Genomic DNA, 72,089 nt, shown 5'->3' on the forward strand with positions numbered 1-72,089 from the left:
TAAACTCCAGTACAGTATGTCACTCTTGGACAGCGGAAGGTTTTTCTGATACGGTTGACCCTGCATTTTCTCTTTCATCATACGTTGCAGTTCTAATCTTGGCTGGTCGTATACTGGTATACATAAAAGCCAGCCCTACAGTGAGATTGTGCAATGTACTTCTCAGTGGATTTTCAACAATCGACTTTTTTTTAAGGGAAAATTTACCGCAAAGAGAAAGTTTGTGTTGAAAAGACGTGAGTGAAATTGCAGCAACAGTTCAACGACAGTTCAAAAAGTCACATGATTTTGTAAATCTTCAGAAAACTCGATTGTTTTAATGTCGTTAAGCAATATTGATTGGCGATCAAAGGTGACCTCGGATGTGGACATAACTTTGAAGTCGCTTGATTGCTTACCACTTGCTCATCTCTTGTAATAAACAAAATCGCCGAAAATATTGATGTTTGTTCCTTTGTTTATTTATTTGTTTATTTGGCGAATGTTAGGAAATATAGTTTCTTGATAATACATAAGATATGGAACAGAGACACGCAAAATAATCTCACCCCTTTGTATAAGGGGAAAAAAAATCTGAGTAATATATGAACGTGATACTAGATGACTTTGGATAAATCATTTCTTTCGTTTCCCGCGATCCCTTTATTTGCCTATAAACTTCCCACTTGTGTTCGAACGGGTATTACCGTCCAAGACCGGAAGCATTGAAGGTCAAAACTCCACGCGAATATCACTTACAGCCCCAGTTTCTTTTCTAACATTAGTACATCTCATAAAGCAAAAACCATTCAAGATATGAGATGAATGCACAAAGGCGAATCTTCCATCTCTCTGAGAACACGATGCTGAAGCAAATCGTGACATTGCGTTCAGATTGAACTCAAATCTGTGCGTGAAAGGAAGTGCGAAGTCATAGCCTGTGGTCTTTTACTTGTATTATAAGTAAACGCTTCATCACCTGCCCTCATCGTCACGCGCAGAATAGCAATGATGACCAATAGCATGATGAACGTGCATTTTGTCTGCAGGTGTTTTTTTGCTCTTCTTTGGGGTTTTTTGTGTTCTATTTCTTTTATTTCTTTTGTGTGTTTTTTGTTATTTGTTGCTCTGTTTCACGTGAGATGCCAATATCTTTGGAAGCATATCAAATTTACGTGTACTCGTAGAGGGGAAAATCCTCTCACAGCTGAAAATGACTTCTGTTATATAACAGACGGACCTCATTATTTAAGGATCACTTTCATAAGATCAGTCTAAAAGTCAGTGATTCATATAAAAAATCGAGAAAAATCAGACATGATGCACTCTTGGGACTGTAAAGAAACGACACTACTTCTTAAATGGTTCTTATACTTTATTTAATGTCTTTAAATTCTTCTAGAGACAATCGTGGAGTGATGTCATTGATGATAAGGATTTATATGACATTGATCGTATTCATAACGAAAGTGGTCGTAAAAATATTGGCGGCAACAATAGCATCGTTACATTTCATACAAAGGACGTAAAGAACTGCTGTAGTCAATATTCCATAAGCGGTCCTCATAATGAGGTCGGAGTGGGGAGCAGCAAGGTTTTTTATGATCTTGTGCAACATTGGACTCGCCTTGGCCTAATTCTCTCCCTGCCAGAGAGAGGGGTGGGGGTTGGAGAGTGATAGAGAGAGGGAGCGTGGGGGCCCGGGGGGAGGGGAATAGAAAGAAAAGGGGGCACATTGTGTCGGGGATATTTGCGGAAAAGTTTCCTTTTAAGTTTGAGTATATACATTTTGAAATTTACTGTTCTGCTCTGACCAGAGCCATAAAAAGCCCTTCAGATTTGCACCGAATTTTATAGTTGGCTGGAATGTTCTGACCGCATGTCAGGAATCAGCTGTAATTCTAGCAGAGATCTAATCATTTCCCCCCTCTCATTTATGATACGAAATAAATAAGAGTCATTTTTATATTGAATTTTCCCTAGCTTTTCTTCTGTTTTGCAGCATCGCCATACATTGAGTTCTTGATTTTCTTCATATCCTCAGTTTTTTTTTCCTTTTTTTCTTCTACTTTCAAACGTGGGAGATAATCCTTCTTAGCCGAGTCATCAGAATGGACCAAAATGAGCCGTTATCACGGCTGAAACACATTTGAATTGGGAGCATTCGCGGTAATAAACTCTTTGATTTCAAGCGCTCTGTGCGGCGTATATCCAATCCTTGATGATTTGACTGTATTACTGACTGTGGGGGAAGTCAATCCGGCAATCCCCTTACCCGTCCCGTACGGCTCTATAATGGTGAGCCGCCGCCCCCACGCGTACAATCAATTTACATGCGTGACCTTGCCATCTGTCACACATCCAACAACTATAAATCTCTACTTCATACAGGAAAAAAAGAAGAATGAAATGCTCAACAAAATCATATTAAAATGATCATAAAAGTCATGTAGGAATGTGGTTTATGGGTGCCCGCATGCCGCTTGTTAAATTAAGATTTCAATCTTGTCTAGATTAACGACAATTAATGTATGAGGTATTTTCCGATGCTAAATGTATCTGCTCACTGTACAGTTTCGATGCAAACATTGTTTATGGATATTTCCAGTCTAACAAGTACCTCGTAAGCAGATTTTCCTTGCACTTGTTGATGGCAACGTATTCAACAGTTAAAATGCACGTTGAATACATTTAGTTGTTGCTTTGTCGGGGCAATACTCAGGCAAGTCATGTTGTTGTCAAGCCTTGTTGTTGCAAAGGTGTGCCTAAAACTGAAGTGTGCTAGTAAACTAGTCTCTTAGGTACGATCAGTGGTCTTATCAGTTAAAGCTACTGTTTACCATTGGGAGCAGTGATTTAAAAAAAGTTCAAGTTATCACATTTGATGCATATGTGTCGGTCAATAATTGTATCACAAAACATCTACCATCTAAAAATTTCGCAATAAAGCCTAAAATATAAGGAGATATCACTATTTTTTTTTCAATAAAGCATAATTGTAGACAGTTTATTCTTGAAACAATATTTTAATAAAACTATTGTTCATGTTTTGTATGTTAAACAGTTTTTACATTGGTCGTTTCTATCCCAAACTCACATTTTGGAACTATTTTGAAGCACTTAAGCTGGGATTTTGTTTCATCTACAAAAGGTAAATAGTGTCTTCAAGTTTGAAGAGTACGTGAGAGTGAATGAACAAAACTAACTGTGGTATAGGAATAAACGGTGGCAGACAGACAGGCGTACAGATGGCGTTGCATCGTCTCAATGAATGTTGCAATTTTTTAAATAAACAAAGTTTAAAGGAAAACAAGAGTCATGAATTATGAATTCTACCAATTTGTGTCTACCTGATTTGAATATTTCGCGTGAGCGTCTGTCATCAAAATATTGTAATTTGTAAGACACATGGAACATTATTTGTAACTCCAAGAACATTAACGTAATAGATTCGTCTTCTGTTACGCTGGGTGCCAATAAAATCTTAATTACAGAGACCTATAGTTGAACTTTCCAAGGTAAGGAACTGGTGCAGCTTATGATGCAACACGGTTCCATTTGGGTTTTGCAATCCAAGAATGAATTAAGGTGCGACAGCATGGTGTATATTGCATGCCTCCACACTTCTCATTACCCAGTACCCAGTGGCTGAAGAGAACAGTTTGTACTGATGCTGCTGTTGATAACATTAATAGGCATACCGATGCAGTCAAAGATTCCCTGGTTGTATTACGAGACCGATTATTTTAATGCTGCAGGGCGTTTAGGGTAACCGGTCACGCATTATTGGGTAATGCGATCCAAACATTGCAAACAACACATTTTAATGTGGTGGATGATATACGTTGAGATAAAGCGTGACGGCCGATTTGTTGCTAACTGCGAGTAGGCGATGAAACACATTTGAAATAGATACTTATAAATGCTTTGATAATGATATGATGCCGCGTGCATAAAAATCATGGAAGCAGATTTCTCCCTCTCAAGTATAAGGTGTGAGTTGAAGAAAGTGATTAGCCAGTCTGACAGTGCAACTAACACGCTGTCAATGTCCTTGCGAGACACTTAATTAAGGGCCTTTCCTGTTTTGGGATTAGGTGAAACTCTATCCCTTAATCGAGCCATTCAGCATCGCCATAATATCGTCTGTTGAGACCTATAACTTATTACAGCGAATCATTGTGGTGTAAAAGTTGTACACACATGGTCCAGCCCTTCTTTCCAGCATTATGCACAGCATAGCGTTAACATTTAATTATACTATCCTTTTCTCTCTCATTCTCCCCCGGTAGGTATATATATATATATATATATATATATATATATATATATATATATATATATATATATATATATATATAATATAATATATATATATATATTACATAATATATACATTTTACTGAAATAGCGTATATTTAGTAAGTTGTAATTACATTTTGTAATTATTGATCTGATCAGATTTTTCTACAGTCTGTTATTTTTTCACCACAAAACCCTTTGATTGACCACTTTCAGTGCAAATGAATGCATAAAAATAATGTACCATAATATGTTTATGCATTCAGTCAGAGAGAGAGAGAGGGAGAGAGAGAAAGAAAGATAGATAGATTGTCTTTTAAATAATATACTATATCATTGCATAACTTGGTGGTAGATATATATCCAAATGTTCACGATACAGCAGCCGTATCCCGGCCGTTGGTATTATGTTATGATACTATATAATATGAGATATATCTTAGAAATATAGTGAACAGATATAATTTGATTTCTTAATCTAAATATAGGTCCTACACAGTTTGATTCATTGACCAAACGTCCCCTCACGGAGTCACGGCAAATGTGTAGAATTTTGTGAATATTTGAAGCTGTCGTTTCAAATGAATAACATAGAAAAGAATGCAAGCAGTAACGGCAGCAACATACTGACCAAAATGATATACACGTATTCTCGCAGTGTAACGTCACGCAGTAATTACAAATCAGGGAATCAGTAATATTCATAATCATTGACAAAAATCAATATGCTCGTCTTCTTTGGAAATGATGAATGAAACGGAGAATGTTAACGCAGAAAAAAAGCAAGAAATACTTACATATGGCAACACAGTGTCACCGAAGGTTTCCTGTTGGTGTGTTATCCACGTTTATCACTGTTTTTGTCCCTGCACAAAATTTGTAATCACGAACACATAATCATTCCCGCTGCATCGATAGTGTTGCGAAGAGTTTTGTGGATAGCGATACTTCGTATACCATTTTGCGTTCGGTAAAGTTGCTACTCTGACTAAATATCAGACAGTGCACGAGAAGCTGTATGCCGCAGCTCATGGCGGAAATTGGATTATGTTGGCTAAATTCGTTCCTTGCGGACCGCAGAGTCACTCCCCTCTTTCTATTTGGTGCGATTGATAAACGTTCCGCTGATTTTGGGCCCTTTGTTCTTTCATTAGTATCATGCAAGTATAATTAAAGCAAATATACTTGTGGGGATGTATGCTATATTTTTGATTATGTTTTCTTTTGTTGTTGTTGTCGTCGTCGTTGATGTTGTTTTTGTTATTGTTGCTGTTGTTGCAATGATCCCAGATCCAACAGCAATTCTGAAATTGTATTTGTAGATTTGTCGCTAAAGCATGTAAATGGTCGTAGATTTCATTCCTTGATATTCATCACCGGTAGTTTATCCCCGCTTGTGTACTCGTGCGCAGGCTGCTTTCCCCCTTCCTTAATTTTCGTCATCATTTCAAAGTACATGGGTCTGTTTTGAATGCGTATTGGCCAAATATAGTCACGTGGTTTGAATTCATAAATTATTTTCCTCCGAATCGGGTGCAATGTGAGGATACCTGCAGTCTTTAACCTCACAAGGAAAATTGCATCAATTTTGCTCGTAAGAAAAAAGAAAGAAAAAAGACGCAAACTCTATCAAAGGGCGCCATGAATTATTGATTTGTCATTGTGATGATATGAGCTAGACTTGACACCCTTGACAATTTCGTAGAAGATGAAGACAAGCTTGAACACTTTTGGGGCATTGTTTTCTTCAAATTATTACAAAAGTTTTATATGCAATGCAACTGAATTGGAGTAGGGGCCCTATTTCTTTCTTCTTCTTTTTCTTCTTTTTTTCGCAACATGACTACTCATAATATTTTAACACACATAATGTAACCAAGTTCTCTGCGAGAGTTTTTTCTTTGTTTCCAGAGTATTGTTTTCAGAAACATGCTACTGGTAAGTTACATATTAAAACACACCATCAAATTTTGATAAACCCATCACTTATCGCATGACAAAGGCCGGGTGTGTTCAGTGTAAGCTACGTCACTGACTGTACGTGGAACTATACACCAATTCGATGATGCAGCGGGTCAACAGAGTATATTCTGACATTGAATTTATTGGCTCCTGGTACATCCTTGCCATTATGGGCCGAGATCATTTGTCTATGAATCGAGTTTGATATTATTATGGACTCATGGTGATTCAGAGGGGCCCCCTAAAAAGCTGGATTGACATATTAAATTTATTTATGGCCTACCTGGCAACGATCCCCGTCTGCCCCTTGGTTACCATGGCAATCCGGTCCGTTAATATACGATGAACCCTAGAAAAGGTAAGAGCTATAATTTCTCTGTGTCGGTTAGCCTTTATAATTGGTCAAACCATTTCCTGGTGTCAGCAAGTAAATTATAACGTCAAACATCAAACTGCATTACGCGTTCAAGTTCGAAATTTGTCACAAATCTTGATATATATAAATGTACAACGTAATTACGAAGATTATATTAGGCGTTATCAGTGTATTTCTGTATTTCATCGAAGGTTTTTAGTGCTTCTTATGAAAAACAAAAACAAAAACAATCCGCACTATTATGTACATAATAGGTGCGTACATCCCCCTCCTTTTCTCTCATCCATTATTCTACCGATCACTAAATTCGTTAATCCATCACATCCCATCCGCTGCAAAGTGTTATTCTTTTTTAAACCCAGCACAACCACTTCCTCTTGCTTAACGTGTCGACTTGGAAATAATACTAGTGTATCATCTCCCCGCAAGGTTCTTAAATCAAAGTTCTCTTGGAAGCTCCACGTTGGGACAACATTCAGTATGAGTTAAAACAGTTACTACATCACTCAATCTGTTTCTACACGGCAGATGTTAAAAAGTATCTGAACTAAAAAGATAGAAATTAATTAGAAACCAGATGGTTTCTTATGCAATTCAATTCAATAGATTATTTATTTCCATAAAAATAAAATACATGATACAAAGCTGTACATGTGTCAATTTGACTTTCATCCAGTTGGGAAGGACAGTTCATTGAACGCAATATAAAGTATATGCACGAATGGTATCATAACAACAACAACAACAAGAAAATGAACAATGCACAGTTTGTCATGGTAACACAAAAGAAGAAGTAATCATAACGTGATGGAAAAGAGTGTTCCACTAGAAAGCTAACCTTGTGGGACGTGGAACACTGAAAAGAAGACAATAGAAAAGAAGACCCTCATGTAGTCTCCATTCATTTCATTTTCATTTTGTGTAACGTGTACAGTACACTGTATCCTTTGTAATGTTCATTCTGGTTTTTGTTTCATGTTTGTGATGTTAATGATATGTATCCTATATTCTTTACCTGGTCGAATAAATAATAATAATAATGATAATAAATAAACCGTAAGATGTATTTGTGTTAAATTCATCTATGTACCATTGTATACTGGTCAATATGATGCTCATATACAAACATGTACCTGTTTTAGAATGCAAATAAAGTTTATTGTGATATTACAATATTATGGCACAGACACTGTTCATCAATTCATACGTCCTGTGCTCGCAAATCATTGACAGTACTCACATAAATTTGTATTTGCCCAGAATTTATTTCAAAAAGAAAAATAAGCGGGGTAGTCCGGTTGAGACCCGTTGGCAAGAGGGAAGATCTTTGCAATAAGATGAACATTTTATACGATGTGGAATGAGGATTACGTTTTTCAAAGTGCAAACACTAATTTGCACTAGACACAATTAACACTGGAAAACAATCCAATTGACGCACAAATAGGGCCTACGCAGGTTATAGGCCCTACAGATTATCAAAATTACAGTGAAGCAAAAATTCGAAATTAAGTGAAAGACATGAAAAAGAAATAATTATGCCAGGAAAACGCAGAATAATGAACAAACAAAGTACTTGATGGCAAAACTAATTAAATTTGTATTTGTTAATATGACATATTTGCAATGAAAGCTGCAGAAAAATGTTAAGAAAATAAAACTTTTATTATAACTTCAAGTAAAAAATATTCCCTGCCATGTAACAAATTAAGTAGGGCCTATATCACTGGAAATGTTTTACTTTGCTCTATATTGATAATGGACTTACTTACTTACGTATTGAGATCAAAATGATGTGCTAAAAAACAAACATGAAGAGCAACTACATACTTTTTTTATGTATTTTAACTTTTACGTGTTTTGTGCAATGTATTATCTTCAGCTAATGATTCTGTTTGACTTCTTCACAGGACGTGAGAGCGTCACATTCCAGTCCGTCTCGAAAATAGTTTGTCGCCATCTCGTGCTGAATTTGTGTTATCAATTTCGCTTGTACCCTGGGCAGTTGTCACTCCATGCAATGACATACGGTGCAGGTCAACACTGCAGAGTAGGCTCGCGAAGTATGGCGTATGCTATGTATGGCGAGCTGAAAGACCAAAACCGTACGACCGCTGTATGTGTGTACTATGTATACCACTGATAAGAGTTCAGTGGTGTAAATGCACTCGTTCGTTCGGTGTTTCGCATCGATGGGGCGGTCTTGTGTATAGTGCAGTGTATAGGTAGAATCGGGACCGAGGGAGGGAACCTTTTGATTCCACAGCCCTAATTCTACACCCTATTCACTCGACTGGTGTCTTCAAACCTACTGAAAAATCGTGGCACTCTCATGATTTTGACAAGGTTGTCTGTATGCCGCTATTGTCGTTGGGGCCGTGATTTGCATTACTACGTGGTAAAAACTTACTTGTGTGAATGAATGAATGATGGATTAGCCTTTGATTGTGTCCACGTTAGAGAGCTAGCATCCAGCCCAGGCACAGGTGTTATCATGTTATTGGAGTAACGTGAGTAAACAGTGGCTCATTGTAGAGAAACATGTAGGTAGATCTAAGATATCAACACCTTTTTACAAAACTAAATTCAATTTTATTCCCTGGAAGAGGAGCATCTGTGTATTTTGCCCAGGTTTGGTTGCTGACAGACTGTTGAAAATGGCTCAGTGCTCGCTCAGTGCGAGAGAGTTCATTCAGAACACATTTGGACCAACCGTTGCTGTGGTTTGTAGCCATGATGCTGAAGTCCTTGCTCAGAAGAACAACTTGTCCTTTGTGGAAATGCTGCGGCCATTTTGCCGACTAACTTCAGAAGGTAAGCAAAAGGTTTAAAGGTGGTGATCGGATGAAGATCCGAAACCCTAGAGAACTTAGAAGAATGATATCCCATGTTAACAGTAAGTTTACACAAATATAAATGTCCCTTCAAAATGCCAGAAATCCTTACACCCAAAGAAATCTTTTAAAGCCCGTTTGCTAATTAACTTCAGAAGGTAAGCAGAAGGTTCGAAGGTGGTGCTGATCGATATTAAGCTCCGAAACTGTAGCTGTAAGGAATGAGACAGTCGATATCCCAATTCCCATGATTTAAACAGTGCACAAATGTCCCTCTGCCAGAAGTCCTTACCTGTTATTGTGTTTATACTTGACATTGTAAAGCCATTAATTGTTAATCATGTCTCTTTGGGTTGTTGGTTTTTTTTTTTTTTTGTACATGGTACGGAATTCTAGCTGGGCTTAACACTAACCAAGTTATAATGTAACAGTGAGGCAAATTTGTTTTTTTCTAGTTCTACATTGTCATTTAATTTATATATTTCTTTTTCTCGGAACTTCTCGGACACAGGTCTACTAGAATGTCTGTAGAGACCGTTTAGATACAATCTGTGACACATTGGTTTAATACACTTTTTAGTTTTATGCACAGCACAGCTGTGGTCAATGTCATGGCACATTCAATTTCCAAGCACAAGCTCATAATTTAGATCTTGCTGATGATGTATTGGGGGGGGGGGATGCTCCATTTATCCTTTACACACTTTTTTTTTCCTAGTAGTAGTAACATGATTTCAAAGCAAACCAAAGTTGCCTCTTGCTCTTTGGATGCACTATGCTCCAGTCCTTGTAATTGTCTTACAATGCGCAAGTCCTAATTTGCATCATCTTGTATTGAATTACTTGCATAATATATGGCATATACAGTACCCCTTGATCGTAGCACTTTGCTCTGAATTACAAAACGGTGACTGAATAGCATATTATGAACGGCTACTCAAAGTCAGAAAAAATGGCCCCTTTCCAAATTTGTGAGAGATGTGTAAAGTTTTAAAGTTGATAGCAGGGCTAAAGAGGGCAGAAAAAAATATGCAAAAATTGTATCAACTTCCTGTTTTCTTCTCGCCGCTTCCCGTTCATGTGCAGCACACATTCGAGATCCAGCGGGACAGTCCCACTCTATCCACAACCTGTGCCTGATCATTCAGGAGATGAACACCCAGCCGCCATCTGCAGCCATCCACAAGAAGTTGTGCCATGACGCTGTCCAGAACTCTCAGCTACCCCTTTCCGAGGGACAAAGCAGTGTGCTGTCGGTGGGATCATATGATCTTCAAATTAGCGGTGGGTACCCTGTCAATCTTAAGATGGATGTTTGTACTGCAGGTACCTTTGAAAGTTGCCCCATCTGGCAAGGCTTTAAAGGCAGCTTGCTGAGATTTTACAAGCCATTTGTTTGTTTTATGTCAGTATTTACTTTGCTGGGGCTGGGAATTTCACCTTAGCAGTGAGAAGGTGCTGCTTCTCTTTCCTCTTTTTGAAGAACCACTTGCGTATATCGGGTTGCTTTTCAGGGAGAATTCCCGAGGAAACACTAGACGTAGCATTGCATGAAGTCTTGTATGGAATCAATGAAGTCGGTAGTAGGCTACTTGGAAAGATCATCTTGGCCCCATGAATTTGATGCCTTTAGTTGAATGCTTGGAATCATGATATTGGTTAACAGTTTTATTTTTTGTGCATGAATATCGTCGCTGGGGCAACAAGACCTCTTATCTACAAAATGTCAAATGTTCAGGAGAACAAAAAAAAAACAAAAAAACCAAAAACAAAAACAAAAACATGGCAGCCAAAGCACTGCATCAAATGGGAGAACCTTTCCTTTGACATGCCATGGTGGCTTTGTATTTGGGGTAAGACAGCTAGGATTTGGACAGGACATCACTTAACTGATAATCTGACCATTAATCCAAAAAGTAGTTTTCACCAAAATTTCAGATACAAGGTCTTGTCGCCCCAGCGACGATATGTTATTTCACATTGTCTTCAGGTAGAAGAAATAATCCCTCCATTACTTCATTCTAGTTTTCTTATCAAGGGTCACTAACTGATACTGAGGCAATGGAAGGTAACCCTTTAGAACAAGAAAACCTGTTCTGGTGTTTCATGAGAGAAAGAAATCTTCATTCTGCCACTCTTAATACTTACTGGGACTCTTTTATTTGCCAGTCTCAAGGAATACGTGGTATGTGTGATAGAAAAGTTATCATTAAAGGTACTGTATTTGCTCCGTTATAGCTCACCTGAGCCAAAGGCTCAAGTGAAATCTTGTAATCACTCTTTGTCCATCATGTGTCGTCCGGCGTCTGGCGTGTGTCGTGCCTAAATATTTTTATCTTCTACTTGAAAACCCCATGACTGATGTTCACCAAACTTTGTAGGTAGCATGCCTAGGGGGATACAGTTTGTAGGATCTCAATTTGTTCGAATGGGCATCCTGCCCCACCTGTTGGGGGGGGGGGACACCAAGTGGGCCCAAACCCCCCAAATTCAGGGATCTTTTACTAAAAATCTTGTTTTCTAGAACTAGAAGTGATAGAGCTATAAAGTTAACTATCTACTTTGAGTTAGTACATTGATGACTGTAGTTGCAAGTTTGTTCATAGCGGAATCAGGGGTGCCCCCCCTCCTTGGCACCCACGGGATGGGAAGGGGAGGGGTCCAAACGCAGGCCTAACCTGTGCATTTTCGTCTTCTTCTTGAAAACAATGTGATGGATTTTCACCAAACTTGGCAGGTAGCATTCCTATAGGGATAGGATCTCAATTTGTTCAAGTGGGCACCGTGCTCCCTGTGGGGGCCCCAGGGAGCCAAAACCTCCCAAATTATTCAAAATATTCTTCTCCAGAATCAGAAGTGATAGAGCTTTAAAGGGACTGTACAGTACTGGTTGAGGTAGGGATTCATGTTTTAAACATTCCTAAGTAAGATAATGAAAAGCCTTTCATGAATATGAAAGAGCATGTAATTTTAAGAAGGATTCAACGTTTATTTGATGAAAATTGATTTTCAAACGGCTGAGATATCCAAAAAAGTGCTAATAATAAAAGGCGATCAGAACTGTACACACCCTTTAAGTCTTTTTCTTTTTTAACTGCATAGTCAAACTTTCTAAAAACAATGCATTTGGCAGATATTTTTTTAGCAGTGTGATGGAATATATGCAAATGGACACCATGCCCCCAGCTCTCAAATAAAGCTGCCCCTCCCCTTCCGCCCCCCCCCCCCCCCCCCCCCCGAGTTTGCTATGTCCTCGGGTAAGAGTCTGCATGGATGTGTAGAAAGTGAACTGGCGATACTGACGTGAGCGTGAGACCTTCAGACTATGACCCTGTTTACAGTGGGCAAAAGGCAGGCCTTCATTTTGATGAAAACGCCTGAGGTCTGCCTTTTGTTGATGTAAACGCAAGCGGACCCAAATGAGTGGCCACACCCACTCAGCTGTACTTTAGAAATCGCTTGGGGAAAAAATACATTTACGTTGTATGAAGAGCACCACAGTTCACTATGATGAAAAGAACAACATGCAAAGAAGAATTCACTTGCCTGGTGCCACTCGACAAGCCAGTGTAAACGCACAAAAACGTAGGCCATCCTGCCACTGTAACGGGGGTCAAAAGGGGTCAAAAGAACATGTTGTGTTTTTCCCTTATTTATTGCTAAAACCCCAGTGGAGTTGGAAAAGCAGAACATTATAGAGAGCAGGGTTTCTCACTCTAAGGAAATCCAGTTAATAACCTAAAAATACCAGTCAAGTTTGAACATGGGTGAAGTCTGACAAGGTCAAAGGTCAAAGGGTCAATGAACTTGCCCTGATAAATCATTGTGCTCACCGTATTGTGATGTACTCTCGATAACATTCCACAGATTTGAGATATATGACCACAAAACTCACACTGTACACTAGTAACCTAAAGATGCCAGTCAAATTTAATGGGTGAAGTCTGACAAGTTCAAAGGTCAAATGGTCACTGAACTGTACCTCATAAGCAATGCACACACATTATTGTAGTGTACTCGAATAACTTTCCACAGCTTTGATCTATGACCACCAACTTCACACCACAGGTACATTGTACATCACCTAAAGATGCTGCTTAAGTTTGAATATTAGTGAATTCTGAGTCAGAGTCAGAGATTCTGGTCAGAGGTCAGAAGGTCAATGAATTTTACCACATACATGTACAGCAATACGCACTGCACTCTATAGTATTTTTGTGTTCTCTCAATAATTTCCCACAGCTTTGAGCTACAGTGGTGTATGACTATCAAATTCACACCACAGGTGAATGTACATCACCTGAAGATGCTGGCCAAGTTTGAATATTAGTGAATTCTGACAAGGTCAAAGGTCAAAATGTCAATGAACTTTTCCTTTTAAGCACCATATATTGTGTGCTCTCAATAACTTTCCACAGCTTTGAGCTTTCACCACAAAACTTACACCACAGGTACGTCACCTGCAGATGCCAGTCAAGTATGAATATTGGTTAAGTTGGACAAGGTCAGAAGTCAAAGTCTATTCAATGAACTTACATTGAAAAACACCAATCACAAATTTGGGCTATACAATATGCGGGGAGACATCACTTGGCGTTTGCTGTGTTTTGAGAAAATATTCTCATGTTACATGTAGTATTCCTGGTGTTCATGCACTCACTAATGTGAATTGATTAATGCAATGTATACAATTGTAGTTGTATTACTAGTATTGATACATGTATGTCTGACAGATTTGAAGGAGAGTCCAGAAAGAATGCATCTAAGGCTTACCACCCTAAATAAGAGCACACACACAGTTTCTATTTGGAATAAAAAATAATTAACTGTCGCAATATTTTTTACAGGTATGCAAAGTGTAACAAGAAATATGATCAGTATGATGCCGGAAAAAAAAAAAAAGTACAGAGATGGGTCACATTGCAGGTTCAAGTGCAGACAGTATAGTTTATGTACATTCTTAAATGAATTTTGGCCTTATTTACATCTCATGTATTAACTTTATCAAATGATATGAAAGATCCGCTTGCAAACAAAAATATACTGTATCAATCATAAATCAATTCTTTCCATACTGTCTCATTACCACCCATGAGTTTAAGACTCTACACTATTATGCTTGATAACATACATGCACTGTATAACATGTATTTCAAGTGGTAGCTAAAATACAAGAAAATTCAGCCACCAGCTTCAGAAAATGTTGTAGATGGATATGTACAGTGTCTATAAGGAAGCCGCAAACATTGTAACTTCTTTTTGTGACCAAGGGAACAGTATTTTGGGACACTCAGTTGTGAATTTGTACAACTACTGTACATGTATTCAATCATGACATGCAAACCATTTGTCATGTGACCAAGGTGTTAATTTTGAGGTTCCCATGAGATTCTACACTAAACATGACTGACGTATACTTGCATTAAAGTTGTCGTGACTTCGTTGATTACAAATTGTACACCTCCGTGCAAGTAAAAAAAAAAAGTATAATATGGCTGATCTCTTGAATAGATCTCTTGATCTCTTGAAACTTTGAATAAACTTGAAACTTGAAACTTGAAACTTGAAACTCTTACATTGATATCACACAAATTTCATGCTTTAGCTACACAACTTTCTTTAGGGTAAATCTCCGATAACTTGCTGCATGTGATGTACAGAATGTACTTGGTACAATGTACATTGCAGCTCTGTGTTGATGTGTACATGATTGTATAGAAGTAAACTTCCATTGTATAACCCTTTATGCAGGAAGAAAAATCATAATCTACATTGGGTTGTATGCCCATATATGCAAACTGTATAATATGATATTCTATGTCAGAAATATGAGAAGAATGATGTTAAGACATTAAAACAAACAAACGTCCAAGTGTTTGCAATGTACATACTTCTACGTTCTATTTATAATGTAGTAATAGTTGCAGACACTGTGCCGGGTATACACTTTGTAGTAGGACAAGCATCAGATGAAATCTTTGATCAAATGATAATTAAGGTAAAGGTCAAAGACCGACGTAAATATTCACACTTCATTGTTCACAAAATAACTGATGAAGCATTTGATATGCTTTCAAGTAATGACTTGATTACATGTATGAAGGGGCAAATGTAATGGAGTTGACTGTTAAATGCATGCAGTAAAGATCATATTCTAAATTTGGTGATTTACTAGTATATGTACACTGTAATACTGTATGCAATGACAAAAGATGAGTGCTTTTTGTATACTCTTTCATCTGATGGGAAGTTGATGGTCATTGTTGTATAACAATGCAATGGCTGTGTATGTAAAAGGGTTTTCATTAGCAGCCAGTAAACTATAGTCTCTTGCTTTAACGCAATATGGGATCTAGATTCAGACTTGATACAATATGGCATACTGAGGCATGTCAGTTGACATTACGATGTTAATTATCATGATGCCTCCAGTATGATTATCAGTCTTGTCTCCTTGTATTTCATTTCCATGCATGTTTGAGATTTGCATTCCCAGGACTGTGTGTCAACTGATGCTAATTACAGCAAGTTTGATGAAGACAAATGAGATGAATGTGCATGAATTGTTAATTTGAAAGAGAATATTTGCAACATACCATGTATTTTTTTTATTCCTTTCTTTGTATATGAATATGCTTTCTATAGGGTCTCCTATACCAGTTTGAAAGCTACAAGGGTGAAGAATATTTTTAAACAGAAAACCTGACTATTCAACTCTCAGTCCTGATTGATATGCATATTTACAAAGATTATTATAGAAATCTTTTATTTACTTCAGCTATGTAAATTTATGTTAATAATATGAACTTGCTGTAGTGTAATACAGTCACAGGTTACATACAGTGTACTGTAGGAAGTAACAATTGTGCATATTCTGTGTTTAATCCATTCTTGCAGCATCGACCCCCTGGTATGAGGCGTATCGAGAGAGTGTCCTGCAGAGTATGGCGACGTCGGACCATGAATTCATCAGACACTTTGTGGCATGTATCCTCTTTGCAAATTTGTAGTATGCAAGAAGCCATGAATAGAAACCAGGGAAATGGCTTTTTGAATGCTTATGTCAAGAGAAGTTGAGGTGCATTGTGTGAAATGTGTGCTACCTGTCCAGCTTCACTGACCCATACGTTTACAGCTTGGTTGGTTTGTTGTTTAAATGGTTTTATATTGAGCTAGTCATTGTTGTGGCTGAAGGGCTGAACTTTTATTTTACTTTTTTTTTACACATTTATACAAAGTATACACAGCAAGTGGATTGTTACATAAATTTATCAATTTTTGAAATGGCAAGTTGAAATTTAGAGAGCATCTTTCCCCTTCTTTTTTCTTTTCTTGGGAGGGAAAGGAAAGGAATATCCAACAGCTTTTATGCCACTGAGGATGCTAGACACATGAATCAGTGCATGTCCATGCATGAAATCTGTAGATTTGAAAGGAGTTAACGAATGGCTACTATAAATTTTCTGGAGTGCATTAATATCTAGAGTACATGTACAGTTGTATGTGGTGTCTAAACCCTGTTCAGGCCTCTTGCATGACTGCACATTCTGATAAGATTTACAGTTGTACCGTATGCATGACTATGGGTGACTCTTGTCATTTATTAGTTGGACCAATCATGCTGAATTCATGTCTGGTTTATTCAGGTCTCTTGCGTGACATGCTTTCTTTTCATGCAAATCAAGAGTATGGGTGTCATGATAGTAAAGTTGGACCAATCCAAATAGATTTATATGTCAAAGATTCTTGCAGGCTGGTTTTAAAACAGCGTTACTTTCCTAGTGAAAATTGAATGGAGCTTTTTGAACACATTATGATACATCTATGTGTACATACTGTATATCCATTGACAACCATTGTCTTTATGATACCAAAAAAAAAAAAGCCTTAACAAAACAAATGCATTATCGAACAATCAAAGAAATTTCCTCCATTTCTTGTTCACACATACACGTACAGTGTATGTCATAACATTAAGCATCCCAGCTCGATGAACTTCATACAGTGTAACATTTGACGGTTTGTAGCAAATTTGTATTGGATGTAGTAGCAACCTAATGAAGGGTATGTACGCATATTCTATATACCAACTGAATGAAATACATTTTGGATGTAGTACTGTGTTGCTGTATCCAGTGACCAGATTATGATATTTTTTTTTCAAGGTGTATAAGAGAAATAATACATCATGAATATGAGAGTGAATGTATGATACTCAGTACATTTGTTTTTATTTTTTTGTGTATTTGTTTATTTGTTTGTTTTACCTGCACGGCCTGAAAAATTCCCTCATATACTTTATATGTAGCATAACTGTAGAGAGGGAAATGATCTTTGACCTTTCAGTGCATTGATTAAGAGATAAATGCCACAGAAATTATGCAAATGAACAAACATTCTTATCTCCTTGTTTGTAGATTATTATTATTATTATTATTATTATTATTATTATTATTATTATTATTATTATTATTATTATTATCATTATTATTATTATTATCCCCCCCCCCCACACACACACACACACATAGTGTGAAGGGGGTATATAGGAATCACCGTGATGTTGGTTGGGCGGGTGGTCGGTTGGTTGGTCGGTCTGTTGCAAAATCTTGCGTCGTGAACTCCTCCTACAGTTTTGAAGCAATTTAAATGAAACTTAGGGTAAATGATGATATTGAGATATAGATGTGCAAGACATGTTTTTTTTTTTGTGTTTGTCGGACAATGCGTTGCCATGGTAACCATAATTTTACCAAAACCTTGTGGATTGAATAACTTCCATAGTATTTGAGCAATCAATTTCAAAATTGGTGTCTATGATGATCAATAGGTGTAGTTACGCAAGACACTCTTTGTGTTTGTACTTGACAAAGCGTTGCCATGGTAACCACATGTTTTCTTCGAAATCTTGTGGAGTGAACAACTTCCACAGTTTTGAAGCAATTGAAATCAAATTTGGTAGGCATTATGGCCTTGAGGTATAGATGTAGAACACATAATTTTTGTGTTTGTCACACAGACCGTTGCCATGGTAACCACAATTTTCCCAAAACCTTGCAGATCGAATAACTTTTCCATCATTCAAGCAATTAAAGTCAAATTTAGTATGTATCATGATCTAGAAGTGTAGTTTTGTAAGGCACCAATGTGTTAGTTTAAGGAAAATTTGTTGCCATGGTAACCACTCATTTTTGTATCAAAATAAACCATTCAAGCTATGAAGGTAAAATTTGGTGTGTACAGTACTGTACTGTACTGTATGATGGTCTTTAAGTGTAGTGATGCTGGGGGAAAGCATGTTTCCATTTGCTGTAAGTTTTATACTCAGTCAGTGTCAACTCTGTAATTGTACAATAAACTAAAATTATTCTGTTTCCAATTCAACAAGTGCACAAACTTGGTATTAACGTCATTGCCCTCATGACATCACATATTAATCACCTTCAGTGATGATTCTAGTTATTGTTGTTATTATTATTATTTTACAGAGAGATTTTCTTATCTATTAAAACTATGAGTATTTTCTGAGAAGAGTTAACAAAACTACGGTATATTTGGATGGTCATTCATGACACAAAATATAAGTAAGCATTAAAGTAAGTATCAGTCACAATGTGCCAGTGCAACAATCCAGAGGATTTAAAATGGCTTTTTTGTCTGGGAGGAAAATACAGTGAGGGAATACTGAAGTTAGCTGTATGTATAATCATGATTTTGTTATTAAATTTCAAATTGCGCACAATTGAATCCGCTGGATAACATGCCATCGTGACCTTGAATTCTCAGCAGGTTGTCCTGAATCTCTCACAGTTAAATGAGTCATGATTCATGTAGTTCTCTACTGCCACAGTGCAATCAGTGCAGATTGTGGTCACACACACATACAAAATAAATAAACACAAAAAAGACACGAAACAAGAAAAAGGAGAAAACGCAAACAAAAGATCCTTCCTTAACCAGATTTTCATTTGGCCAGGCATGTTGGTGGTGTCGACAGGGCACGCCGACCCCATGGACCAGTTTGCCAAGCTGTCCCAGCAGCAGCACCACCTGCAGCACTCGTCCAACACCACCCACCCCAAGTGGCTCTGCCCCAACATTTTCAAGTACTATGTTCTCCTGCACGACAACTCAGAGGGGGAGGAGGAGAAGTGAGTGGCAGGACCTGTAAAATGGCAGTCTCATGTAGATATTATTCAAACTATACTATATTTCCCATTAGCAATGCTACATTGTAACTAAGTTGTACTCTGATGAGCAGTTTGTTTGTTGCACACATCCATGGTTGCTGAACTTTGTGTGGCACAGAGTTTTAATGATCAAGAAAATTTATGCATACCGAAGTCTCCCTCATCATGGTCTTAATAGCATAATCACTTTGCCAGATTATAGTCGGTGCACATTTACGTACAGTGTAATATTATATTTTCCTTTCAGATATGACATCTGATTCTAGTTGATCATCACTTTGGTTTCTAGCATGTGATGGCTTCTCTTGGTCCTGTGCACTAAAATATGACCTGTCTGAAATGAGTTATACATGTAGGTGTACTGATTACTCTGTGATGTACATTGTACATTATGATGTAATTTTTTTGTTTTGTTTTGTTTTGTTTGCTTGGTATGATAAAAGTAAGAAGTGTTTGATTTGTGTTTTAAATTCGAGGGCTGATGCAATATACCAGAGTATGAAATCAACATATGGCAGTCACGCGTGCCATCTACTGCGCATCAACTCACGAGCGAAGACCACTGTGGATGCGACGTCGATGGCCTCGGAGCAGATGTGTATGCCCGATCCGTGGAGCCAGTACCTGAACAAAGTTAATCAGCAGGTGCAGTGTACAAGATGTGGCCTTTGTTTTCCACAACTTCGTGACGATCCATCGTGTTTCTAATTTCAGCTGATATGTGTTTGCAATCCACTTCTTTCAGGGATTATTAGCTCATTTCATCCAATCATCTGAAGCATTGTAATATACACTGTGAAATTTCATGTAATTTATTGTTACAGCTTGACTAACCTAACCATCAGTCAGCTTCTTTTTTAATCATTCTTAAGGTGATAGTTTCTATGTAGTGTATTTAATTGGCCATGATGTGTCAACTTAAAGGAAGCTTTTAAAGAAAATTATTTCATATACACTTTTGTCAAAACCCATCTTGATGGTGGTGATGAATATTTGATATCACATTGCTAGATTTGTCATTGATCATTGTAGCATTAGGAAATAGGGGCAGAGTGTTCTCATCTTATGCTTGTGTACAACAAACTTGTTCAGATTCATGTTTCAAGTTTTTGTAAAATTGTTTAACACCCTCAGGACTGGCAATTCAATACTGTCATTGACATTGCACACAAGCAGGTTACCGCCAGTAACCACAGAGGTTAGGATGAAGGAACATCCTCATGGTTTTACTCATGCAGCAGTGCTTTGGTTTGAGCATTGTATACGTAGATGTTATCAACATTGGTGACCTACTCATGCTTAAGTGTCTTCAAGGATTTTTTATAGATAGTCAAAACTTTATTAATGAATTCAGATGTTCAGTGAAAATAATTGTGCTTGGTTTTGTTTTGCTTTGTAATGTGTCAGGACCCCATGGAAAATGATGCAAGTCCTGCAAACGACCCATCCATGTTTCCAGACCAGGTCAGTGAGGGAACATCACCGGCCACAGAGGACTGCAACATTGTACTTACACCCAACAGTTCTGAAGGTCAGTGGTGATGATATTGACTGCTTTGAGATTGGGAAAGAGAGCAGTGGCAATAATGATGATGATGACGATGATGATGATGATGATGAAGATGACATCAGGTGATGACGATTGGTGATGATGATGATGATGATGACGATGACGATAATGATGTTGATAATGAAATAATTATAGTAAATACAGCATTTGTAATCATGTTGTTTATTTTGTCATGACACGCACTGAGCTGCTAACTAGTACCGGTATACATCTATGGAAGTTTGTACGTTTTTAGAACTTCATCAAAAGTATGAAAATGTGTTGATGTCTTTCTGAAATTTGAAATAGCATGCTTGATGTGTGCAATTTTTTTCATTTTTGAAACAATTGTAATTTTTTGCCTGTGAGATATGTTTGTTTCTCTTATTTATCTCCGGTATTTTTATTTTTATTTTTTTTTTGATATGCACAGGTTAGCAGCCCAGTAGATACATATATGTCTAGTGTAAACCAAACAAAGCACCAACAATAGCCTTTGCAGTGTAGGTATCCTGGGAGGTACACTTCAGGTCCACAGTAGGATTGTGTGGCAAAATTTAAATTTCTTGCATTGTCTTGTACTTTTTATTGTGTGTTTGATTGTGTTTGTATAGTGTGTGTGTGTTTATGTATGTACATGTTTACTTGTTTATCAAAATCAGAACAGAATCCAGTTTGTTGCTGTATGCATAATCAGCAACAACAAATCATATATATGGAAGACTGGCATTATCAGAGTGACTCAAACATGAGAAAAATGGTGAAGATGGGAGAGAAAAGGGTGAAGATGGGAGAGAAAAGGGTAGACAAAATACTTCTTGAGATTGGAGAAGGGGAGAAGATGACGAGGTAAAGTAAAGGAAGAATATGATTTGTGTTTCAGATTTTCCCAATGACCCCTCACCAGAAGACATAGTGATGGTTCAGGTAGATGGCTCACCAAACAGCGAGATGGTGCCCCACCCTCTCGCTGATGTGGACAGCCAGTCCAACCACACAGTGGCCTCTCCGACAGACCCCTTGTCGAATCCCCCGACAGACCCCCTGTCGAACCCCCCGACGGACCCTCTGACGGACTCCCTGATCACCAACAACGCCAACGGCAGCAACTCGGTCCCGCAGACGGGCAAGGGGGCAAACCAGGGGACGGCGCCGGCTCCCGTGAAGACCCCTGGCGGAAGCAACGTGCATGGTGCACACCTGACCCTCAGTGATCACGACAGACTAAGAATCTTTGTCCACGAGTTTGTCGTCCGTGGCCTACTCCCCTACATAGAGCGTATGATACGAAGCCTCAGTGAACAGGTAAGAGTGCATTAGTGTTGTCTGTCCTCTGCATACGTTGTGTAAAACATTTGTACCCGTTACTCAAAACTACTAAATTTGAAAGAGAAGGCATAATTGTTATATTGGCAGTGCCTGTAAGAGCTATTCAGTCAGTCCGCAGCGCGAGCGAAAACGCACGTATTTATTCAAGTCGTATGCACGGCTGAGCGGTGCTTGCATACGTAATGAGCAGATACATGGTCATGAATAAATCCGTGTAGAACGAGTATTTCTTGTCAGTTTTCGACATTTTTAATATCGACTGAAAGAGAAAACATTAGCAAATATGCTCATGATCAAAATAAAACGGAAAAGAAGAATATAGAATATCAAAATATCTCTCGAATTCGGTATAGTATTCAAAAATATTCCTTCACGTTTGACGCCAAAAAACTAACCTGAAATCTTTCATGCCCCTCTAAAATCTGGTGAAGACTATGTCCGCTAAAGTATATAGTATCACAATAAGGGCAAGTTTTCTCATCTTCATTTCAATACGGGTCAGGAACTAGCAAAATTCAGAGACATGTCTAGCGTCGAGTTTAAAAAGATTATCCTCGCGTTCGCACCGGAATTCCGGGTCTGTGATTGGTCGAAATCTGTCGCAAGACGCGGCGTGTCGCATTGCGTATAGTATCCATTGGCTGCTGACTCAATGCTGTGAGTTCAAAAACTATGTATCAGATAAAAGTGTCATTGATATGAGTAATAGCTGAATAGTGCACAATTGAGTTGGAGGTAATTTGAAAATGAAAGCCTATATTAGTTTCATGAATCCATGATTTTTTTTTTAAATGTTAGGTTCCAGATTGTGATCGAATTTTCACTCTCTATACAAAACTTGAACTTTACACAGAAACCAATGATGTGTATGTGAGTGTGCACTTACAATGACCCTGAACAATGGACCTGGCTACCACCTGTCCCGAGCTCTGCTGCAAGGCACATGAATGCTTTATCAATTATTCATGTGGATTGCCCTGAGCACTGCTAGTCTGAATTCTTGACACAGGGTGAAATGCATGCACATGAAAGAAGTAAGCACATATTTCCATGTGCTTGCACACACCACATTTCGGAATTAACAAAGACTAGCTGCGATAGTGGAATTCCTCAAGAAGCATTCCAATCCTGGTCATTGTCCACGACCATTGTCTGGGTATCAACAACACACTCCACGCGTGTTCATTCACTACCCCACTTTCAGTAAGAAAACATAATTTGCCTTGTTTTCAACAGGAAAATTCACAACCTTAAAAATGGTGCCCCTCTTCGTTTTTTAATTGATCATACTCGCTCAAGTTTCACGATTGTGAAATCGAAGAAATTACGGAGATCCATTTTCAATACCAGTCAGGAACTAGCAAAACATCAAACTATGATCTAAAAGCTTCTTGAACACTGGCAAAATAAGCGTTTACTTTGATGCTAAAATGGACTACTATATTGAGATCAAAAATAGGGAAATTAGGTATCAAATTAATGAGCATAATCAGCTCTATAACCTACCCAACCATCCTGGGTCAAACAATGCACTGCGAAAGCTATGAAAGCTGTTATTGCGACCTCTGCAAAAACTTTCGCAAAGTATCGCAAAATCTCGTCAGTCTCAAGGGCACAAACTGCGCAAACGTGATTCTGAATAAAATTGTCGTTCGTGCCTCATTATCGCACGCGCTGCGGACTGACTGTATTTAACTGCCTGGACAATGTTAGTATTCCTTGTGTTGCACAGTATAGGTGAAGTACTTTCTCTGTAAATAATTGCTTAACAAAGTGTTGTGTAAGAGATGAAACAGATGCAAAAAAGATGTCACTCAGCATTTTGAACTCACTTGTATATTGTCCCACTTATTTCTGTTTATGTATGAGTATTAGAGGAGAGGAAATTTTCTAGACATCAGACTCATAGCAAGGAAAGTTAGAAATTGGGTAAATGACTTTTAGGTGTAGGCGTCCTATGCAGCCACACCTCAATCAGGTGTACTATGTACTTTGTACACTGGCAATACCTCCAAACATTTGAAGCATTTATCAAAGAAAATCATTCTGGAGAATGCATGTGCTGGAAAACAATGAAGTACAGCGAACGCATGTAGCAATGTAGAAAAGACATGCATTTGGCGGAGGTGACACAATGTATTCTTCAATGTTGCCTTGTGAATTTTCCAGTTGGCTTCAAGGAAAGGCATCCAGAGATCTCTGTTTAATGCCACAAAGAAACTCTTCATGGGCAACAAGCAGAACGAGAAGCTGCTGTCGGCCCCGCAGAGCGACTCTTCACCCAAGTAAGTCCACCCTCCTATCGTGCTGCAACCTCTCAGTGATATGTATGTAGCACATCATCATCTTCAAACCCAGCATCTCCCCTTTATGACTACTGAGCCTTGGCTAATTTGCCTGAGTTCTGCCATGGGAGGAGGGATAATACCATGAGAAAATCATGCAGAGTTACAGGGATCAGTCAAGTACTGGTCAGCGAGTGGATGTTTGAAACGTGATCACGTAATAAGGGATCATATTTCATGTTTTCCTATGGACAGAATTTCCTTGGGGTCATTCTCTGATCAGTGAATATTTTCTCGTACCAGTAAACAAATGTCAGAATTATTGTTGAAGCAACATGTGATGAATAAGGGCACATAATTGTGGCACACAATACATGCAAGAAATTTAAATACACTGAATCTAGTAGTACATTGCTGATTAGCTAAAGGCTTGTACAGTAGGTGATGCTGCAGAAATGTTTACCCTGAAAAAGATTCAAGTTGTAGGTATACATTACTGTCCTAATTCAACTAACCCATGTAGTAATGTAACAGATGATGACATTCATTATTTTTGCATATACAAAGAATGTTGTAACCTTAGGGTATGAATGCTAATTGTAAGTAACAGGAACTTATCAATCTCTTGACTTTGTTTTTTCCATACTTAACAACCCCCTCAATTGGAGTGTAAACATTTTTGGTTAGTGAGGTCATTCTACATGTTCCACCCCCCACACCATGCCAATTTATACAACATTGAGACACCATAAAAATTGTGTCATTATGTTATGATGCCTGGTCTTTTCTGTCAGATACCTGCGAGAGTCGCCGGAGATCCAGATGCGACGTCGCGCTGACCTGGCCTTCATGGTCCAGATGTACGAGTTGGCCTACACCTCCTACCACACGGCCAAGGGGGATTTTGGCAATGACCAAGCCTGGATGCATTATGCCGGCTCTCTGGTGAGTTACAGTCAGAGGGACTGAACATTCGCTGCACACTGGCACTGGTCCGACGGTCCCTGACCAGTAGAAATCACAGTCGGACCAGTAACTTTTTCAGGAATGGACCAGTAAAAAATGGAAAAACTGGCTACCTTCTGGTCCGACAGAAAGGTTGGACCAGTAGAAAAAAATGGGTCAGTGTGCAGCCCTACTGTACATTAAGTGAGAACATTGGCATGGTCATGGACTAGACTTTGGTAATGAATGCTGCATGACCTTATTTTTTGTGGAAGTTTGCAGTTTTTGGTTTTGTGCACACGGTGTATTCAGAGTGCAATGTGCACATAGAATTTAAAATAAGAATGCCTTGACATTTTGCTTGGATGAAGAATAATTTCACCCAACATCATGTATGAAACACCTCAGAGTTTTCAAAAAAAAAAAAAAAAAAGAGAGAGAGAGAGAAAGAAATGAAAAACTAACCCCATGTCAGTCAAGAATATGCTCTCCTTTTGTGCCAAGAATAATGGTTGGATTTTTTATTTTTTTATTTTTTTTTTTTTGGGGGGGGGGCACTGAATTAATTCACTGGATACACCGCCCCCTCCCCCCATCATAAAGAAGTTTCCAGTTTCATTATTAGCTCACCTGAGCCAAAAGCTCAAGTGAGCTATTGCGATCTTTCTTCGTGCGTCGTGCATAAACTTTTTGCATTTTCATCTTCTTCTTGAGAACCCCATGACCGATTTTCACCAAACTTGGCATGTAGCATCCCGAGGGGAATCAAAATGTTTTCAAAATAGACCCGTGAGTTGGATTGCGTTACACATGCCTGTGAGATAAACTGCTGATTTTAAAGCCTTTTTATCATTAAAATTGTGATGGCTAGCATATACAGTTGTATGTAAGTAAGGAGTTTTATCAATAAATTCAAACATATTGAAAAATTGACTATAAACATGGTATGAATGGAAATGATCAAGGAAAATGTTACTGTGTTTTTTAATGCAAATAAAACTAGAGACTTTCTCTGTTATCGTGAACATGAAGTTGGCTTGCTCTCCATGGTTAGCATTATTGCAGTTGCCTGAATGCTGACTTTATGTGTTCCAAATATGTAGGTTTTCCCCACCTCACACACCCCTTCAGTGCAGACAGCTGTCTCAAAGAATGTGTAGGTGTGTGTGTTGTGAGAGTGTGTGTCAGGAAAGGGTAATTGAAGTAGGTGTGGAAAGGAGCCAAGTTTTCCCCCAGCAGTATTTCTAAACTTCAATCTACTCGTGGGATATGCTTCTGTGAAATCACGTCAGCTGCTGATAGCTAATTGAGCTAAATTTAAAAGACTACAGGAAATTTAAAAAAAAAAAAAAAAAGCTTTAGTGGAAGCAGTAGCCCTGTTGGATAAGAGCTTGGTCTTAATCAAGTGAAAACATGACTTTGGAGTTGTTTTCTGTTAGGTCTGGTTTGCAAACATAGAGTATCATTTTTACCCAGTTTGTCTGCAGGTATCATTTCCCAGAGCACTTGACATGGCATGTCTAAAACTGTTGCTCAAACCTTCTAGACATTTCAGATATTTAAAATTAAGACATGTCTTTCTTAAAAACTTACTTAAAGGGGAATTCTATCCTGATATTATGTTGCTTAGTATGAAAACAGAAAGATCAGAAAAATAGATCAGCATACAAAAAAAAAATGTATGAACTGTTAAAGTTTAGAGAGCAAGATGAATTGATAACTCTGTGTCACATAGATGTTGAGCAGCTGTCCATTCCATTTGTACACAAAAGTTTTAAATTGATTTTTTTTTTGGTCACAAGAATCCCCCCCAATCCATTCGTGGTGTAAAATAAGAGTAATACATGTACTTTTTTTTTTTGGGGGGGGGGGTCTGTCCTCCTCAGCAGATACATGTAAGTTCTATCTGTGCCAAAATATTTGAGAAAAATTTTGATTAGTGAAATATTTTGTGCAAAGCAAATTGAGAACTGCTCAACACCTACCACGTCACACAGAGTTTGCCAATATGTCTTACTCTCTCAATTTTGTCAGTTAATTATTTTTTTGTGTGTCCAATTAATTTTTTCCCAAAAATTTTCACTGATCTTCTTTGAATTTGTTGTTTTCACACAAAGCAACATAGTATCAGGATGGTCTTTCCCTTCAGTATGTTTCACTGTGAGTGAGCAGCTTTTGATATTGTTTGAGTTCATATCATGTGCATCTGTAAAAATTGCATTCAGCTAGCTTGTCCTCACCACTGCTTAAGCAGTGTTCAAAACAGCACTACCACTGTCAGAGATAACTGTCAGGATTTCGTTTTGTCACAATCAAGTTATGCAGATCATGTTGAGTGTGCATTTGTTTTGGAGAGTGATATGTGTGCCATGAAATGTAATGGTGTGTAGAAGATCCATTATTATTTACACCAAAGCAAGCACCCCTATCACCCCCACCCCCCCCCAAAAAAAAAGAATAAACAAAAGGGGGGAGAAGAAAGAAAGAAAGAGAGAAAGAAATGAGAAAATGAGAAATTGAATGATTGTAATGCATGATTTTATTTCTGATCTGTTCACAGGAATTTGCTGCAATATCAGCCTTCATGCTAGGCCACATTCAGAAGTCCTATCCATCACACTACATGGAGAATGCTGTGACAACGTATCTCACCACATGCAAGTGAGTGCCCACTTTAAGCCATTGAGGACAAGTCCCGAGTATTCTCGGGCGAGTATACTCGGGCAGTTGTCTATGAGAAATTCGTGTTGTAGCAAAATCGGTCTGTCCTCAACGGGCTAACCTCGTGTCCGTTTTGGCTTTCCTTTACATATCTCCTGCTTTTGAGATTGGAAATACTTCAGTTTGAATGAAGCATGTAACCATGGCATTTTGAATCAACTCATTGTTTTTGAGTGAGTGCCTAATCTTCCACATGCTTGGGTTCAACTACTTACTGTATACGCCAATATTTTCGCGTACAAATATTTTCGCGAATCACGGTATCAGTGGCATTTTTGCGTGTTGTTAAATTCGCGATTGATACTAGTAGTACTAGTAGTAGGGTCTACTGCCAAGCCCGAGAAACACGCTCAAACACTTGCCAACAAACTCGTAACGTTTTTCCATTTGCATTGTGACTTCCCAAACATGACAATAGAAAAGACACATTGGAAGATTTATAAAATGAAATAATAATCACGGGAACTTGCAGTGAGACACTCACACACGGCATTCACAAGTACCTACCAAATGTTGCAACAAATAGATGTAGACTACAAAGTTTCAGAGCTGCGCTAGCGCTAGCGAAAGTTTTACATGCATCCCTAGGCCTCACCCAACCACGTCGAGCCGGTGTTCGTTCGCGTAGGGTAATGTAGCACGGAGATTGCACATTTTAATGCACTTTTATCATCGTATTGCACTTCCAGAATCGCTTGCACCGTATGCACTCGAAGTGGAAATTAGCGTACTAGTAATAGTATGTGTAGGTTACGTACTAGCTGGTGTAACAGCCGCGTTCTGTTCAGGCCAGCGTTGGATGCATTTTGTCATCAATTTGTATGTAAGGTATGACGGGGTAATATTTTCGCGTGTCTTTAATTTCGCGATCAGCCCAAAGCTCGCAAAATTCGCGAAAATAACAGCGTATACAGTATATAAAGTCTGATTTTCTCAACATTGTTTCTGTAGTACGCTTCTAAAAGCTGAATTCAGATTACTTGTTTGTCACAGCGAAACATAGAGTCAGGAGGAATCAAAATTATGTCCATGATGCAAAAAAAAAATCAAAAAAAAAAAATCAGTATTTGGCAGCATTTCCAGGCTTCTTTGATGATGATTTACTTGTGCAAGGATGGTACCGGTTGTAGGTCATGTGCCCTATTAAAGATAAAACAGAAGGGCTCAAAATTTATCTTCCACCATTTCAAATTTGCTTGCAATTTATTGAGAGAACTACCAAGAAACTCCTCCGGCTGACACAATTTACCAGGATAATGAGTCCTTTCAGAGTATTATGAGATCACAAATTTAGAATAATTTAGATCTAAGTACTCAATTTTTATTCCTGAGGAGCCCTCCACATCTGACTTGGGCATGTACTTGTGCAACCTAGCTGACAATGCATGACTTTGTGTAGGCTACCAGTGAGGCATGCCTACCAGTACTTCTCTAACACATATAATTTGTGACATTTTACAACATGTTCTGTATTCTTTGTTCATGGCAGGCAACCCCATTTGGCCACCAGGGCTGTCCTGATAGGAACCGAGATCCAGAAAGCGAGGTTCATGTACTCGGAGGCGGCGCTCGAATTTATCCGACTCACTGGAGAGGTGACTATCCATTCTTTTAACTGCCACGATTATCACAGTCAGTGCAAGTTTCATGCACTATGGCCACTCTCTGATGTCCATACCTTGCTAAGAATGTTGAGTCCTAACTAAGAGCTATCTCAAACTCGTAATGCTATCTCAAAGGGATATGCTGTGGCTCATGTGACAGAATTTTTGGCAATCAATCTCGGTGTTTAAAAGCTTTTTATCATTCATCGTAAAGATTTACTGTTATTCTCATTTCACAAGTTTCATGATCGCCAAACATTAATTTTTCATGCCTCTGACCCATAATATGTGGTGGAGGAGGTGCTAGAGATACGCGTGCTTTGTTATTTTTCCATTTCTTTATCATTGGATTAAACATATCTCATTACAGTATCAATAGATATCAAAATTTTACATCATTTTGTACAGATTTAAGTAATTATATGTTATAAAGATAATTTTTTCATCCTGTTGGCTGCTTTCTGCTCAGAATGTTGATGTTATCAATGACTTTTTAAAAATAAAATGTGCTGTTGTGAAACTTGATGCCTTTATTTTATACCGAGAAATTAAATGGAATTACCAGAAGACTTAATGAAAAATTCGACCTGTGTCTCTCACCCTCTTTCAGGATTCGGATCTGAGGAGCGCCCTCTTCTTGGAACAGGCAGCGCACTGCTTCATCAACTCCTCCAGGCCAATGGTCCGCAAGTATGCATTCCACATGATCCTCGCCGGCCACAGATTCAGCAAAGCCGGACAGGTGCGAGTAGAAATGGTGTCTCAACCTAGTTTGTGGAAACTTTTTTTCTTCTTCTCCTCCTCCTCCTCCTCCTTCTCTTTCTCCTCCTCCTCTTCCTTCTCCTTCTCCTTCTTCTTTGTATCTGCCTCCATAAAGCCTGAAAATTCTTGCAGCTTGTGTGTGTATGTGTGTGTGTGTGTGTGTGTGTGTGTGTGTGTGTGTGTGTGTGTGTGTGTGTGTGTGTGTGTGTGTGTAAGTGTGTGTTTAGGGGACTGGTCATGCACAAGTGCCATGATGTAGGGTGCTCATATACAAGATGCAAGTGAAAACACCTTCCTGTATATCTAGTGGCTTCCCACTGTCAGATGGTGACCTTCCTCTCTCCTCTCTGTGTGCATATGTGAATTATGATACATTCTATATTGACAAAACTTCACATCATTCATTTGTGTGAAGGTCCCGGTTATATCATTTGCATGATTGACATTGAATTGAATGAAAAGGATAACATAAATTGTAAAAAAAAACAAAAACAAAACAAAAAAAACAAAACAAAACAAAACAAAAAACCGATGATGAAGACAAGGAGAGATATGCATGCATGGGACAGCCATGGTTGACACTTTTGGTTCGGGAGATGATGCCAGTGTTGATGGATGGATGTCAGGTTGTAGGTTCTGACATATTCCCGATGTTTCTTCAATGGATGATATTGATTGAGTTTTCAAGAGTGGCATGCTATGAGCGGTGGGGGTGTTTATGAGAGAATAAGTCTTTTGAGGATATTGATTAAATCTTCAAATATGGTATTGAAAAGGGGGGGGGGGGGGTTTCAGGGGAGTCTGGAGGAGATGGCAAAATGTGTTGCCTATCTTAACACTTTCTGTGCCAGGGACTTTGGACAGTGTGTACAATGCTATGGGGTTTTCTGTGCTAATCGGCTCTCAAAGCATACAAAGGGTTAAGGGGAAACATCGGGTGATTGCTGTAATGTTACAAATCAAAGTCTGCACCTTTGCTGCTCCCTGCACTATTGTTTGAAACCCGGAAAGGGACTAATAGTATGTGGATTAAAGCTGTTATTCTCCTTCTTCTCTCCTTGTTCACAGAGGAAACATGCCCTGCGATCCTACTGTCAAGCCCTGCAGGTGTACAAGGGCAAAGGCTGGGCTCTAGCTGAGGTAAGTTCCATGCAAATTGAGCATCTATCACTCTTGATATATCCTTCAAACAAATAACAAAAAGTGATGTGTGGACATTCTCACACAATTTTTTTTTTTCACTCAGTATAGAAGGACAGAATTTTCATGGGGACATAACACAAGCAAGATATTCTATTTTTTTTATTTTTTTTTTCAACAGTATCACAGAGCAAATAATGCTTAGAAATACCCCACACTTTGAAACATTCCATGTGGACAGTTATATTTTAGTACCCATTTTACTGAGATGACAGTGTCTTGTTTGACAGTTCATTGAGCTGAATTGACATTTATGTTGGATGCCCTTTGTTTTGAAAGCAAGCATGAATTGTGGGATTTTGACCAATTTGACCAATGTCTCACAAGATACTTCCATCTATGTGTTCAGTTCCTATTATCGTGAAAGTTTTATTCAGCAGCTGTTTGAATCAGCCTCATAGGGGCCGAGTTAGTTGCAGATGACTAAATTGATGATAAAAATTTGTCAATTTTCTTGCAGGACCACATCAATCTGACGGTGGGCAGGCAGTCCTTCAACCTGAAGCAGCTGGAGAATGCGACGGCAGCATTCAAACATCTCCTGACCCGGGACAGCCGGCAGCCTGCAGTCCAGCAGGTGGCCTTTCTCAGAGAGTATCTGGCCATTTTCAAGGTACTTTATATTCATCTCACGTGTGTGGTCTTTTCAAAGTATGGGCCCTTTTTCAAATATGCCTCCTCAAATTCCTCAATATACAGTCACACCTGTCTATAACAACCACCGTCTATAGCAGCCACCTGCCGTATGCGACCACTAAACACATTTCCCCCCAGGAGAAAAGCCATGTTAGCGACCCTGTCTACAGTGGTCACTTTTTTTTTTTTTCGTCTGCCTTTGGTGGCCACTTTAAACAGGTTTGTCTGTATCATTGCAGGTGTTTAAATGTATCACAAACAATGTTCACATCATAGATACAAATTTCCTTCTGACCTTCATAGGACATGTAGCCTTCATCTAGACATGTAGCTGTTCTTTTTGAATTTTGATTATTTCTGTGATTGCTTTGCGTGTCTCAGAACTGCATTAAAAACAAAGAAACAAAAACGACATACAGTGAAACCCCGTTATAACGAGGTCCGTGGGACCGGCGATATTACCTCGTTGTAACCGGTACCTCGTTATAACCGTACGCATCAAAAACAAAGAAAAACATAAGCACGACATCGGAACATACCCATCAATGAAAGAAACTTAAGAACATCCTTTGCGTTGTTATTACACCATTATGGATCATTATTATTGAGATAATAAAGGGAAATTATTTGTGAATTAGACGAAAAAGTAGGGGATGAAATGAGATAATTCTTTATTGTAATTCTTGTTTGTTAATTTTTCCTAACACCAGCGCAAATAGAGTAAAATACAGGCGTTGTTTACCATAACTTGCGAGGTATTTTTACGCTGTTGGTGCCCAGCGGGAATGCGATGATTTCGTGAATCATTTCGGCTGTAATTTTGTATAATATATGATCGTTGCGCTCGAAGGGATTAAAAATGCGTTCTTTATTTTCTTCCGAAAATCTCTTCGCGTTTTGTACATCCGTTCTTGAAAAATATGCGACAGGATTGAATATGGAAGGTTACGTTGTGACCCTTTTTACGCAATCTGTACCTCATAGACCATTCTGAAAGAAAGAAAAATCTTCATTGTGAAATGCAGTGTTAAAATTGTGATAATGAACAAACCCAGATCTATTCAAACTAATAAAAACGTTTGTTTCTTTTTCTGATTTAGATTAACATGCGTTATTCAACTATTTTTACGCTAGGTACTGTCACCTGGCGAGAGATCTCGTGATAATTTCAGAGTAACATTCATGCGTTGAGAGGTATTTTACGCTGTTGGAGCCCAGCGGGAATTCGATAATTTCATGAATCATTTCGGCTGTAATTTTATACAATGTATGATCGTTGCGTCCGACGGGATTAAAAATGCGTTCTTTATTTTCTTTCGAAAATCTCTTCGGGTTTTGTACATCCTTGAACTGTTAAATGCGTTTGTTTCTTTTTCCGAACACCGATTAAGTAGGTTAACATGCGTTATTCAACTATTTTTACGCTACTGTCACCCGGTGAGATCGCAATGATTTCATCAATTATTTCGGCTTTAATCTTACACACTCATATTTAAATTATCATTTGTTAAATGATAATGACCAAATCCAGATCTATTCAAATTAATAAATGCGCTTGTTTCTTTTTCTGAACACCGATTAAGTAGGTTAACATGCGTTATTCAACTATTTTTACGCGACTGTCACCCGACGAGATCGCGATGATTTCATTAATTATTTCGGCTTTAATCATACACACTCATATTTAAATTATCATCTGTTAAATGATAATGAACAAATCCAGATCTAGTCAAATTAATAAATGCGTTTGTTTCTTTTTCTGAACACCGATTAAGGAGGTTAACATGCGTTATTCAACTATTTTTACGCTACTGTCACCCGACGGGATCGCGATGATTTCATTAATTGTTTCGGCTTTAATCATCCACACTCATATTTGCTAAGCAGCAAAAGAACTGGAAGTCGGAACTAAAAATGGAAAGGATATAATAATGAGTTGCACACGCATTCCAATTGTCCATTTTTGGCCTCAAGTGTCGCTACATGAAAAGTTTTTGAATGCGTTATCTTTTTTTTTTTTTTTCTCGCTGCGGTGTGGTCTGCCCTAATATCACGCACGCCTATCTCGCGGAAAAGAAAATCGAATGATTATATTTGATTCAATAGTAGAAACATCGGAAGGCATTCCTGTGTCTTATCGCGTGATTTAGAAGAAAACATGGAAGAATGGTTCTCTGCAAAACGGAAAAAGACGTGGATAGCGTGAATTCGGTTTTCATTGTTTCGTTTGTCGCGTGTTTGAAAGCGGCAATTTAGTCGAGAAATGGAACCTCGTTATATCCGATCAAATTGCTTATGTTTTTCTTTATCATGATGCACCGAAATTGTCCTCGTTATAGCCGGAATCTCGTTATAACCGAACTCGTTATAACCGATTCGTTCTGCCATAGGTTTACACGCAAAGGAAAACGGGACCGACGCGATCACCTCGTTATAAGCGGTTCCTCGTTATAACCGAACTCGTTATAACGGGGTTTCACTGTACGAGTTTTGTGACATCTTACTAGTAGACGTATGAAAATGCCACTCAGATGATGATAATAATTATGATGGTAGTGAGTGTGATTGTTATCATTATCATGATCGTCTTTATCATCATCGTCATTACCATCATCACCATTATCATTATCAATCTCATCTCTTGCAGCAACTGCTAACAATTCAGTATGCTGACGGGCAGACTCTAGGGGCATTACCCCAGCTCCCGCTTCCTGTCATCAAGAAGTCGGCCACCAGGATCCTACTTGCCTCTCCAGACAGACCTCAGTACTCAGGTGAGCTCAGTAAAGTTACACACCACCGTCTTGACAGCTCTGAGAGGGCTTTTCGAGGTTACTCAGTCAGTAGCATGTATGAATTGCATCCAGTGGATTTGGGTTTGAGTCCCACCGAATCTTGCCGAGCATTGTTGTGTGTAATTATGCCACCTCCTCTAGTAAGAGGCAAGAACACTTTGTCCTCGGATATGACATGGCATGGACATCCCTTGCTATCTGTTATTGTGATATATTTTCTCTTCTCTTGTTATCTGCTGTTTTATGAATTTAACACAGTTGTCTGAAGTCTCCTTCACATTAACAGCTTAATTGTGCTATCGATGTGAGCTTCCATTGTTATGTATTTTATGTGTATTCATGATGGGACAGAGGCTCCATTCTGCTGATGCCAAGCTGCAGTAGTCATAGCTGAAAATTACATGAAAAGTGTAAACATTTTCTTCAATTTGTCTCCCTCTACAAATGAAATTTGTAAGATCGCAACTGCTGATCTGTAATTTAACAAACGTATCGAAAAAAAGAAATCATGGGACTCGAACCCTTCATCTACTGCTTTCCAGGCAGCGACACTACCACCAGGCTGTCCCTGGTTGCCGGCAGTGACCCGTTGAACTTGGAACAAATACTCAAGCTCCGAAATTTGGACATTGTTTTGTTAAGTAGTTCAAGGCTGACAAGGCATTAATGAAAGCAAGCGCATATTGATATTATCTTGCTTTCAAGTGTAAACATTTCAAAAATGCTGTGACAGTGCAGACATTATTCATACGTATTCTGTTCATCATTTTATGTGTGCAACAGACAACAGAGTGGCAGCAACGTCAGTGACCTTTGGCTGCATCTTCAACAAGACCGAGATGGAGGAATGGTGCTCCATGGAGGAGGCGGTCACCATGGCAGCAAACAAGACCAAGGTGGTCCCATCATGGTTCCAGTTCCACCCCCAGCTTCTACACAGTGGGACGGACAACTCCATCAGTCCAGTTGGTATCCTGGGAGGTGGGTCTATGTCCCTTTTGACTTCCCTTGACAAATTTGTGCTTACTACATGTTTTGTTTCTTTGTTTGATAGTTGTTTGTTTGATTTATTGTTTGTTAGTTGTTTTGTTTTGTTTTGTTTTTCCCATTTTCCCCCACAGCAACATCACATGTTGTATTTATCCCTGCTAGACTGTCTATGTACAGCAATAGCACCATTTTCTTAATACACCAAGTTTGGTTACTAGAGATATTGTAAGGTTATAGCTGCTCCATTATCATGACACAATATATACCAAAAACCGTCTTCCTCTTTAACCCTAACTAGGCCGGGGGGGGGGGGGGGGGGCCTCCGAGGCCCCCCCCCCCCCTCGACGTTTCGCGCGATGTATCGCCAACGTGAAAAGCTATCGCCGCGACGTTTCATGACTTTTTTCTGTCGAGTCTCCCGCATCTTTTGACACCAAATTTGCGATGCCCGGGCGTGCGGTTCCGAAGTTTCGCATAAATATGTATATGCATGTCAGACCAAAAATTGCTCAAAAACGTGAATTCGTGTACAATTTCAATGGAAACTGTGCTTACAAGTCAAATTTCATAAAAGCATGATTATTTTGGGGTTTTATTGATTAAAATCAACTAATAACATATTTTCTTGTTCGGAAGAATGTCGCAGACAAGTTTCATCGAAAAAACAATGAAAAACATAAAGTCGAAAAAACAAAGAAATACATAAGAAATAAAAAAAACAATAAAATACTTAAGAAATTTTTTTTCGGATGGCTCAATTTTTTTCTCTTATATTTGCTTAGGACACTAAAAAGAATATTTACACAAAAAATGTGCCCATTTCGAGCTTTATTTAGTGATTTATACCAAATTGTCTGATTTCATGTATCATTATGCATAAATTAGCATAATTTAGCATAAATGACAATTTTTTTTTAAATCTAACTTCGTAGTACTTTAGATTACATCATAGGCAATGTGTGTGCCAATTTTCGTCGCGATCGTGCGGTCGACGGCCTAGTTAGGGTTAAGTCGTGACCTGTCATTATGTGAGTCTGAAATAGTTGCTAAACATCAATTTCCTGATTTTGATATTTCTCAAATTTACAGCATAACTCTTCCAATGATATGTGATGCGACCCACTTCATTTTCAGAAATCTACCGTAGAAATGGTAATATTTTATGCAACCAGCTGAACACAATTCAGACAAATTGGCTTTGTAACAAACATTCAAATGCAGCCAAATGTACAAGACACAAGGATTGTAATTCACAGCTCCAAAGAAAAATGCTTCAGGAAAGCCCAAATGTTGTGGCAATTTACTTGTACAAAATATAACCACATAGAATGAGGAAAAGGAGCAAAAAAGAAAAGAAAAAAAGAAGACAAGTTTATGGGGTTAATAGTATATTCAGGTGTGCATTTGATACAATCCACCAAGATCATTGGGCACAGATATTGAAACAAGTACTCTGTGCTGATCTCCAGAATGTATACCTGATACTGGCACTTGTGCAGCAACGAATACGAACATGACATGTAGAGGGTTAAGTGTGTAAGCTGTGGAAGCCTTACTTTGAAGTTCGCTGACTGATATTGCGTCTCTTGACCGCATTTCACTAACAGAGCCGATGACTGTTGAGCTGGTCCTGGAGAACCCGCTGAAGATCTCACTCGTCCTGACCAACATCACGCTGCTCTGGAAGTTTCTTCCCGTCAACTACGAGGGCGGCAATCAGGAGAACCCTGAGCATCAGCCGCAGGTGCTGACCAATGAGCCGCACGTCAGCGGCAGCGATGTGAGTGACTTCATGCGATATTTAGAGAATAGAGCATTTCTGGATGGAGTGTATATGAATTCACAGACATTTCTTTTCCTGCAGCGTAACAAACCATTTTATGCACCTGCTCCCTCCAATTAAGTTTCTTAAGGCATGAATTTCACTTGATATCGTTCATTAGTTGTCACGAGGTAGGGTAACCTTCCAGCAAGGTTTGAGACCGTTAAGGCAAACTTTGCATTGAAGACGATGATTACTTTCATTAGAAAACTATTCAGTATAAGAAATTAGCCCATTTGAATCATGCTGTTGGGCCTTTGAAATGTTGTTTTAAGAGCTCTAAAATATGCCCTGATTGTGTGATTTACGTTCACTTGAAGAAGTATAGTGGCTCCACATACATTTTCAACTCACAAGGTAGTCTGTTCGAAATTTTTAGTTCTTAGAAATGAAAAAAAATTTGGTCAATATAGGTTTTACATTTCAGGGGAAAAGGTTGTGTTGGGTTTTTATTTGCAATGAGTCTGCAGATCAAATATTGTAGCTATGTATTGTATTGTTAGTGATGTATGTAGGAATGGTCTACTCTTATCTAAGTTTGGATAAAAACTCTAAAGTCACATATTTCCAAGAGACATAAATTGCAGCAGCATAGCCATACATTGCATGGATTAATGCATGAGAATGTTAACATGATGCAGGCAAAGACTTCCAGGTTAGGAGTATAAAAAAAAAAAAAAAGGAAGCGAGACAACTGTGGATGATGACAATGATTCGTCTCGGCAGGTTCCTGGCGTGGATAGTGCGGTGAAAGTGCAATGCATTCCAGAAGTCGTCTTGGCAGGAAATGACTACAAACTGGTAAGCCTTACGACACGTCTCCTCACCATGTGGTAGATTTAGAGCCGAGAGAAGAGACTGTGTGTCTTCTTGTCTGTTGGGGGGGGGGGGGGAGGGGGAGGGGGGAGTTCTTCATGATCATCAATACCCCCCTGGTAGTAACCAGTGTCTCCAGCATGACTTTGAAAGAAGAAATATTGCTTGTCTTGAAGACAATTTACTTCAAATGAAGAACAGTCTGAACTTGCAAGAACTGACATACTTCTATGAAGGAGACATTGAACCTTGTCTCAGGACTGGTAGCCTCCCTTACCAACCATTTAAAGTTTTCAAGGGATCATTTTGTATTTTCCCTCCCACACAAGTCATTGTCTGTACAGTTGAACCTCTCGTATCCGGACAAGTCGGGACCGGGGCTCATCCGGATAAGGGATTTGGCCGGATACGGGAGACTCGAATGCTTTATACATGTACATATACATACACATGTACTGATGTAGCCCATTGTAGTACCACATGTAGTAATGTGTATACTGCAACCTTTTCATTGTTACACTCAGTAACAGACCCCAAAATAGAGGTGTATGTTAATGTTGGAAGTAATATGTAATTCATGTGTGTTTGTGTAGGAGTTCTCAAGGAGTTGGGAATCCCCCTTTCCTCCTGTAATTATTAAAAAAAAAAAATCACGGCGAGATTGCGTCCGTATAATAGAGAGATCCGGATAAAGGGAGGCCGGATAAGAGAGGTTCAACTGTATATTGTTTTTCTTGGTAATAATGAAACCTCAAGACTTATACTCCCATTGTGTACATTAAAATGTAGAATCCATACATGAAACCAATCTAATTGTATCAACTACCTGAACTGTGCCATTTTAAAATGACAAATGTTTGCCTTGTTTGGAATACCCATGTTCACACTTTCTTAAGTCTATCAAGATATGCATTGACATGCCAACATTTCAAATCTTCCCAGCTGCGACTGGGCCTGACGCCGCTCCAAACCGGTGAGCTTCACATAGTGGGCGTGGCTTACAACCTCTCCGCCCAGTCCTCGGGACAGACCACTGGTCAGGGCTCGGACCCCCTCAACCAGGAGGTGGTCAACGCCCACGGGAGGCCCGTGGTAAAGCGGCCCGTCTCCTTCACCTCTGGCCCGGCCCAGGTCCAGGGTCGCCAGGACCTGGACATCCAGGGGCCCCGCCTGAACAGCACCAAGGCAGAGAGATGCGGGATGCTGTATGGTCCCGACAGGCGTTTGGATCCAGTCATTGCACCTCACATGCCCTTACTAGAGGTAAATGGGCCATTCAGTGATATTATGTTGCATTTTTTTCTTTAAAAATCCTGTTGAACATGCTTTGTGTGTATTATTTTCCAATTTTTTTATTACATACCCTTTTGGGTCAGAATATGTGTCTGTTTTGTTTCGTGTTTTCCATTTTTTTTTCCCCTTGTGTGTTTTTAGGTATGGAGCCAAGTACTAGGAAGAACAGTACCAGCATGGATAAGATAATCTTTTTCTTATCTTATTTATAATTATAATAGTCCAAAATTGTCATTGTTTCTGGCATAGCATATAAACCAGTTGTGGACCTGCATCCGAAGGAAGAATTGTTCGAGACAAACTTGGTTTTCAGAAGTGTGTGCCGTACTTAGGGTAAGAAGGTTGAAAGGATAATAAAACATCTTACACAAGAGTATCTCCAAAAGTCCCCCTATACAGAAGGCTGTGAGGTTGTTAATCTAGCAGTTTTAGTGGTTATGTTGTATTTTTGTGTGGTAATAATTGTAATCCATGCCCCTTACCTGTAATGTCCATTACTTTCATTCCTCTTGAATTGAACCCAGGTGACGTTTTCATCGATGCCATCCAATCTCATGTGCGGGGAAATTGTGAAAGTGACCATGGAAATATCGAACGTGGGGAAGTGTCCGCTCCACAAATTGCACACAATAGTGGACAGGCCCGAGATCTTCTCCTTTGTTAGCCACGCCCACGAGGTCTCCTCAAACTCTTCTTCCAGCCAATCACAGACCAGCAGCATTAGTGACTCTAGCGTGATTAGCCAATCAGCAGATGGCCACAGTGGCAGGACAATTCCAATTTCAGAGGAGGGCCTGTGTGCAGCCCACAGTGTGGATACGGGCAAGTGCAATGTGAGTAGCGTAAGTGAGATTGTCTTGCCAGAGGGCCAGCTAGCCCCCGGATGCTCGCTCCAGATGCCAATGTGGATCAGGGGACCGGATGATAGCGGACTCCACGACGTTAGGGTGCTGTTCTTCTACGAAACCACGGAGGAAAATACCCAGATAAGGTAGCGTAGCCTGATAGTCAGTCTATGCATACTTCTCTTTGGAGACAAGAAGGGCACACTTTAGCCCTGGTCAGACTACTCGAAACTGCACGTAGTTTACTTCCCAATAACTTCTGGAAGTTTGAGCACACAGTGACGCTGCCAACAAAACTGCATATAGTTTTTTTAATGTAAAAATACCTGTAGTTTCGGTCTCTAACACACATGCTCAACTAAGACAAAAACTTCACACCTTCCCTGAATATAAAGAATGCAAACACATAACGGTGTGCAAAATAATGTACATTGAGCATAAACAACATGAAATGGTGACACACACCCTCAAAAGTTTCAGTCATGTTTGGCCACACTCCACAAAACTAAGCATAGTTTTTGAGAGAATTAAGGAACTTCCTAAGTGCATGCATGAAGTTTCACGGGTGACTTCTCAAGAAGTTGCGGCCAGACTGCCCAAGCTACATAAAGCAAAAATGTTGATCAGGTTAGAGGTGGTGTTAATTTGAGATGGCTTTGTTCTCATTGCAAATTGTTTTCAAATGCGAAATGATCTGCTGGGACTGAGGAGAAAGGTGTGCTGATATAGATGCATGTGAAAAACTTTATTTCTTGTTATCATTGATATTTCAACCTGTATTCTTGAGATTACTAGCAGCCAGCCAGCCAATGTCAAGTATTTTATCATTCTAGCCCCCTTTCATTCTAGAAGATTATAACACATATTCTGTTTTGTTTGCGTCCAGGCATCGTACTCTACAACACACAGCCACAATCCACACCAGTAACTCGGTGTCGCTGACTGCCAGGGCTGACCGCGCCCACACTATAGATGGGAGGACATCTGATTCTCATGATCCCAACAGCCTCAACCTTGTGGTTTCGCTCACAGTGGAAAATATGAATCAGGTCGGTATAGCCCTCTTTGATAGGTACATGCTCTCAAGCATAGAGCCTATTGCCAGTGAAAAAGCATGCTGCCAGTACAAATTGATACATGACTCTCGGCCAAAGCGATTGCAGGATTCTCTCTGCCCATTCTATAAGGCACACTGGTGTGAGTAATTCACATTGTCTTAATATACCATCTCTATGAAGACTAGCTGATGGCAATTAAACCCTTTATTCTTTTATGTGGATTTTACATCTTGATGTATCAAACAATGAAAAAGATTTCTTTCTTCTTTTTTTAAAATCTAGTAATGTATTGGTTGAGCAAACTTTAAGCTGCATACTGTATCCCTCTGCATAAATATACCCTATTGCTTAAATACCAATGAGGTTGAAGTGTTTAACAGTGAATATTTCTCCATGCAATAGGTCCATGATTCCAGTATCACTGAGATCAGTCTCCAGCAGGTGACTAGTGTCAGTCCATGGTGGCGCCTCTCTCCTCTATCTGGGATGGAGTCAGGTAAGACAACAGTTGTCAGTATCATCATCATCATCAAATGCTCATTCCTCTCAAGATGTATCACAGAAGTTTCTAGTGCTCTAGAAATTATAAAAGTGTTTTGCAGCATGACACCAAAATTCGTCTTAAATAGCATGGTTCCTATTTAACATAATCAAAAGTCTTACAACAGAGCAAGATTTTTCCATCCACTACCCAAGTCATTTTGACAGTGTAACACCCTACACTGAAGTAGCCTGATAATTGTCATGTGTGTTGATATAGCCAGCTGAGGCACACACTTTGGGATCATAAAACGAACAGGAAAGTGTGTTTTTAGCAGTTTTTCCACGAGAACACTTTTGTAGAATAGTGTGATTAGGTGTGTCATCATGTCTTAAAAACCCTGTACACACTCTTCACTTTCAACTCTAATAACTTAATGCTACTGCTTTGAAAGTTGGCATTAATCATGGACAAAATGTGTTAATAGAGCATGCTCAATTTAAGCTTTATCCGATAATCCCATCATTGTTGTTGCTCCTGTGGTTTACATCCTGTTTTTGTCCCATTCATCACATGGCTAGCACAGCTTGGTAAAGAGTAAGCACTTGAATAGACCCTGCACTTTAGAGCTTCTTTTCTCAGTTCACTCTTTTCCAGAGTGTGAGCTTTCTTTCCAATATGTACATAGGTTAGGACAGTCCACTTGAATCGAGTCATGCATCATTTCAAAGCGTAAAGTCTGCTCTTTTGGAGCAGAATCTGCCCTTAACTAAAAATCCATATCTGGTGACTTTTTTTTTTTTTTTTTTTTTTTTTTTAATGCAGGGTCACATAAGGTTTACAAAGGAGCATATAAGTGATTTGTGCAATTTCACCATTCATATGCATAATATTTGATTTTTTTTTTCCACATTGTAGCTCATGTCTTTATTTTATATTTCACTCTCTCCAGAATGTAAAATTGGCAGTGGGGAATCCCAGAAACTGTGTTTCAAGGCCAAGCAGATAGGTATGTTGCAGAGAATTTAAGACTGAGCTCTGTTTAGCAACATATATTTGCAACATCATGTTTTATGAAAACTGCTCCCTTTCCTACTGATGATATTTCTGTCATATGTTTCCCAGTATGTGCTGTTGCTCATATCTTTTGAGATTGGGAAAGGTAATTTTAAGTGTTTTACAGTTGTGTTGAACTTGTTCATCTCCTTTCATTTAAAACCTAGTATCTGTTCCACAGCGTGAATATATACCTATGTGATGTTGATGTCTGTTTAACATACGAGAATGATCTTTCGATTGTCTCTGGAATATCAACATTTTATGATTAAAGCAGCTTTTATTTGCCAGTTTACTATGTAATGTTTTTATTGTCAAATAACAATGTCATATGTAGTAGATACAAGAATTTTTTATGTATGCGTTTTAGGAACCTGACAAGTGAGTTTTTTTTTTTTTTTTTTTTTTTTTTTTTGTCTTTTACACACTGCAGGCAATACAAATGGACAGATGCTAACATTTTCCAGTGTGCTATTTGGTAAAGACAAGGTGAGTGTAAGAATGTAGGGAGAATTTTATTTTTTTTTAGTGACACAGCTGTAGAGCTTCATGCAGGATGCAGCTCCTAAACTGCGATCTAAAAGGCTTCCAGAAAACCTGACAATCTTTTGTGAGAAATGTTTTTCAGTGTGGACATTTTCATGAATTTTTTACCTGACTAAACTGTTGCAAAAAGATATAATCATAAATGGTTTGAGAGATGATTTTGTAAAAGGAAAGTTCTCATTGGCCAAATTATGATGATTCTTTGAGATTGTGTAGGCTAGTTGACAGTGATACTATGTGTCATTGATAACATTCCTTTCATTGAATAATCCAGCATTTGTGATTCTTACAATAGTATGTAGTGGGAGAAAAAAATTACCTTGTATGTGACCATTTATCATTACCTACTAGGCTGCCATCAACTCAATGCCCTGCACCGACTTCTACCTGCGCTCCAAGCTGAAGGGCGTTCCAGCTAATACAGGGGTCAGTTTACCCTTCTCTTCCATGGGCACCCCCGTTGGTAGTGGTAGCACGGCAGAGAATGGCACCCAGGGATGGCTGGCGCCAGGGGGCCAGACCCAGAGTGGTGGCCCACTCCAAGAGTGCTGTGCAGCAGACCTAGCTCTCCTGGTGCTCTGGAAGGTAAACTTTTATGTTCATGGTGAAGACTGAGGATTTTTGAGTGAGATGTTGTTACTGATGGAGGGTTTTACATGGCATTTATGATCGGATCTACCAAAATTGGTGCATATTTCATCTTTATCCCAAATGAGGAAATACTGTCTTAACCTGTTGAAGACTGGTTGCTAGTATTCTTGGGATGGGGTAAATGGGAACTATGTGTTATATTAAAATCAGTTCGTCTTCAAAAGGTTAAGGGAAATATTTATTTGTTTGTAATTCTGTGTGAAATTATGCTGGTAGATGTAGGTGTATGTGTGCTTAAGTAAACTCTATCTCAGTTTCATGAATTGAAATGAAGATTCTCTTGGCATTCCTCCAGGCATTTGTGGTTGACGAGGAGGGGAGAGACCACACCCTGTATGGACAGAGCCATCTCCTTCTGGACCAACTCAGTGCAGAAGTCCTCTCCCATCCCGTCAGGAAGGTAAGGCCAAAATAGTCCATATTTGTTTGAAAGTCAGATGTATTTGTGTTAAAGTTGGTTGTATTGGTAGTGTCATATCAGCATTGTTTGCATCAAAATCAACCATATTTGTGTCAAAATCACAGTACCATAAAAATATCGCTACATCATATTTGTGGTTGTCACAGAAATGGGAGACTATTGATCTTTCACATGACTCTTTACAACATGGTATTACTTTTCAGGGTCACAACTGATATGGTAAAAAATTCTTGTGGAATACCACCAAGTTTGGTTGAGGAGAAGACGTAAAATCCTCTCTCTGTTATCAATCAGTTCATGAAACATTTCATTGTTTCAGAATTACATTGCAAGATTTTTTTTTTTTTTTTTTAGTCTGTGAGGCAAAAGATTTTAGCATGGCTCAGAAAGATCTCAAGTTCTCAAGAGTGGCATTCTTTTGCAAACCTGATGAGGTGGGGTATATGTCATATTTGACATTAAATTCTCAACATCACTGTTCACATTGATTGCTATCCAGCACATTGTTGCTGTGATGTAGGCTATGGTACACACATAAAGTTTCACTGTGTAGCATTTGCGTGAACCGCTAAGTGGGGATATGCATTGAATTTCAATACGGAGATGAAGTCGCCTTGGTTATGACATTTCTGTAGCTTCCAGTGGAACAGAAGCAGATCAAGTTTGCCAAGCAGCCGGTCAGCCAAGACCCCGTCCTGCCCAGCCCCGGGGTCATGACCTCGCTGGTCAAGTACAGCCTCAAGTACAGCGAGATGCTCCAGCATGATTTCACCAGGAACAGGTGAGTTTCCATGGCAACGAACTATTCATCCTCTGGCATGCTTGCTCTGTAGGGATTCAGCATGGCTTCCTATCTTACACCAACTCTTCAGGCAGACCAGTAGGAAGTTGCAGAGCTGCCAATTCTTCCTGATTCTGTAGGGAGCTTCCTGAAAAAAAAAAAAACAAAACAAAAATTCTCTATAGGCGTGGTCACATTGACAAAAGGTCACAAAGTCTTCGCAATCTTTGGTTGTCTAGTCACACTAGCAGCCAAACTTCTCGATCTTTGGATCGAGAATTTTGGGTCATTAGTGCACGTGGGCAAGGAAGAAGAAAGAATACCCAGTCCGATTGCTAGTGATTGTGATGTAACAATGGACTGTTCAGTACAATAGACGTGCGCTTCTGAGGCAAGGGCCGAAAGCAGGTGGTTTGCAATCACGCTGGCAAAACTCTGAGATCTTAAAGATTGCGATTATAAACTTCTCGATCTTTTGCCAGTCTGACTGTGCCTACTCCAGAGCTGCCAAGTCTCTCTGATTCTGCAGGAGTCTCCCTGAAAATGTCAAATTCTGCTCATGTCTGAGTAAGAGAATATTAGAATCTCCCTGATTTGGGAATTATTTTTGCCCACTGAAATGCATGTAACACACAGACATCTCCCTGATTGCTGTATGGAATCTCCCTGATTTGATGTAGGAATGTTGGCCGACCTGCTACTCTTCTTTATCCCTTCATGTCCAGATAAGAGAATATAAAAATCTCCCTGAATTGGGACTTCCTGTTCCTATCCAAACCTTGTCTTTATCTTGCTTCTTCCCTTGTGGCAGGATATGCCCACTCCCAGTGATGCTCACGTTATGTAACTGCACCGACTCAGCCCTGGATGTCGTCATAGAAACCACGTCGGCCATCGAGAATGAGAGGTGAGGATGAGGGGAGTGCTGTTCTGTCCTTGAAGCACAGCCAAACGCTTAAGTACTGCAGTGTGTGGCTACGTGGACTGCCTGGGGTTGTCAAATGTTTTATTGACTAAGCAGGGGATAGGTTTCGCTCCAGAAGTTTAGGTATTTTAAATAAAATTTTGTTCAGTAGAAGCGAGTATTAAACACCCACACGCAAGTCTAGAGTGATGCTGGAGTACATGTGGATTGCAAAAAGTGAAAAACAGGTGATTTATGTTAGGATTGTCTTGTTCTATTTTATTTTAGAATTTACTGACTGAATAGTGTGGTTATTCTGTTACCTATTTGGATGCTTTTATAGAATATCTGAATCATTTGGTATGACTTTTTAGCAAATTAAGATTTGAAAGCAAATGTAAGGACAGTGCTAGTTTTGTTTTGATCCGTCTTTGTGACCCTGCATCACAAAACCAACAAAAAGTTGCCAGACATGGATTTTTAGTTGAGGGCAGATCCTGAAAGAGCAGACTCTAAGCTTTAAAATGATGTATAACTCAATTCAAATGGACTCTTCTAACCTTTACCTATCTAAATGTTGGAAAGAAAGCACACACTCTGGAAAAGTGTGAACAGAGAAAAGAGGCTCTGAAGTACAGGGTCTATTCAAGCGTTTAATCTTTACCAAGCTGTGCTAGCTGTGAGATGAATGGGACAAAAAACAGGATGTAAACCACCGGAGTGACAACAATGAAGGGATTATCAGATTAAGCTGAAATTGAGCATGCTTTATTAACACATTCTGTTCATGATTAATGCCAACTTTCAAAGCAGTAGCATTATCCTTTCGAAACTTGTTAGGGTTGAAAGTGAACAGTGTGCAAAGGATTTTCAAGAAATGAAGACTATTAAAGACATACTTGATCTCACAACTCTGCAAAAAAAAAAAAGGGTTGTAGAAAAATGACTAACAACACACTTACACATTCATTTTAGGAATGATGCGGAAGAAAAATCGCTCTTACAGAAAATATGAAAAACTTAAGATTGACTTGGTTGACCTGTTTCACCTTTTTTGGAATCCACACGTAAAATCAATGGGTGTGACTTTTTGTTGGTTTTGTGATGCACGGTCATATTTATATTTCACAGCTGACTGCTCAAGTAGTGACTCAAAGCAGAGTACAAAATGATGATGATGACAAGTTTTAAGTGTGCCAGTGTTGCATTCTATGATCAACGTCTGATGTGTCATATCCATCCGCAGTACCAGTGATGCAGCCAGGGCTCGTGTCGGACCCCCATCATCCCTGAGCACAAGCAGCAGTGGCTTCAGCTGGGTGGGCCAATCCAGTCGGCACCTCTCCCTGGCCTGCCGGCAGGACCAACAGGTCCAGATCCTGTCCTGCTGCAGCCAGCCGGGCGTCTTCGACCTGAGCGGCCTGCGGGTCCTGGCGGCCCCGGCGGGCGCGACGTGGGCCCGCGAGCCGGTGCTCCAGCAGCGGATGTCTTCTTGCTTACTCACGGTCACAGCAGTATGAGGGAAGGGAAGAAGAGGATTGTCGTGCCATGTAATGAACATATTTAATAGATTGTCCTCTGTTTTGACCAAGTCTGGAGTAAGTACTGTTTGGAAGGGCCAAACGGAGATAGGAGCAAGCAGAAATAGAGAGGTATGAAGTGTCTTTACACCAAATTGGACTGTTCAGCATAGATTGCTGTAGTCAAAGAGAGGATGTTATGCATCAAGTACCAATCATTGTTATATTGTGTGTGGTTTGAATCAAGTCATGTCACAAAACGAAAGTTGAAAGCTCTGCTAGCGAGTATGACGAATGCCGTGTGGCTGCAGATTGGCAGGATGAAAGTCTGCTTCAGATTACTGAGATGGTTAAATAAGTGATTTGACGAAAATGATGTAAAAGTTTTTTGAGAGACGGGACATCTTGTGCTGGGCACTGTGGCGTTTTGATACAAAAGGATGACTGAAATTTTCTAGTTTTCTGAAAGTGTGGCTGTATGATGGAAATTTTGAGAGGAGATTCAGGCGATTTCAACACAATCACAAAAGTGGTTTTCTCATACCACAAAAAACTATTCACTGTTCATGTCTGTGACTATTTATAGAATGCTCATGGTTCAGCTAAGAGCTTGATTATCAAAATGCACCTATTCATTGTTATGTCACACAATACTTTTTTTTTTCTCTTGTGTTTGAGTGTCCCTTTTATCGTCAAAACTGACCAGTGGATGCTGACCAGTATTCCAAGAGTCTTTGACTTAACCCTCCCAGGTATTCCTGTTTCATAATGTGAATGCACTTAACAAATTGAAAAACCCACGGTGTCTATCAGTGCCGCGTAGAAAGATTAGATCTTCTGGTATACCAGAGTTGAGGAGGAGTTTGGAGGAGAAGGAGTAGAGACACCCCACAAGTGCTTTGGTGTGGAATGAGGTTTGATGGTCTTTTTTTTTTTTTGTGAGCATCGGTTCGGGCAGGAGATACTGAACAATCTAATAGTAATGTGGTTTGTGCTTGACGCACACAGATTATGAGCTGTACTTTTGTCCCCTTTAGCCTACAGCCAATGGGAACCTGGTAAACGCTGTGCAAACTTTGTGCAGATTTCAGGTTTGGGTAGAGGATTGGTTAAAGCAGGGTTTTGTCAAACCAGGCGTGCCATTCAGTCATGCATTTCAACCTACATAGCACCTACCTAGGACATATCTCTGGTAAACAAAAGATTTGTTGGCTGTGTCATTAGCAACATAGGTGTGCATGCACCCTATCATGAAAAAAAAAACCAAAAGTTATTTTTACTGCATTAAAGACCATGTGTAATATAGATTAGAACTGTATGATACAATATATCCTGAGCTTGGTGAATTTGTGCAGCTAATGTGTCAGAAGTGTGTCAAGTCGGGGGGGGGGGGGGGTGGAGATACACAGTTGGAAATGACTGAAGTAAGACAAAAAAAAAAAAAAAAAAAAAAGATCACCACTCCCGACACAGAGACGTTCAATAACTTCTGACCCACATTGTCATAGAGCTCACTTGCTGCTGTATGATGCAGTGGTTCTTCTGCTTAGATTCATGTCTGTGACATTCAGATTAATGGCGAAGCTGGTTTGATTCTGTTCATTTCATCTCTTGTTTCTATTATTGTAGGAAATATGCGTAGTGATGAGGGGAAAGGTATTCTGTAATGTTTCATACACTCCATCAGAGTTATGATACATTTCTTTAGAGATCGACTGCTGATCTCCAGCATTCAGATGACCCAGAAAATTTTCAGTGTAGTCTTCATCCAATAAGAGATCATCCAAGCTTGCCAGATATTTATAAAACATGGGTTTTGTGTAGGTGGTGCATTGGTCAAGGCGGTTCCTGGGTATATGGAGGGTGAGAGCTGTACTACAATTGTCTAGAAAGTCAAGCGTGATGCGTTCACCTTGAGGAGCAATTGCAGGAGGAAGGTTCCTTCCAGCAAACTGTTATCCTTTTCTAGCAATATGCTTGCAATATATTTCTCATCCATATCCTTTTTGTCACTTTTCGTATTTTCATGTTTTCTTTCGCTCTTGCTAGTAACCCATTGACTAAGTACTGAAAGCTGCCAGGTATTTAAAGGTCATGTGTATATATATATTTTTTTTTTTCTTCACAGCTACAGTGTAGATGTTTAGAGGTCATTGTAATAACTCTTTTTGTATCAAGGTTCATCTTCAACCAACATACATGTGGAGTAGTTTATCTCAGAATTACCGTCCCAAATGAGTAATCTTTCCCATTCAATTCATGGTTCAGCATTCAGAGAAATTCATAGGGTTTTCGGGAGATATATTTCATTCCACGAGAACTTGAGTGTGATATATCTATGCCTTAGTGTGTTTTATCTCTTCTTTGATCGCAAATTTCATGATTTGTCGGATATCATTCATCAAGTGTATGGCCTGGTATACTCTGTGTACCAAAACTCTGCCACAATTCAAGTTGTGTGCAATCAAATGAGAGAGAGACAGAGTGTGAAATTTCAGAGCTTCACACCGCTGTGGCAGTGGAAAACAATTTCCCAATTATTTTTTTGTGTGTGTCTTTTGTTTTTTTTTACATGCATTCAAATCACCTATTACAAAAGTGTATGTTCACTGGCTCTGAACAAACAATATGTAGACTGCCCTAAAATCTTGTGTATACAGTGCACCCCTGCTTTTGGAATCAAGAAGAAAAAAAAAAAAAAATCCACAGAGATCTGAGATATTTTGTATCTTACACGACAAATGGATAGAGAGCAACTCGAAGTAACTAGTGGCACCCAGCGCATCGGCGTACTGCTCCACTTTCTTACCACCAATAAACATGTGAGTGTTCGTTGGTGGTTGGTAGGATAACTTGAGCAGCAAACACTGTTGCATTTGCAAGTGGAGCGGCATGCTGATGCAGCGGGCACCAGTGGTAGACACCGAGCCGATCTGCCCATGTTATCCGCAGTAGCACAATACCAATGTTTTCTTACCCTCATGTATATGGTGAACTCTGACTTTGGTGTTTTCAGGGATAAAAAACAACAGTGGATGTTTACACACTTGCTCCCTTATATAAAGATGTTACTGTAAAAGCATGTCTTCAAGGAGATAAGCAGTACTGATACAACACTGATACCATAATATCACTCTGCCAAGAGTTACTGGAAAAATTGCTATTTTTGCGTGACTAAATTTTTCACGCTCAGCTGGGTAAGAAGAGTTTCGCATGTTTTTAATTCTGCGGAATCCTGACATCAACTACTGGAACATATGTCAAGCAAAAATATTTGTGTGCTTTTATTTTCGTGCTGGTTTCAGATTTTGCGAAATGCGCGAAAATTTCATCACTGCAAAAATTTCCACTTTTACAGTATGTGTGATGTGTAGTGTATATTTCATATATTTCCCTGTTACAAATTTCACATGTCATCTGATATTCACAAACTCAACACATGCCAGAATATTGCCTCCCAGAACACACATTGTTCATGTGATTTATAATCTTCTCCATGGTGGGAAATCGCTAACTTTGCTTCTTCTTCTTTTTCTGAATATGCACAGTTCACCATCTGGTGTATTTTCATACTGTTTGACGAGTCTGGTGTGGTGTATGTACAGTGCCATATTAAAAAATAACTACATGATAAATTAAGTGCAGCTAAAAAATAGCGTTCCCCTTCTATCGGAGCTGGAGTTTCTGTACCTCATGCCTGAAACTGGTATCAGAGGTACACATTTTGATGAGGGCATCTGGCAGAGAGTTCCATAGCTTCATGGAATCATGAAAGAATGACTTCTGGTACAGTCGGGTTCTAGCAAAGGCCACTTGAAGCTGTTGAGAATATCCAGGGTTTGATGTTTTCACCAGCAATAGATTGGTTTGAGGAATGTCTGCTTCTCGAAAAGGGAGTGACCTAACTGCCAATGAATGGAGATTACCTAATCCCCTTTTAATCCCTATGGTGTCGCCATGGTCTTCTCTGTTGGACTGAGGCACCTTGCTACACCCTGACTGGGTGAACTTTGGATGGATTAGTGAATGCTAGTGTAAAAGTGTGGCAAGTTAAGCTGAAGTGCCTGCGCACACCTAGGGTTAATTCATTCTTGTCATATGCATTCATTATGGAATTCATTATCTTCTTCATTCCTCAATATGTTGGTGATGAATGAAGGCACTGGGGAGGATACATATAGTGTTCCTCCATAATATCTAGTACATATGTGACCTGTTACAACAAAAGGATCCGAAAGTCGAGGGAGGTTGATTTTCTGAAAATGACATGACATTATTTCCTTACTCTTCCGCTTTAATTTCATATATAACATGACTCATTAAAGTACTTGGTTGCAGAGATATTGATGATTTCATGAGACCATGTTGGGTGGTCTAGGAAATCAGCGTTTCAAGAAAACTGCCTTAGAAGTTTTCTTTCTGACGTAATCGTAATAAAGGGGAAGTAAGACAGTTTTCACCTCTTGACAATAGAAGGTCTGTATAGCAACCTCTGCGATGTTCATTCAAGCTTAGCACCAGCGATCTACGCATGACCAGTCAGTAACCAGGATGCCACGCACTGACCAATAAGACCACTCCCTCGTTGCTAGGGGCGGAGTCTATCTGGGGTGCTAAATTCTAATCTTCAGACACGTTTCCGTTCCGTTGAAAAATAGGAATATCATGGCTCAGAAAAACGCTAATTTCTTGCCTTTCCTTTGGTCATTTAGCGTCGAAATTTCAGCAGATGATAGACGAAACATTAGACTACAACATTGTGCCCAAAACAGAAATTTGATGGTTTCGACCAATTTTGATGATCTGACTTCAAACTCGATTTTTCTCGGCTCAGCGGTCAGCGACTTTTGGATCCCTCTGTCATGGCAGGTCACATATAATACCATGCAAAGGTGCTTTTTTCTGCTAAGTACGAGCTATCCACTGACCGCAATGTGGTGAGTGAATATGAATAATTAGTGTGAATATGAATATTGATAAATGGGCCGTGGGGCTGCATATCAAGATTCAGAGAGCTGATCCCTGTGTGCAGCAAGGATAAACAAAGAAAGCCTTTTGATGTGACATGGAAGTCTTGGCTAGCAGACACAAGCAGTGGTGAATCTTCTTCTTACTTTTTTCTCGCTCATGCGGAATATGAAGGGATATATGAACAGTTAGCCATGTCTGAAAAAAAAATTCTTCGCCTCAGTCCAGTGTGCATTTTGATATGTCTGTTACACCTGGCCACCAGCTGGTACTTTCCGATCAGTGTAAGATGTATACATTTTTCCTGCCTTGTACACACTGCTAGTAAATAAGAAGTTTATTGTATAATGTCAGTTATCACATATTGTACACAAAATGATGTTGATGATACTGGGTTGTATGTCTGTTTGGAAGTGTTTGATATTTTGTGGCAGCAAGTATTGTATTGGCAATATTAACGTGCTGTGACCGCCGGTATTGGAAATACAGATATATAATTATGTATATCGTTATATATATACATATGTCTAGAATATATTCAGCACAGAGAGATTGTGAAGCAGTTTATATTGTTTTCAGGCTGTCACTATACATTCTGAAAGCTGTAAGATATGCTTGCATTAAATTTCCCCGTTTTCTCATGATTTTTGTTTTTCATGTGAAAGGCAATATTTGAAAGCAAAAGTGGATTCTTATACCAATCATGGGCCCCATAAAATTTAATACTGCATGCAGTTGTAAACTAGAAGCTTTCAACTGATATGTCTGATTGGATGATGAGGAAATATTATGAGGATGTTGTGATTTTGTGTTTATGTTGAATGGATTCATTGCCAGATTCTTATGGTACAGAGACCCAAATTGCACACTCTTTCAATATGCATGTACTGTGTGGTTACATAAATACACATTTGTGACCCACTACATAATACGAAAGCCAGATAATTTTGCTATTATCATGGCTTTCCTAAATTGGTATCTGTAATTTTCAGTAGTACATAGTGTGCCCTGCATATTGCCGAAAACCTGTAAAAAAAAAAACTAATCAAAACAAAAGCAAAGAATAAGAATGCCAGCAACCAGATATAGACATTTTTTTTTCAGTTATAGAAAATGGACTTTGAAATTGAAGATTAGATGCGCGCAAGCACATATTCATCGAAGATGAGGCATTTCAACAGGATTGATCAATTCAAAACGTAATAGGAACCTTGGTCCTGAAGATCAAAGTTCCAAAAATCAGTACCTTCTTTTAGATAGACTCACTGAAATTTAGACATGAAATTAAATCAATTCTTGAATGAATATAAAACTTCCTGCTTTTTATCCAAATCATTGTAAAGATTCAGCAGCATTCTCTGCTGAAATGTTTGGAGCTTTGCCAACGTAACATGATGGTGAGTCACTTTCCAGCAAGATGTGCTTGTAGTATTGCAATGAAGAAGTGAATTAGCAAGACCGTACGTGATGAACGTTTTTCTTTTACATGTACTTCATTTTTGCCCATCCTATGTCAGCTTAGCACTATGTAGTTATCGCTCATACATTGATCTACAACTGTACACGATATATATTTCTACGGTGAACATTTTGTTGAAAGCAATTTGATTTTTCATGTATGAACATGTGACAGAAAATGTTGTATACCAACATTCATAGATATGATAGTGTGATTTATCAGAATACCTGTAAATTGATTTATCTTGTACAAAATAAAACCTATTGTGAATAATAACTTTCCAACTGTCAACCATTGTGTCATACATGTAGTCTTTTGTTCTAGAGACTGGTATTTGTACATGGATGGACTGTATAAATAATAAATATTGTACTTGTGGAGAATAGCTGGGAATGATAAAAAAAGAACAAAAAACAAGAAGGCATAGAAACAGTAATTTTTTTGCATGTTTGTTGTTTTTGATCAATTACATGTAATTCCCAGTCTTACACAAAAGACCCAACTTTTGAGATGTGGGCAAAATTTAAAATGTTTGCATGCAGTTGTACTAAACTCAAATGAGTATGAAAGGAATGAACTCATCCATTTTACCATTGTTATTTATTTTTTTCAAGGAAAGATTTGTTTACATGCTGCTTCAATGTGACAATTGGTCCTCAGTCAATAATATCACATGTCATAGGTTACACAAAACATTCACCGCATCATGCAATGCATGCATGGAAATTCCCATTATGTGATGCACATAATAAACACAGAGGAATACACATGTACATGTACTATTGGTTCTACATATACGTCTACAGTATACATCTTACTATTATGACCTTGTACATAATTATAGAAATAATGAATGCATCACAAGCTATGAACACAATTTACTGCTATCTCAAAATATAGAGAGTTGTTAGCAGAAACATTCACTTTTGAAAGAGGCAATAAATAGGCAAATTGAGAGAGAGAGGAGAAAATTGAGTAACTACATCTGTGCTCAATAAACCAATCCTGAAATACTTGTACACAACCTGTACTGTCCATCCAAAATGTATTGGCATAATTGATAACTACTATGTTCATGAAAAATGGTACACTTACAGATATATAAAAAAAAAAAGTCAAATCCACTGTCGACGATTACACAGCCAATCAGTATCACACAGGCCACAATCTTCCAAGGCCATGACTTGAATGTAATAGCCATTTTCAATAAAGCTTTTAATCTGAACTACTGAAGAGTACAGCTACACATCTCTGACCAAATTGCCAATGTCCACTTGGAAGTGATAATTTTGATGTATTGTGACAGTCACTGCAGATACAGCTTCTGAATAGGTCTTAATTCTTCCTTTCCTACTCGAGTAAAACACTGAATAGTGGTAACACAAGCTGATTGTTTAACACGATTCTATGGTAGGAAAACAAAACACGGCTTTGATACGTGTGTGTCTACCAGTACTGAAACAATACAATTCTATACCGACATTCCAAAAAGTTTCAGTTCTATAAATTAAAGGACCTTGGATTCCAACCAATGATAAGGAACTTTCCACCGCATGTACATTGTATCACTTTAGCTAGTGTTGTAACTAAGCTTGCAAAGTAAGTTTCTATATTCCAATATAATTGAGAACACTGGGTGCATAACGGAGATCAGAAGTGAAAGTGGAGGGAGGTATCAAAACTGCCTTTGTGGTTCAGCTCACGCCATTTATCACTTTTCTAACACCTACAATAACTACTTTTCATCTGTCATAACAACTGTCTGTATCATACAAATCTTCTATTCATCATGATACTCGTCTTTTAGCAGAATTTTCCATCACTCTGCCGAGTTTGTGACAGTGAAAAAGTTTTGCTCGTGCCAGGTCACGTCCCTACCACTGTGTTCATGAGGACTGAAGCTAAACTGTATTAAGCTCTCGTCTGTAACTTACCAGTTACTTCATTTTGAGACTGTCATGCCAGCATTCCACTGGTCAGGAAAAAGACAAGTTAATATTTTGAAAGGTCACACATAAAGTGGTTGTGCACCTGAGGAATAATAACTGCCTTGGAATCTTGCTGGTATATGAATCTCATTTACCGAAAAACACATTTTCCTAGTACAGGTGCATCTCACATTCACGTGTTTGCCTCTACATGCATGGAAATACATACAGTAATTATAATAGTTTATATAATTTGATATAAAATAAATCTCAAATTTACACATACATTTGTAGTACCTTGTAATCTAATCTGATCATGGAAATTTAACTGACAAATCAAAGATATTGCACATCTACCATAATACACTGTGACATATGCATGTATATATGACAAGGCTATATATCAAGAGCAACTATAGGAATTGTAGAAAAGGACGACTGAGAATACACTTTCTTAACAATATTCACCAAATATCACTTAATATATACAGGTATACGTATATATATCTTACAGAATGACACTACATATCATGAACAGCAGAAATAAAGATTATATCACTCTTTTCCCAATGACCACCCGCTGCTCACAGATGAAAGAAATTTGTTGCACAAAAATACAAACCTTGCCTCCCTGCCCAAGATCTCCAAGATCCGCAATAAAACACATACACAAAATTGCATCATACCATGCCATATAATTATCATCACTCTGTATTCAAATGGAAGACTTACATGCATTAAAGTGATTTTTACGTAAAATAAGTAATAACGTCAAGGACATATTCCAGTGATCTGAGTGTAATCAAAGTTTAGTTTGGGGGTTTTCATGCAATAATATGAACAAATTTCTATATACGAGTACTTTCTGCCCTAGAATACCCTCAAAACATTATCTTGAAAGGAATATCAGACCAATGTACTTTTATTACTGAAAAATATCAATGAGGTGTTGATATTGGTCTGAAAGGTAGGAGTTCTCTTTAGGCAAGGTTCAGCTCACTTACAGATGGCACTTGGTGCCTGAAAACCAATCATTGAATCTTATTGCAAAACATTAACTATTGATCTAGCAAACAAAAACCTGAAGTTTTTGTAGATGATTTTCCCTCTATTCACATTACAAGGAAGCCTCCCATTGGCATTATACGACTGCATCGACTGATACGTAGCACATTTCTCTCGAGTTGGTGTTAGTGCCAGACAACTGATGTCTGCATGTTAGAATTGACATTCACACTTTGAACCTTGTGTAAACCACTCACAATGTAGTATTAGAGGCAGAGTAAAACTGTACTTGGAATATCAAAAGCTCCCCCCTCGTCCCACCAACCCTCACAAGCTTATTATTCCCAGACAGAAACACGGCAGATACCATCCACACAATGGAGTCCGACGCATAGGCATCAGTGACAATTAAATATGTTGCCCCGTCCTCTTGTATGTTGACGAATTCTCAACCATTTTGCCCTGTTCTGATATCATTTTCTATTGCACATTGCATGACAGGCTTAGATATGCTACCCATGAACATTGCATACAGGCTAATTGCTTCCAGATAACAGGACATCAATTCATGTCAGAGATCCGATGAAAACTTGAATGATATGAGCTCGGAATGACTAGATAATAAATAAGTTACTATGTCATGCATATGAACAAGGCATCTGTCCCCCAAACCAGCATCACATGGCATCAAAGTGGAAGCGATGAGCTTCTTGTCTCTTCTCTTTCTCATCATCTTTCTGCATATATAAAAGCAAGAGAGGGAGAAAATGAGAAAGAGAACAAAAATAATAAGAAAGAGATGTTGGAATTGTGAGTGCAGGTAACAGAAAACTTTTGATGTGTTTCCTGCTCCGCCAGCAGTATACAGACTTGGCATGACTTTTTCGGAACAAAATCTATGTCTCTTCATTCCTACTCTGGAGCATAATTCAATGTGCATTACTGTAAAGCAAGAAATATTTGTGGCATAAAATTTTCCAAACTGGAGCAGACAGCCTTTTTCGCGGTATGAAATTTTCGCAAATTGGAGCTGGCGGCCTCTTTTCGACATGAAATTTTTGTGAATTTGCCACTGGCATTCAATGCATATTGTGTAGATAAGAACTTCCGCGTGGATTTTAGTTTTGCATTCATGCAATTAAAATGCACACAAAAATTTCTGTGTGTTACCGTACACCGTGACATGACTCAGAGTAGTGCTGTGTTATACTAGGCATCCTCTCTGTTTGTTCTAACCAATACGTACATCTAGCAACTGTGAACTGACAGCCAATCAGAAAGGCAACCAAAAGATGTGGGCTAATGGAGCCCCTTGTGTAATGGTATATCCATTACCTAGAAGCCAAGATTTGTCAGCTTTGCGTGCAGGTATGAGTATCATTTTCCTCACAAGTGGCCATGGAATTTTGCATTCATCATTTGTAAGAAATGCAATCCAAGCATAGTCATAGAGTTTGCATGAAAATGGATTTTATGGATCACCAGAATCTCCCCCCCCCCCCCCCCCCCGATATGTTACTAATTTTAATGTGTTGAACAATCTATTGAAATCGTGCCGGATACAGATATCTCAAAGTAAAAATATTGACATAAAGACAGCACCCTTCATCAGCTAATAGCAACTTACTGCCCAATGTTGAAAAGTAATTCTACATCATAACTGTCTTGGTGAAATGAACAACAACAACAAAATAATAACAATAATAAAAATAAAAAGAAAGGCAGCAAACACGAGAGTGGTGACATACCCTTTCTTTGTAGTGCAGGCCAGCGGCGGTAAGAGCAAGGACGGCACAGGTGCAGATGAGAACGACACCAGTCAGCAGCACTGACTGGCCAGGGATGATGAGAATTTTACTGATCCAGCTGCAAGGAGGAAATATCACCAACACATCAACATTTTACCATACGACCCTCGCTTGACACATATACCAATACCTACAGAATTATAATGTTATCTCATACTAAGATTTGAGCATAAACATATGTAATCCAAAACAATTCATTTTCATGAAATACAAGGAAAAGTAGAAATTACACGGTGCGTAATATATGTCCCCGCCGGAAGTAGCATTTTGTAACAAAATGTGCAATATAGGTCAAAAATCAAGGTCAAAGGTCAAAGAAGACAAAGGTCAAAATTCTGTGTAGAAGTTTTGAAGCCCTCACCTAGTGCCATCACCTAAAGCAAATGGAATCGAAATTGGGTTAGAAATGGCGAAGGAGTAGCATTTTGTAGCCAATGTACAATATAGGTCAAAAATCAAGGTCAAAGGTCAAAGAAGTCAAAGGTCAATATTCTGTGTAGAAGTTTTGAAGCCCTCAACTAGTGCCATCATATAAAGCAAACGGAATCGAAATCGGGTTAGAAATGGCGAAGGAGTAGCATTTTGTAGCAAAATGTACAATATAGGTCAAAAATCAAGGTCAAAGGTCAAAGAAGTCAAAGGTCAAAATTCTGTGTAAAAGTTTTGAAGCCCTCACCTAGTGCCATCACATAAAGCAAATGGAATCGAAATCGGGTTAGAAATGGCGAAGGAGTAGCATTTTGTAGCAAAATGTACAATATAGGTCAAAGGTCAAGGTCAAAGGTCACAACGGAAATTCTGTGTACAAGTTTTAAAGCTCCCATGTAGTGCTATCAAATAAAGCAAACAGCATCAAAATTGGCTCATAAATGACAGAGAAGTAGCAAATTGAACATTTTGATCACACACGGGCGCACACACGGACGGACGCACGGACGGACGGACGGACACACACACGTACGGAGCCCGTTTCATAGTCCCCTGCTCGAACTCGTTCGGCGGGGACAAAAAAGTTTATTTCATCAGAAGTGGGTAGATTTATAAACATTTATAAGCATTGTTAAAGATACCGAGTAACATAGTTCCCTTATGGTTTTGATTCTTTTACATTTTACTAAAAATGAAAATAATTCAAAATCGACACCACACTGTAGAGGAGATGGAGCTCTACGGCATGATATCAATAATGCCCTTCTGGTTCTAAGTCAACAATATTACATTATCAATATGCACAGTTCCAAAATTCTGATAATTCTCTGTACATGCATAGTAGCAGGGTTTTATTCGCGATGTTTTATTTTCTTGAATTTTGCCAAGTCAACTGATGCTGGCATAATCAACAAATGGCCAAAATACTGCCTCCTCCAAAGCAAGTGCATTGTTTACTTTCATCTTAAAAAGGGATGATACTTAAATCTCACTGAGTTATTGTGATCCCTCATTGCAGATTCAACCATTTGTAAAACTGTTGTAAGTCCTAATTCGCAAAATATTATACTCATAAGATACATAGTCTACACTGTACAGTCGTGCAGAAAATATTGAATAACTTTTTGAACTTGAACTCTGATGAAACTGTCAACTAGACCAACTATTGTGACAATTTGAGTTACAACTTCAAGGTAAACCTGCAGTCATTGGATACACGCTAATGCTTTACAATTATTGGTAGTTACTAGTATTTTGAAGGCACCTTGCTTTACTTACTCATCAGGTTTATCCAAGGGAGAGGGGATCACAATGAGCTGTGAGTTGGGGATTATTGAAGTCCACTCATGCACTCTAGCATTCTACACCAACACAGAAAGAAAACAAAGCAATATTCAGTCAATAAAACATAAGAATTGAATTATTTCCATTTCTTAGGTCATATTACTAGAATACAGTGCACTACCGTTATAACAACCACAGTTATAACAAAATTCCAGTTACAACGAAATAAAAATTTAGGCTGCAACATTATCCGCTCTATGTCTTTTATTGTTTAATTGTTCGGTTATAACCAAATTAAGATTTAATAAAAAAAAAAGAAAATTGCCGGTCCCGAGGACTTCGTTATAATGGGAGTCCACTGTAATACTATTATAGCTAATTTCATTCCTTGTTTATTTTATTCCAATACAAACGTATTTGTAAGGACATCCAAAGAGTCTCATCATATATTTCACTTCTTCTATCTATTGGAGTATCCACCTAATATACTGGTAGTCCATTTTGATTTCTACTAACATTTTCGGAATTAGCAAGGAGGACTCCTGAAATTGCAACGGTGACATCAAATAGGCAACCTGGCATTGTAGGAAGCCTACATCCAAATCTCATCTCCTTCAACCAGCACTTCAGGCCAGAGTAACTGGGTCCATTTTGAGCTATCACAGTGATGTCAAAACAAAACACTTCTATCCTCTTCAGGCGCACCAGTGAAAAGTCACACGGATGGGTGCAAAATCAGTCTCGCAGTAGAGTTTAACCTGTTTTAGCTAACTTCCCTGAAGGAGAGATAACTTACATAATAACACTGATAGGCACAGATGCTTAGGCAAAGTTTTCAATGTGGCTGTCTGGGAAAGTCTGATTTTTCTTCTTCTTTTTTCCTGAGCTGGTTAACCCACCTTGCCAGAGTCTGACACTGCCGCCGGAACGCCCACCCTCAGGTAGTCCACAAAATTTGGATTCTGCCCCAGACCAAGAAGCACGTAGGGCAGCTGTAAGGAGAAGTACGCTGACTGCGAGAGCTGGGTGCCTGGATAAGACAAGCAAAAAAAAAAAAAGAAAACCCAACAACACTTAGTGCTCTTTATCAATTGTGCTGGTTTCATCATGATTTCCAATTCCAATATCAGAACCTTGGATCACTAGTGTTTTAAAGCTATATTCTTCTCTGTCCTGCTCCTTTAAGCTCTTTAGGGAAGCTAAGAGGAGGGGGGTGGGTCAAATTGATGCTGATAGTTGATGAAAAATCAATGAAATGTTGACAGGAAAGTAAAACATGTCCAATAGGAAGGGGCAAATGGCAAAAATTAGACAGAGTGAGACTAAAAGAGATAAAAATGGTCTCCTTACCTCCACTCTTTTGAGTATTCCCCGTTGAGCTGGTGGTGTCATATCTGACAGCTGGGCCTGGTTGATTGATACCGTAGGGCTGGACAGGGACGGGAGGATAGGCAGTAGATCGAGAATGAGAAAATGGTGGACAAAAATTAGTACCCTCCCACTACAACACTCACTACACCAAAAAAATGGACTCTCTTAAGACTACCTTCATGTATACACAGTCACTACTGATGCTTTAGAGAGTTATAAAGATAATGAGATAAATCCCCCAGCAGCAGCTTGGGAAAATATTTTGTGGAGGTTGTATTTTTAAACTGTTGATCACAATACAGTGCATTCACAAATAGACCATAATAATCAAGACTGGCTTATGATGCATCTATTCGCAGTGTTGTGTACTTTGAATGAATGACTGTACATGTTGTACATAACAGAAAGGAAAAAAAAAGTGGTTGCAAAATACCAATCTCATGGATTCTATGGATTAATCTTGTGTCTGGAAACACTGACCCCCCGCTCCAAAACACAGACTTACCGTGTTGCCTCTACCATTCCCTGGACAAGTTGACTCACATAAGCCACGCAGCACTAGGTAAGGAGAAAATCAGAATGACAGATAATAGATGGATGACATATGAATGACAGATGAGTTTACTTTCAAGCTCTGTATAAATGATCACCAAATTGACTGAACCTTGAATGCTTGGTTTCTCAAAAAGAATACTGTCAAATGATAGTGACATAAACATAAACTGCTTTGTTGATTGCTCACTAAACATAGTTCAATGGTGTTTTTCTGCATTCATTCTCTTTTCTGTACGAAAGGTTCTATTTGTACAAGCTTAAAAAAAAAGAAGGAAAAAAAAAATAGCTGATAACCAATAGACAGTGACAGTGAAAGAGACTGTAAGATCACACAGAGTGACAAGATGATGCTGTAAAGTAATACTATAGGCTTTAAAAACATGCAAATGCAATACAGTCCGATCTCAGTTATCAGGAAATCACTTTTCTACATGACTATGTTATTTGGACATGGGTTGGCACTCAATTTGAATACTGTATAAGCTGTTATTTTCATGAGGGTTTAATTTTTGAGAATCACAGTAGGACCATGAATGCAACAACACCAAATATATCGCCATGCGCTTGTGTAATTTGTGCATGAACAATAAACCTCAGTGTCAATTCGTGAAAAGAACATCTCGCGAAAATGCTTGTGACCTCCCAATTCGCGAAAATATCTGTCCACGAAGATGACAGCTTATACAGTAGTCTGAGTTTTTCATGAGTTTTCAGCACAAATATCTTGCTTAAACCAAACACAAAACAACAATTCTTTTGCAACTACCACGTCAATTCAAAAAGTTGGGGAGTCAATGCTGATCATCATGACACAATGTATATTCATGCTACCCACAATGCTGCCGCCAGAAGGAAAAGTATGCTGGGGGTGTTTCATAAATCTGTTCTTAAAGTTACAAACGACTTAGGAACGACTGGTGATCAGTTCTAATGTGCTATATTTATCAGAATTTCTATGATTCAGCACAAGAACTAATCATCAGTCATTCTAAGAACAGCTTTATAAAGTACCCCCAGCTTTCCTAATGGTCTGATCAGAGAGATGGGGGAGTAAAATCTCCCAGGTGTATCTTTACTTACCAGCAAAACTTAGAGAAACAGAGACAAACAAGACAAGATATTTTCAAATAATTTCCACATCATCTTGCGAATAATGAAACATGCAAATATATGAATAATGGTACGATTATGTGCAAATATTGACTGCTTCACAGGACATGGCAAAAACTATTTGCCTAGAGGTGATTTTCCAACAGCACTGTTGAGAAATCACAAAGGGCTAATAATGTTAACCATGACCAAAGAGAAAGCAGTCAATATTGTTTTATATACCACATCTCACTTAATTTTAAGATATTTATGCTAATTTAAGGCACTAAAATGAAGCTGTCGTGCTACTGGTCAGAGAAAACAGAATTATATGTTTACGTTATTAATTACGTGTTTCAGCTGGACTCACCTTCAACCTGCACGAAGTAGGCATCAACACTCATCTTGTTGGCCAGCAGGCACACTCTATTCTCTCCAGACTCAGTCTGGTTGACCAGCATCACATCCAGTTCTCCCTGTGGCCACAACAAACGAACAAACAAACAAACAAACATGTACAAATAAGTTAAACAGAATACATCATTGATAGCTCTGTGGTATGGTAGATATGGTTGCAGACCCTTACACGCTTACTGTAAAACAAGATATTTTCGTGGCATGAAATCGTGAATTGGAGCCGATGGCCTTTTTCACAGCATGAAATTTTCGCGAGTTGCCTCTAACATTCAATGCATATAGTGTAGACAAGAATTTTTGCATGCATTTTAATTTTGCGAATCTTAGCAACATTCCTCGTTTTACAGTAGTCTTAAATCAAATTCCTGCACATTGCATTGTACTCTTGGGACAGGGTTTTCATCATAACTCCGGTGTGTCAAAGGGTTCCCGATAAAGCTAGGGCCACATGAATGGCAGGGACTTTTGAAAGCGTAAGAAATGTGTTCTGGCTGAAAGGAAGAATGCTATCAGATGTGCTAATCCACAAGCTGAGCACAGCAAGATACAAGTGATGATTGCACTATAGGCCATACAGTCCTGTAGTCACATTCAATGTGACATGATCTTTAATATCTCATACAGATCAATGCTTGTCATTTCTGAGGAGGAACGTTCTCTCTTTACCGTGCGCTGAATGTCCAGGAAACTGGCGAGGATGGGCGAGGAGTTGTCTGAGCTGGGATCGGTGATCCACTGCGGAATTAGATTGGTCCCCGCGTTATTCCTGAGCAGGGCTAGCCTCCTCTGGACGGAGGAGCTGAGAACAGAGCAACAAAACTGTGTTCTTGGTGTCAACTCATTTCGTGACAGAATTTAATTCATGTCCAATCATGGCAGAGGCTTGTTGACAAGACATGTTAAAGAGAGCTTTCACGATTTCTTTACGTATGCTTTTGGTCATTTCACTGCTTGAAGTGACATTCCACAAAAATAAAATAAATTGCTACACTGGAGGCATCAAAGAATTTTTTTCTTTCTTTTATGAAAGTATATTTCAAATATGGAGACAATTGATAACACTTTTTTTAACATCTGAACAAGACTTACAAATTACATCATCTCTAAAAAAGCAAGAGATAAATAACTTATATCTGATTATGCTGACATGTAAACAATGTGAAATAGAAAGTATACTAATTAACAAATAGCTGACAAAATTAATGCTCTCATTAAAACTTGAAGCTAGCAAAGCTTGAACAAAATACATAGGTTTAATGTGCAGCCCAGAATAAAGAGAAAGCAGAAGTGTATTTTAAATACGGCATTCAAGACAAATTCCATACTCTCTGTTAGTTGACTGCATGACGACCAGCAGGTCAAAGTACGTGTCCAGGTCGAGGTCGCCGGCCCGCAGCATGAGAGGGAGTGAGGCGAAGTCTGTCAGATGGACAGTGGGGGGCACGAATCCCCATGCCCTGTCGCTGGACAATGTGGAGCCATCAAACATCTGGTGCCACGAGGTCTTGAGAGGTAACAAATTACATTAATCATCAGTCATCATCAAGTCATTAAGGACAACAGTGATGTTCAAACCTACAGCCAGAACATTCATTTCATTACCTCCGCCAAGGGAGGAGGTTATGTTTTCATTACCGTTGGTTTGTGTGTTCGTTCGTTTGTCTATGTGCAAAATAACTCAAAAAGTAGTTAACGGATTGGGATGAAACTTGCAGGAAAGTTTGAGAATGACACAAGTAACAAACGATTAACTTTTGGTGGTGATCCAAGAATTTTTGGGGAATTTATGAAGGATTCTTGATATTTTGGCAGGTAGGGTCAATGAACTTGGGAGTTCAGGCTGCGTGTATTTGAGGTTTGCATGCGCCCACTAGAGTGCCTGCTCTAGTTTTTGCTAGGACGAGGTGCGCCGTGCAGCTGAGGGTTTATGATGTAACAAAGGCTTCTACATTGGGAAATCGGGCGACTTTCAGCACACGATGCTATATGTACATATGGGTGGAAATCACTGATATCTCTATGGAAGAACAAGATCAGAGCTGCATGCTTGGCGGAGGTCCGCGCTCTCAGAGTGCTTTTCTAGTTTACAATGTTTTAAGGACAACACTATTTCTTTCACTTCGGGACCATAGACTACAATGTACATCGTGGAGCCCAAATGAAATGTGTGCACCCAAGCACCGTGAGGAAAGAAAGGCCATTATGTCCACAGACTGGGTGCAATGCGCAGACTTGGTGCAATGCAGACTTAATAACAATATCATTTATAAAGCACTTATTACTTAAGTTTCTAAGCGCTTGCTACTTAAGTTCAGCTGCTGTTACTTGCAAGTCAATTTGAATGGTATTTCATCTCAGTGGTGATGCTAGGTACGAAAGTTCCACTTGTATGTTGTATGATTTACATTATCTATCAAAGCCACATTAGACATGGTGTGGATTGGAGTTTGCACTTAAAATCAAAAGCTACATATCAGAGTGAATACAGGTTAAACAGACACCATGCACAGATGATAAAACACAGAGACTCACCAATCCCTGAAACCTGACGAAGACCGAACCATTGATGCATGCTGCATTGTAGCACACTGGGAGAATGTGATCCATTAGACCATCAGCATCTGTTTTGACACAGGGCCAAGCAAAAATGAGAAAATAGCGGTTGAAACTAATAATGTCGCTATGGCGACTGGTATGCCTCCACCATAATGCATGATTCTCCTAATAGGTCTAGATAGTACATGTGGACAATGTGTGATTACATTTTCACAAAATTGCCAAAATAATAAAATGACAAGCTTGTCACAAATGTGTTGACTGTTCACCTTCCTTGACATAGGATTAATTGGATGAATAGGAGAGCATGTATTTGGGGATTTAAGGACTTTAAAGGTCCAGTTTACCTTTGGGAGCAGTGATTTCAAAAATGTTCAAGATATCACATTTGATGCATATGTGTAGGTCTGTTGTATCACAAAACATCCTACCATATAAAAGTTTTACAATAAAGCCTAAAATATGGGGAGATATCAGCATGCTTCTCAATAAACCATAACTGTATACGGTTTAGTCTGGAAGCATTCTTATTATAACTATTGTTCACATTTTGTGTACTTAAAGGCATAATTTACCATTTGCAGATGAAACAGAAACCCAGCATTAGTGCTTTAAAATAGTTCTGAAATGTGAGTTAGGGATAGAAACAACTACTGTAAAAATTTGAATCTGTATAATCGATGTTAAAGGGAAGATAAACCCCAAGAACAATGTGGATTGAGTGAAAGCAGCAACATTAGTAGAACACATCAGTGAAAGTTTGAAGAAAATCGGACAATCGATGCAAAAGTTATGCATTTTTAAAGTTTTGGTGTTGGAACCGCTGGATGAGGAGACTACTAGAGGTTATGACGTATGAGTGGACTACAATATCAAGAAAATATAAAGAAAATACTACAAAAATCCATTTTTCATGAAAATTACAAATTCCATCAACTTGATATTGACATATGTTTAGGGCAGCAATTATTCCCCCTGCTTTCTGAAAGCGGTTGGTCCACTGCTCTTTCATAATTCTAGAAAAGTGAATTTTTGTTGAATATCCTTTATATTTTCTTTGTATTGTTGTCCACTCATACGTCATATCCTCTAGTAGTCTCCTCATCCAGCGGTTCCAACACCAAAACTTTAAAAATTCATAACTTTTGCATCGATTGTCCGATTTTTCTCAAACTTTCACTGATGTGTTCTACTAATGTTGCTGCTTTCACTCAATCCACATTGCTCTTTGGGTTTACCTTCCCTTTAAGTATTGTTAAACACACAAACTGTGAACAATAGTTATAATAAGAATGCTTCCAGACCAAACCGTGTACAGTTATGGTTTATTGAGAAAAATACTGATATCTCCTTATATTTTAGGCTTTATTGCAAAAATGTTATATGGTAGGATGTTTTGTGATACAACAGACCTACACATATGCATCAAATGTGATATCTTGAGCATTTTTAAAATCACTGTTCCCAAAGGTAAACTGGACCTTTAACAATACTTAACATCGATTATACGGATTCAAATTTTTACAGTGGTTGTTTCTATCCCTAACTCACATTTTAGATCTATTTTAAAGCACTAATGTTGGGTTTTTGTTTCATCTGCAAATGGTAAATTATGCCTTTAACTTGACTTTGACCCATTCATACATTTATGCATTGAGTAATTATCAAGGTACCGGTATGGAGAAAAAGTGCAATTTCTGTATTGAATAGTAAATTGTTACCATTTTCATCTGGCCTTTGACCCTAAAATTCATAAGATAATCACTTTGAAATTACCTCCATAGACTACTGTGCTAGAATTATTCTCGGACCGAGAATAAATGCGATTATCATAGATATCTTCATAGTTAATGTGTTACTTTCATTATTTTTGCATTCTTGTTTGTTTTGTCATCCATCTGAACATAATTAGACTGGTCAGGCAGCTCAGTTTTAGAATTTTTTAAATCGATCAAACACAATATTAATCAGTGGCTTTAAACTGAAGTTAATGGGTCTAACATCTGTAATATTATAAAAATATTTTATTTTTGTTATATCATAAGGACCTTTGTGACCTTTGAACTTTGACCCCAAAATACCAGTGCATATTTGTCTTGTCATACTCTATCCTCACACCAAGTTAAGCGTTCATGTCTCATAGTATGTAAAATACTGTACCAAAAGTTTTTTTTAAACCTGTGACCTTTGACCTTTGACCCCATGACCCTAATATCCAAACAAAGTATTATCCCCCCGGGATATACCCTCATACCAAGTTTGATGTAAAACCACCACACTGTTCTTGAGATATCGACAAAAACAAACGGGACGGACGGATGGACGGACGGACGGACGACCCGAAAACATAATGCCTCCAGCCACTTCGTTGGCGGAGGCATAAAAAAAAAATCACAATCTTGATGGTCATCATTCAAACAAGTCAAGTACAGTGGACTCCCAATATAACAAAGTCCTTGGGACTGACAGTTTTCTTCAAGTTCGTTTAAATATCACAATTTTGTTATAACTGAACAACTAAACAATAACAAAGAACAGAACTGATAATGTTGCGGCCTGAATTCTTATTTCATTGTAAAAGGATTTTCACTATAACCGTGTTCCTTACAACCAGAGTGTACTGTATCAGAATTGGAATTGAGAATGCTAGATTCATCTGTGGCTGAAATTGAAAAATCAGCAACATATGCATTCTATAAAGACAAGTCAGTTACATTAGTTTATATTACAATGTTTTAAATTTTAAAAATTTGAAATTCTAAATGTTCACACATTCATGGTTAGGCTATCATGATGCACATACTACCTTGTTACACAGCAAACCACTGATAGAACTATTCAATGTGCGATTTGACATGGGAATACCAAGCACAGAGCCTTGGTAAAGGCAGAAAGGCAAGCACTCACTCATGTCAGCAAAAGTGGATATTCCCATGTGTTCGATGCGCCCGCCAGGGGGTGGGTCATAGTCCTCAGTAAACTGCCACGAGCTGGGCTCCCCGTCGACTCCCTCCGCGTAGGTCCACACCTCAAAGACGACATCACCGGTCCCCGGCTTCAGAGTGGTCAAGAAAAGGTTGGCCGCCAGGTCTCCGGTCAGATCCAGGAAGGCGTTTGAATTTGGGATCTTGAGGTGGTAATCCTCGCGCCCCCGTAGGACGTGTGACACGAAGTGCCTACTGGAGTTTGCTCTGGAAAGCATTCAACAAAATATGGTATGTACACAAAGGAATGCTACCCCATGAATCAAAACAATATGCTGTGTAAAGGAATGCTACCCCATGAATCAAAATAATATGCTGTGTAAAGGAATGCTCCCACATGAATCAAAATATGCTGTGTAAAGGAATGCTACCCCATGAATCATTTCTATGAAACATGCAGTCAATAAAAAAGGCCTGGGGCCTAAGGCAGGCCTACTTTCACTCACTCTTATATCTTTCTCCAATTTTCCAAACACATACATGTACATGTCTTATTGTGTGTTCCCAAGACAAAGTGACAACTCAAGTTGGAAGCTATATTCTATTCAGCACAAGATGTTGATATCCCTTTTTCTTACGCCGTTTCCTGAAAACATGGTACTTAAAAAACCATGACCTTCCACGTGTTGGTCACATTAATGATTGCACCTCCATATCAAATTTGTTGGCTGGAGCAACAGAAAAGTTACTAAATTTCAAGGCACAGATACATACAGTATTATCATGTCGTACCGTATTATAATTTCTTGAGGACACAATCTACCATTCTTTCTGTTCTGACTCCCATTACAAGTGTTTGACCACTAAAATTATAACAGGAGAAAAACTTGCTTTCACACAGTAATAACTGCATCTTACTACTCAGCTTGCCAACACATTGAACATTTCATTATTATATGTTAAAATTACATGTAGTTAGTTGATACGTTCATACTTGCTATCATCATCTGGGAAATAAATGAAGATAAACTTACCGAGTCAACCAAAACTTCTTCTGTCCATTCACTTCTTCTCCGAAGATATCTGATATTGTATCTGCATTGGAGCTGCAAAAGATGAGACGCATAGAATGTATCTCACAATCTAACTTACGACTACTGGTCAGTTTCTAATCACTGATACAGTTAAGTAAACATGCACATAGTGTCCTACACTCAAATTGAGAAATTATTAGTAACGCATTGTATTTGTAAGAAACCGATCACAGATGTGTTGGGAAAACTAATCAGTTTGATTGGGTTCTTTGTTTCACTGTTTTGTTATCCTTCAGATGCAAATAATTGTATTGAAAATCTCTTCCCGCTATTTTGTTTAACTGCCCTCCCAGTTTAAATGAAAGAAAACACACACATACACAAACTACTCTCAATGAATAATTCAAGAAATGGCAGTCCAATCACATGAAATCCTGGGAATACAACTGGAATTTCAAATTGGCATATCATTAGTCTGTACAATATAATCTCCTATCAATCAATGGCAATATCATAATCCTACGTACAACCTGCCAACCTGTCTTCAGAGAAGTTGAAGACAAACTTTAACTCAATAGCAGTCATTTCAAAATCTGAGTGTTCTACTCT

At 38.8% G+C, this 72,089-nt stretch overlaps 2 protein-coding genes and 1 long non-coding RNA gene across 3 annotated transcripts in view; 2 read left to right on the forward strand and 1 right to left on the reverse strand.

Annotated features, from left to right (window-relative positions):
* The first annotated feature begins 8,857 nt into the window (after window positions 1-8,857).
* Window positions 8,858-48,786, forward strand: LOC140232842 (trafficking protein particle complex subunit 8-like). Its single transcript, XM_072312956.1, has 27 exons — window positions 8,858-9,433; window positions 10,540-10,737; window positions 16,351-16,440; window positions 19,430-19,604; window positions 20,120-20,288; window positions 21,051-21,174; window positions 22,100-22,497; window positions 24,691-24,806; window positions 25,601-25,751; window positions 28,312-28,412; window positions 29,962-30,067; window positions 30,687-30,818; window positions 31,907-31,978; window positions 32,499-32,651; window positions 35,322-35,448; window positions 36,253-36,450; window positions 38,067-38,239; window positions 39,008-39,082; window positions 40,040-40,360; window positions 40,915-41,381; window positions 42,122-42,284; window positions 42,696-42,789; window positions 44,801-44,961; window positions 45,323-45,427; window positions 46,084-46,229; window positions 47,041-47,136; window positions 48,380-48,786. Exons 1-27 carry the CDS (start codon window positions 9,277-9,279, stop codon window positions 48,651-48,653), a joined length of 4,542 nt encoding a protein of 1,513 aa, XP_072169057.1. The 5' UTR covers window positions 8,858-9,276; the 3' UTR covers window positions 48,654-48,786.
* Window positions 43,724-44,791, forward strand: LOC140232890 (uncharacterized). Its single transcript, XR_011901506.1, has 3 exons — window positions 43,724-43,783; window positions 44,264-44,319; window positions 44,728-44,791. It is a non-coding gene; the product is annotated as an uncharacterized lncRNA (long non-coding RNA).
* A 9,292-nt stretch (window positions 48,787-58,078) lies between the features above and the next one.
* The window catches only part of LOC140232567 (T-cell immunomodulatory protein-like), a 17,933-nt gene continuing 3,922 nt past the window's right edge, over window positions 58,079-72,089 (reverse strand). Inside the window, exons 5-16 of the mRNA XM_072312661.1 lie at window positions 71,481-71,552; window positions 70,430-70,713; window positions 67,499-67,587; window positions 66,292-66,470; window positions 65,633-65,765; window positions 64,920-65,025; window positions 63,411-63,463; window positions 62,885-62,963; window positions 62,434-62,564; window positions 61,529-61,611; window positions 59,762-59,879; window positions 58,079-58,750 (exon numbers count right to left, since the gene is read on the reverse strand). Of these exons, the coding sequence (XP_072168762.1) occupies window positions 58,691-58,750; window positions 59,762-59,879; window positions 61,529-61,611; window positions 62,434-62,564; window positions 62,885-62,963; window positions 63,411-63,463; window positions 64,920-65,025; window positions 65,633-65,765; window positions 66,292-66,470; window positions 67,499-67,587; window positions 70,430-70,713; window positions 71,481-71,552 (1,387 nt within the window). The 3' untranslated portion in view covers window positions 58,079-58,690. The remainder of the gene's footprint in view (window positions 58,751-59,761; window positions 59,880-61,528; window positions 61,612-62,433; window positions 62,565-62,884; window positions 62,964-63,410; window positions 63,464-64,919; window positions 65,026-65,632; window positions 65,766-66,291; window positions 66,471-67,498; window positions 67,588-70,429; window positions 70,714-71,480; window positions 71,553-72,089) is intronic.

This window comes from Diadema setosum, chromosome 9 (assembly GCF_964275005.1).
Source record: "Diadema setosum chromosome 9, eeDiaSeto1, whole genome shotgun sequence".
Taxonomy (NCBI): Eukaryota; Metazoa; Echinodermata; class Echinoidea; order Diadematoida; family Diadematidae; genus Diadema; species Diadema setosum.

Bases quoted from the DNA above. Each gene is read 5' to 3' on its own strand.
- LOC140232842 (XM_072312956.1), top strand. From the start codon at position 9,277: ATGGCTCAGTGCTCGCTCAGTGCGAGAGAGTTCATTCAGAACACATTT. The intron at 32,652-35,321 runs GTACTTTATATT...CATCTCTTGCAG, and splicing joins AGTATCTGGCCATTTTCAAG to CAACTGCTAACAATTCAGTA. The intron at 39,083-40,039 runs GTAAGCCTTACG...AAATCTTCCCAG, and splicing joins CAGGAAATGACTACAAACTG to CTGCGACTGGGCCTGACGCC.